This window comes from Xenia sp. Carnegie-2017, unplaced genomic scaffold, assembly GCF_021976095.1.
Source record: "Xenia sp. Carnegie-2017 unplaced genomic scaffold, XeniaSp_v1 HiC_scaffold_6, whole genome shotgun sequence".
In the NCBI taxonomy this organism is placed as follows: Eukaryota; Metazoa; Cnidaria; class Anthozoa; order Malacalcyonacea; family Xeniidae; genus Xenia; species Xenia sp. Carnegie-2017.
In genome coordinates this window covers 7334971-7407059 of record NW_025813526.1, presented here as the reverse complement: position 1 = coordinate 7407059, position 72089 = coordinate 7334971, and the positions used below count along the sequence as shown (strand labels likewise).

General features: G+C 33.5%; 2 protein-coding genes and 3 long non-coding RNA genes across 5 annotated transcripts; 3 read left to right on the top strand and 2 right to left on the bottom strand.

Annotated features, from left to right (window-relative positions):
- Positions 1-7192: 7192 nt before the first annotated feature.
- On the bottom strand, positions 7193-11016 carry LOC124457043. The gene is made up of 6 exons (XM_047007337.1): positions 10836-11016; positions 10384-10737; positions 9572-10154; positions 8139-9525; positions 7395-8051; positions 7193-7315 (listed from the first exon to the last, which is right to left on the bottom strand). Exons 1-6 carry the CDS (start codon positions 11014-11016, stop codon positions 7193-7195), a joined length of 3285 nt encoding a protein of 1094 aa, XP_046863293.1.
- Positions 11017-40260: 29244 nt separating this feature from the next.
- On the top strand, positions 40261-48634 carry LOC124457966. The gene is made up of 3 exons (XR_006952918.1): positions 40261-40272; positions 45937-45944; positions 48558-48634. It is a non-coding gene; the product is annotated as an uncharacterized LOC124457966 (long non-coding RNA).
- Positions 48635-54971: 6337 nt separating this feature from the next.
- Positions 54972-66080, top strand: LOC124458258. Its single transcript, XM_047008309.1, has 2 exons — positions 54972-56141; positions 65665-66080. Exons 1-2 carry the CDS (start codon positions 55401-55403, stop codon positions 65914-65916), a joined length of 993 nt encoding a protein of 330 aa, XP_046864265.1. The 5' UTR covers positions 54972-55400; the 3' UTR covers positions 65917-66080.
- Positions 61670-62117, top strand: LOC124458259. The gene is made up of 2 exons (XR_006953102.1): positions 61670-61904; positions 61972-62117. It is a non-coding gene; the product is annotated as an uncharacterized LOC124458259 (long non-coding RNA).
- Positions 61671-62610, bottom strand: LOC124458260. Its single transcript, XR_006953103.1, has 2 exons — positions 62572-62610; positions 61671-62109 (listed from the first exon to the last, which is right to left on the bottom strand). It is a non-coding gene; the product is annotated as an uncharacterized LOC124458260 (long non-coding RNA).
- Positions 66081-72089: the final 6009 nt, after the last annotated feature.

The window sequence follows — 72089 nt, the reverse complement described above, 5'->3', positions numbered from 1 at the left end:
ACATTATATAAACAATATAAGAAATCAGAGTTTTCTTGAAAAATTGGTAATAACAATAATTATAAACTATTTATTATAAAATAGGTATAATAGTTTAAAATGTGAAATTACTGTTGAATGTCTCTGTGGTGTATTTGATCTGCGCATATGGCTGTTAACCGAAAGGGTGGTGGTTCAATTCCACCCAGTGATAGTATTGCACTGTAAAACATTATTAATTTTCTATTCTTCATATTTAATATGAATAATTTAAAGTGTACTTTTACCTTTGCATGTTTAAACAATATTTTATTATCTTCTTAATTTTTTTTAAAATTAACACTAAATATAAACATAATTTTTAATAAAAGAAATTTCATTTATAAATAAGGCAAAACGTGATTTTGACAAACAACAATAATTATGTTATTAAAAGAAACGAATTTTTCTAACTTAAATGTTTGACCTGACTTCAATTTTAATAACAAATTTTTTTAAACTTTGGCAAATCAAACCCTTAAAAATTTTATTATAGAAAAAATTCCTTACTTAACCAATCACAATGAATGTCTTTGTGGTGCAATGTGACAATATATTAGATTATGGACAAAAAATGTCAGAATTCACAGGCTGGATCATTGTTATACTAATCATTTCTGGATCACTTTTGAAATAATTTCAAAATAATGTTTTTTATATTTCGCAATAGTTTAATTAATTAATTTATGCAGCAAACTATCAAGTAAATTTTTCGTTTTTAAACAATGTATAAACAAGATAGGAATCATAGCTTTCTTGAAATTTTGGTAATAACAAAAACTTCTAAACTTTTTATTTTGAAATAAAAATGATAGTTTAAAATTTGCAGCAACTGCTGAGTTAGTCGTTGGTATAATTGGATAGCTTATTTCGTTGTTAACCGAAAGATTTATGGTTTGATTCCACAGAGTGATGCTATGCTACTGTGTAAATTTTAATTTGCATTTCTTCTTATCTAATATAAATAGTTTAAAGTCTACGTTTAGCTTTGCATTTTCTAAAGAAGACTTTATTATCTTAAAAATTTTTTTAATATTAACCATAAATATAAACTTAACTTTTATACAAAAAATTATCAATTTATAAGTAGGGAAAATATGAAATTAAGAAATGACTATTATTATTTTAAACAACCGACGAATTTTTCTTTTCAAATGATTAACCTGACTTAAAATATAATAACCAAAATTTTTAAACTATGTCAAACTGTACCCAGGAAAAAATTTTTATAAGAAAAAATTCCTCAATTAGCTCATCACAATAAATGTATTTGTAATGCAATTGTTCGATTTTTGATAAACAAAAAATTATCAGATAGCAAGTGCTGTATTATTTTTGCTAATCATGCGTGGAATCCGTTATAAAACATGTGTAAAATTAGTTATTTTAGATTTTACAATGGTTTTAATTAAGCTAATTCTACGATAAAATATAAAGTAAATTTTTTGTTCTTTAACATTATTTAAAAAAGATAGCAACTCACAGCTTTTTAAAATTTGTTACCAGCAAAGTTATGAATTTTTTGCTATGACCTAAATATAATATTTTAAAATGTGCCGATACTGCTAAATGTCTCTTTGGCGTACGTGGATAGCCCATATGGTTGTTAACGGAATGGTTGGTTGTTTGAATCCACCTAGTGACGATATTGCACTGTGCAACATTTTTAATTTGCATTTCTTATTATTTAACATAAATTATTTAGGAGTGTATGTTTATTGTTGGGTTTTTTTAAACAATATTTTAGTATCTTAAAATTTTTTTTAATATTTACACTAAATATAAACATAATTTTTAATAAAATGAACTCAATTTATAAATAAGGAAAAAACGTGAATTTAACAAACGAAAATAATTATGCTATAACAAAAACGAATATTTATCACTTAAATGATTAACCTGACTTCATTTATAATAACTAAAATTTTTTAAACTATGTCAAATCAAACGAAGAAAAATTTTTCTTTCAAAAATTTTTCCGTATTTAGCTCAATCCCAATAAATGTCTTTGTGGTGCAATTTGACAATGCATTAGAATGTATACAAAAATATTGTAAGATATAACCACCTCGATTATTACTTTACTAATCATTTCTGGAGCCCTTATGAAATGTTTGTTTTTTGCAATGGCTTAAATTAAGCTATTTACACTGTAAACTATCAAGTAAATTTTTCGTTCTTAAATAATATATGAATGAGATAGGAAATTAAAGCTTTCGTGGAACTTTTGTTATAACAAAAATTTATAATTTTTTTATTATGAAACAATAACAATAGTTCAAATTGTGCTTTAACAGGTAAATTTTCTGTGGCATAATTTTTTAGCATGTTTAGTTTTTAACCAAAGATTGGTAGTTTGATTCCACTCTGTGACGATATGTCACTGAGTAAAATTTTTAATTTGCATTTCATATCATCTAATATATATAGTTTAAACTCTAAATTTAGCATTGCGTTTTCTAAACAATATTTTATTATCTTAAAAATTTTTCACCCCTGGCATTTTTGCATGAAAAAACGCTAGTTTGTACGTCATTGTGTCCAGCGGTTTTTGCACAAAATACTTGATTAAAATAATTAATTAATGAAGATGGCGGCTGTTTCTAATGTGCGATTTTCAACAGAAGAAAAATTACATCAAGAAGACATATACAACAGCGCCGTTGAACAGCCACCTTCCACCATAACAAAAGTTGAAGAGGCAATTTTCGCATTAGCAAGTGACATGCAATGCGAAAATAAGGAAATTGTCTCAAAGCGGTGTGTTGGGCAAGTGCAAGCTACGCTTCAACTTGCAGAGGTCAACTTCGACACACAACAATAGTTCACTTAGATTGATGGGACTTTCTATCAATCCAGCTAAGCTCTTAAAGGAGGAGTCACGAATTTGGCTAATGGGGATTCGTCGATGACTTGGTGGCAAAAAAAGCAACAGAAACCCATATTATGGGGAAATTACGAGTGTTACTCCGCATGCTTTTCTTTGCTATCATGATGCGTACTGTTCGCATTTTGGATAGTTTTGTGGCTCCTTTCTGTTACCAGGTTGAAAACAAGAAGGCTGAAGTGATATCCTTCACCTCCATGCGCCTTTTGAATGAGTTGCTTGTTTTGTTATCTGGCTTGTCCAAGGAAGATGTTGCTGCTTACCTAAGGCGAAGTTTTAGCGGACTTCGCAAGGGTCAAACAGCAGCAGTTATTGTAACCGAGGTGAAAGACTTTGTTTATTCAATGATGAGCCTTCCAGTTTCTTATTTTGTATATAAAGACAAACAAACATAAAATTTGCCAAACAGCAAAAGAAGCAACTCATTCAAAAATTAATAACAAATATGAAAAAATTCAACCTAATTTATGTCTTCCCTCTAAAAACAAAGAGATCTATAAGTACCTTTTAAATTTATTTCAAATAAAAAAGTTGAAACCTGACTAACAACTGAGCCATTTATTAGCTCTTGGTAATTGTTGCATTGTCTGCTTTATCAACAAAAATAGGGCAAACTAGCACATTGCCTGCAAATACTAGACAGTAAAGTTTTCAATGAGGACACCACCCTCTGGCTTCTTCGAGATTTTATTAAAGTTGACAGAGGTTTAAAAAATTAGTTTAACTACACAAATATCAGTCAATGTAAAATTCAGATAAATATAATATATGCAAATTTGATTGTATGCACATGTAAAGCTTGCATGCTCTAACATGTACATATTCTGGTAAGATTAAGTTGCACAGATTATACTTGTCCTAATGTGATAAAAGACTAAATAGTTTTGTTACATTGTATATGTACAATTACAATATTACAACTTATCCAAACAAAAAACTAATTTTATAAATCTTTGTTTTCATTCAGCTTGTACATAAAATTACTTTGCTTTTTAACAAATCACAAAAAAAGCAAATGCCAAATCAAAAAGCAATTGTTAAATAATTGTTTTTTTGTAGAATGATTTCTATAAGCAATTACAGGGAGACAGTTCTCTGAACAATTAGCCCTAAAGAGCAGGAAAGTTTCATTGCGGCTCAACACGCCATGTCCAATGTTTAAAAAACTTACCAGCCAAGAGCATGCTGAATCATCTCTTCCAAAAGGTTCCCCATCTCCACCAATAGCAACATGAAATGAGTTTGGCTGATTAAAGCTGAAAAGTTTATACTTGCCAATGTTCAAATAAAATTCTACAAGCTTAACAAGAATATCTTCTATATCTCTGTAAAAACCATTGACCTTCTCACAATCATCCAACCCATTGCACAGATGTTCACGAACACTAAATAACTTACCAATATCAATAGATTTAATGTTATTCATTAATCTATCATAGGGAGCCAGCCAGAGGGTGGGACATTTAGCAACACTAACACGTTTAGCCCTCTCACTACCACATATCTGCTCATATGAGCTAGACTTATAAACTCTTCTATACTTTTCTTTGCCCATAACTCCTTTGCTATAATACACAGCAATCGATCTTAACATATTCTCATCTGATCTTTCGAACTTTTTCAAATCTTCTTTGTAAATTTTTGGAAAAGCCTTGCTCTTAAACTTACTGCACTTTTCTAATCCTTTTACTATATCACCCACTTTGCACCTTTTTTCTAATGTCTCCAACATTCCAATGGTACCAGGCTATGTATTATCCTTACTACCTCCATGAATGGCATTAGCCGCCAACATTGTCTCCATCCTGCGTGTTCGACCAGTGGACTCCACACAACCTTGCCCAGTTTGTTTGTTTCTTCGCCTAACAACTGCCTTCCTTCTTATGCTAAAACCTTTCTCCTCTTGTTCCTCCTGCCTACTTCCACCTTCAATGAACTTTGTCCTGATGCTATCTAACTCTTCTACTTCATGCACCAATTTCTTTACCTGTAAAATTTATGAATACAGTTCCAGCACAAAAATGGCATACATATTCTGATATAAAATACAAGCACAAACAGTTCACACTAAAAATACAATTAAACTGAAATAGTACGCCTTGGCGCTAAATATGTCGATTCTGTATAAAACAATCTTTCATTAAAAAATAAGCCTATCATTACAAAATTCGACACATCATGTCAAAATATTGCATATGGTATTGACTTATTGACATATAACAAGATCGAGTAAGCAAAGATCATTTCAAATAAAACTACTAAACGTTTTTTACCTTATCATCAAGACGTTTAAGATTTTAGACACACATTTTGCTTTCTTTTGCTTGCTCATATTTCCTTCCCATGGCATTCTTTTGTTGCGCATGTATTTCCCAAAATTGAATCGTTTGTAATTCTTTGCCTTTAGGAACGGCATGATTGACGCTAAATTATCCCATTTTCTTCAAAACAAAAAACATACGATTGTAAGAAGATTATTTAACTTACCAAATATCCAAAATTTAAACAAAAGAATGATCGGATAAAGAAACCTATACAAGCCGAAGTTAGAGTAAATTATCAAATTTCGCCAACCGACGCCATGTCGCCAAAAACCCTCGAGGAACAAGCTCGTCTGTTGAAAAACTATATGTGTAACCATAGGAATTGAGATATCAAAATGATCCTCTAGTTATCCTCTATAACACTCTTGTGTTCCCAAGTAGCTCAAGGAAAACTTGTGCTGGAAAATCATCGACAAAACAAGGAATTTGCTGTTCGATAAATTCGTTACCAAGCTTCAACAAATGTCGCGCGCCGGCAATAAAATTTGGCACATTCTAATTCTCTAATTTTGCGCACGAAAATGCCAAGCGTGTTTTTAATATCAACATTAAATATAAAAATAATATTTTACTAAAAAATGTTTTTTATAATTAAGGAAAAAAAGAGAATTGAAGAAATAACAATAATTATTTAAAAAAAGACAAATATTTTTTCTCTTAAGTGATTGAACTGACTTAAAATGAATTAACAAAAATTTTTTAAACCATGTCAAATAATACACAGAAAAAAATTTTTCTATAGAAAAGTTCTTATTTATCTTGTCACAGGGAATGTCTTTGTGGTTCAATTTGTCAATTTATTAGAACTTAAAAAAATGTCTGATATCAGATGCTGGATTATTATTTTACTAATCATTCCTGGAGCGCCTATGAAATGCTTGTGAATTAATTATTTTATATTTTGGAATAGTTTAAATTTAGCTATTTATATTGTAAATTATCAAAGAATTTTTTGTTCTTAAACATTATTTATACAGGATATAAAATCAAAGTGTTTTTTGAAAATTTGTTAATAGCAAAATAATAATCTTTTTCCTATGAAATAAAAATAAAATTTTAAGCTTTACAGTTACTGTTAAAGTCTCTGTAGCGTCATTGGTTAGCACGTTATGCTCTTAACTGAAAGGCTGGTAACGAATTTTACTCTCTTCAAAAAATAGAACATTTTTTTTCTCTTAAATGATTAACCTGACTTAAATTATAAAGACAACAATTTTTAAAACTATGTCAAATAACAGCGAGAAACAATTTTTCTATAGAAAACATTTCCTTATAAGTATTAGAATATTGACGAAAAATTATCAGATATCGCACGCTGGATTATTAATTTAATAATCTTGTATAGAGCTGTTTTGAAATATCTGAGAAAATGAGTATTTTATATTGTGCTATTGTTTAAATTAAGCTATTTTCACGGTAAATGTGTAGTAAGTTTTTCATTCTTAAACATTATTTAAGCAAGATATAAAATCAAAACTTTTTTTGAAATATTTTAATAGCAACATACTGAACTTTTTGCTACAAGCAAAACGTACATTATTTAAAATATGCCCTCGTGGCTGAATGGCTCTTTGGCGTAATTGGTTACCGCGTTCGGCGGTTAATTGTAAGGCTGGTGGTTCCATTCTTTTGTGAATCTTGCCCGTCGCCCAAGCAATATTCCCTTTGAATATGTCGAATTGATGCAACAACTCAAGCTTTTAATAACGATATTTTATTCTCATGCACTGTTTATCAATTACATATATTGCTCACTCACTCAGACTCTCTCTTCAACTCATTTACAACAAAACATCAATCAAAATTCTTTTAAGCCTATTGGTTAACGAAATTAAAACAACTAAGGAGAATTTGTCTCTCTGTCAGTAGGACATTCAATTACATAACTTATTCCCAACACACTCCCCCTATACATCTGAAGATAAGATGTATATCTAAATGGATTACTGTTCTAGAAAGTGTTTCAAATCTCTTCGTTTTCTTCGTCAGCAATCGATTTGATGATCCCCGCTGCATTTTCAGCTGCCTTACGCTTTGGCTTGAATGGTTGAGCGTCTGGATTAAGATCAGGTCTCTCTTCATGGCTCTGTCGATCACAAGCTAATTCCATTGGGTAAAAATTGAACTGGTCGTTCTAGGTTTCCATTTGGCGTTTTCAACATTACCCCACGTATCACTCCATCTCTTCCTGGATATGTCTCTATAACGATCCCAAGAGGCCATTTCCCTCTATTCTTTTCGTTGGATTTGATCAGCACGACGTCTCCTACGTTTACAATGAACTTTTTAGTCCCATGACTCATGTTATGTCGTTCTCGCAGTGCAGTGAGGTATTCTTTCGACCATCTTTTCCACAAGGCTTGTTTGCAAGATTTCAAGTATCTTGCCCTCTTACGTAAGTCCGGATCACTTTCGACCAATAATTTCTGTTCTGGCAGATGATTGGATCTCTGGAATAAAAAGAGCTTGGGTGTCAACACCGGCAGTTGAACATCGTCTTCAACATAACTGAGCGGTCTTCTATTGATTTGCACTTCAACGTCAAGTATCACTTCACACAGTTCTTCCCACTTCAGATTTGCGCCTCCAATTGCCTTATACATTGCTTGTTTGACAATTCCTATCAGCCGCTCGAACTGTCCTCCCCACCATGGTGCTCGGAACAAGTTAAACTGCCATTTAATGTCGAATTCCTCCAAATAACCTTGAAGACGTTCCTCCTTTCGTAAACTATCTATCCACTTCGCAGTTTTATGAACGTGCCCCCATTGTCTGAATAGATCTTCCTGGGTCTTCCCCTCCGAGCAATGAACCGTTTCAAACTTGGTATGAACGTGGAAGCAGATAGGTCCGGCATCATGTCCAAGTACACTGCTCGAGTTAGACTACATGAAAACAGCGCCAGATACGCTTTGCAATCCTTGCTTGACTTCCCTTTGTAACGTATTGGTCCCGCGAAATCTACGCCAATCACCTCGAACGCTGTTTCGCCACAAGTCCGGTCCTCGGGTAACTTTCCAGGAGGGTGTGGGAACTGATGTCGCTCGATATCTTTTACAACCAAAACACTCCTTTCTAACTTTCTTTACAAGGCTTCTTAACTTCGGTATCCAATACGTCTCTCTTACAGCAGCCATTGTCAATCCAACACCTCCATGTAACGTTTCACGATGCAACTTTTCCACTACTCTTTGAGCTAGCAAGGAATCTGTGGGAAGGTAGATAGGATACTGACCCACAATTCGGCCACGACATTCTAAAATCCCTTCTGTATTGCGCGTAAGATTAAGTTCTTTGCATTGTTGCTCGTACTTTGGTTGTAATTGACCTTGCTTTTGGGCTTGTTTGACAAATTTCATCTTAGCCTCTTCAATCTCGGTAAAGGATAATGGTCCTGTTCTCTTTTCCCCTTGTGTACAATTGTTTACGAACCTGAAGAGCCATGACGACACTCTTAGAGCTCGTTTAAGTGAGCATTTTCTTAATAACTGTTCCAGAACATCACCACTGTACTGTTTTGTTGTCATTGCGATACTTTTTTGGGAGACTGTCGCTTCTGCTTCTGTTGCAGTAGTTGGAGTTGTGGTTATATTAGTTGGCCATCTGCTCATATCAGATAACCATTCTGGACCGTAGAGCCACGTCTGATTTAATTTCCCACCCCTGCTGGCCAAATCTGCAGGATTTTCGGATGTGGGTACATATCGCCATTTTATTTCAGGATGTTGGTGTATCTTACGGACACGGTTTGAGACAAACTGCTTATACTGGCCCCGTCCAAGTATCCAATGCAAGGCGACAGTGCTGTCTAGCCATGCAAAACTTTGCGGCCGTGACAAATGATCCAAAGCGTTTCGCACATTCACAAGAAGGTTCGCTGCCATGTGGGCTGACACAAGTTCTAGCCGTGGAACAGTTAGGTCCTCTTTTGCCAGACGACTTTTACCAGCAACTAGAATTTGAGTAGTTCCCGATTCTTGATGAATAACTGAGTACACTGCAGCTCCTACACCTTGTGTGCTAGCATCCCCGAATGCGTGCAGCTCTAAAGACTTGATTGGTTCTCGGAACCCAGCTAATGATCGCGGAACACTTACTTCACACGGAAGATTGCTCTCCCAGCAGTCCCATCGATACTTCAAAGAATGGCTTAGCCGTACATCCCACAAGAGCTTCTCCTTACAGATATCACGATAAATTATCTTTCCCTCTAGAATTAAGGGTGATGTAATTCCCAAAGGGTCATAAACCTGAGCCAATCTACTCAGTACTTCACGTTTCGTTTTGCCGATTTCTCTGATGGGATCACTATGGAAATCTCGTCACTTTTCTTTTCCATAACAGTCCCAGCACTTTAGATTCTCCAGATTTAGTTCCAAGTTGTTGTTTTGCTAAAGTTTCTTCTTCATCATCCTTTTCTTCTTCATCTGCTTCAAGCTCATGGGCATTTGAGTTCCACTTATGTAAATTGAAATTGGCGTCGTTGAATACATCGATTGATTTCCTTTTCCTTTCCTTGGCTTTGTCTACTGTTTGTCCCCCACTAAGCAGATCGTCGACATACATAGATTTCTTCAGTTCCTCAACGATATCTGGCATCTTTGTTTTCCAAGTTTCTAGGTGATGCTCTAGCACTCCCCCAAGCAGAAATGGGGAGCAAGTTAGGCCGAAGACGACTCTTGTGAATCTATATGTCAAGGGTTCAGGTTGACTGTCACTCTTCCAGTGAAACCGTAAGGCATCTCTTTCTTGTTCTTTTATTCGGATCTGGAGGAATGCCTTTTCTATATCGCCACAAAGTGCAACTGGAAATGAACGATGATGAACCAATACGCTCCAAAGCTTATTCTGTAACGGCGGGCCTGGGTAAAGGCAATCATTCAAGGATGGAGCACTTGGAGTCGCTCGAGCGGATGCATCGTAAACTACACGGATTTTCGTTGTTTGTGCAGCTTCACGTATCACGGGTTTATGAGGTAAGTAGAACTCCCTACCCACTGGGGGCTCGGTTACAAGTTCAACTACCCTTTGCTGACTTGTTCCTCAATAATCCTGTTATACTCACTGGCCATTCCTTCCCTGTCTAATCTCTTTACAAGACTGTTGAGGCGTCGCAAACTTCCTTCTTTGTAAGATGGTAAGGAGGATGGTTACCTCGCCACAGTAGACCAGACTCGTACCAACCTTCTGAACTCCTGACCAATTGCTCCTTAAACTCTCCATACACTGAGGTTTGATCGTGTTCTGAGGTGTCGGCAAGTCCTAAAACATCCAACCGGCACAACTTCTCATAATCCTTTTGAGTGGTTTGTGTTAGTAACATATGATTGTGATCAAATTCTTTTCCAGGGGACATCACGAACCATCCCAGCTTGGTCAACTCCGCGATAGGTTCGCCATCTTTACCTATTCGGGGACGATTCTTTGTTTTTATTCTGGCATACTCCTCCCCAAGAACTACATGTACTGGAAGCTGAGCCTTCGTGTCACCATCTTGGATATCAACCCCTTTAAGTGTGAGTATTTGGAAATCATATGGCTGTATTGGGGGTTTTTTACTGATAAAAGTTCACTTTTTTCCACTTTAATTAAATCTACTTCCATACCAAACTCTCCATCGAGGGACTCCACTTTAGTTGCATAGGTCTCCAGACGTTCTACACTACTACTCAGGAGCATGTCCACTTGTTTTGTTGTTATGTCAGCAGGTTTCATGCCAAGGACACTTACCAACTTTGCAGATGCATACGAGCTGCCAGCCCCAGAATCAACTAACGCTCTGCACATGATCCCATTAACCTTTACAGTCAAGATTGGGAAGACTCCTTCGTTGGTTTTTTGTTGCAGTCATCAGGGTTTTCTTCCCCATTGCTTGTTCACACAAAGAAGTATGATGCCTTCTCTCGCAATGTTGACAGGTTATTTTACTTGTACAATCGGCTGCTCTATGCCCTTCTCCGGTACAGTTGAAGCAGCGGCGCTTTTTTGCCAATATTTGTTTCCTTTCGTTGATATCCGTCACCTTTGAGCAGTCAACTGATTTATGATCGTTTGCATCGCAATATACACATTTTCGCTGACCGAATTTGGTGTTGAATACTCTTTCACGGGGACTGTTTCTATTTTCCTTCCTTTCTCCTTCACATATAGGGTTTCTAGGGTTTCGCCTAGTCCATAATGTTAAGGCTTCTATTAGCTTAATGTAATCCCATTCATCCCAGTTGGGATCGGTACGAACCAAGTCGCTTCTTATACCAGACAATTTGTCCAATGTCATTGCAACACTTCCATTGATCTGCTCCAGTTTTCCCATAGTTTCTAAAGACTGTACGCAATAGGTGAGTCTTTCGCAGAATTTATGCACCTTCTGTACATTGGCATCTGGTATGTTGGGTAAGTCAAGAATTTCTTTGGTGTAGGCTTTAATCACTTCTGACTCCTTTCCATACTTTGACTGAAGTATACTTTTGCTCGGTTATACCCTTCACTAGTGAAAGGTAGTGCTTCTATGGAATACTTGACATGTTTTTCAAGCAACTCTCTCAAGTATGAAAATTTTGTTACATTGGAAATATTTGATTTGTCAATAGTCTCGCTGAACTGGTTCCAGAATCTTGGCCAATCTTTGTAGCTTCCGTTAAATTTTGAAATCACTAGCTTTGGTAGTTTAGCTTCCAGATTGCCACTAATTGTAGAATTCATTTCTCCTGTCTCTTCTGGTTTGTCCCTCTTGGACTCTTCCAATTGAGTCTTGTAGTGCAGCTTGGTTTCATACAACTCTTTCTCGAAATTCAACTGATCCTTTCTTAAATGTGCTTTCTTACTTTCATTCACTTCCATAAGCCACTTGCGTAATTGTTCTATTGCATTGTCAGCTTGACCGATGGTATTTTCTATCGATTCCTCCCACTCGGAAATGCTTTCGACTTTTCGCCGCTAGCTATTTTCAACCCTTCGACTGTACGTTTGGCGGTATCTGCTTCTTTACTAATTCATTTAACGCATCACGATGTCTTTCGATTCTCCCGTGATTATCTGACGCAAGAATTCTCTCAGTTTTCCCGCAAGTGATCGTAATATGCTTGAGTTTTGCTTCAAGTGCTAGCTCCGCAGCTTCCTGCTTCGACATGTTTCAATACGAATTCTTGTTCTTGATCGAACTATTTTCACTTATCCCGTCGGAGGTGCCACGTTTTGTGAATCTTGCCCGTCGCCCAAGCAATATTCCCTTTGAATATGTCGAATTGATGCAACAACTCAAGCTTTTAATAACGATATTTTATTCTCATGCACTGTTTATCAATTACATATATTGCTCACTCACTCAGACTCTCTCTTCAACTCATTTACAACAAAACATCAATCAAAATTCTTTTAAGCCTATTGGTTAACGAAATTAAAACAACTAAGGAGAATTTGTCTCTCTGTCAGTAGGACATTCAATTACATAACTTATTCCCAACACATTCTACCCAGTAATGGTATGGCACTGAGTAACATTCTTGATTTCCATTTCTTAAAATCTGATATAAATTATTTAGAGTCTTTGCTTATCATTGCGTTTCGTAAACAATGTTTTAAATTTAAAAGCAATTTTTTAACCTTAACACTAAATATAAACATAATTTTTTTTTAAATAATACTCTAATTTTAAGTAAGAAAAGCGTATTCGGCAGTTAACTGAAAGGTTGGCGGTTCGATTACACCAAGAGACGTTATGGCACTGTGTAACAATTTTAATTTTAATTTTTTATTACCTAAGATAGATTATTTACAGTGTGTGGTTATCATTGCTTTTGTAGACAATATTTGAATATTTTCAAAATATTGTTTCAACCTTTAATACTAAAATTAAGCATAATTTTTGATAAACTTAACACTCTATTTATAACTAAGAAAAAACAGTAAATTTAAAAAACAACAAATATTATTTAAAAAAAAGTAACGAATTTTACTCTCTTATAAGATTAACCACATATAAAAAGTAATAGCAAAATTCCTTTAACTTATACCACTTATAACATCAAAATATTTTCGTATACAAAAAAAATCTCTGAGTAGAGCATCCAAGTGAAAGTGTTTAACGTGCAATTTGTCAGTGTAGTATATTATGGACGAAAATTCATCTGATATCCCATGCAGATTTTAACTTTACTAATCTTGCGTGGAAAACGATTTAATTAAGAGATATTGTTTTAAATAATGTAACGAATTATTTTTTTTAATGATTAATATGACTTAAACTGTGAAAACAAAAATCCTTTAAATTATGTCACTTAGAGCAACAATTTTCTTATACGAAAAAATTCTCTGAGTAGAGCATCTTATGTGAAATTATTTGTCGTGCTGTTTTTTATTTTATTAGAATATGTGGTCAGGTCAGACTTAACAAAAATTCGACGATGGTACAACGTCATGTCATGTTTGTGCTTTGGTTAGGTGAAAGACGATCAAAATTTGACGTTTAAATAAATTTGCGTTCTGTTTGTTTCTTTGGTTTCGTTGAAGACGACCAAATACGACGTTCAAAAGTTAGAAATCTCACTCAGGAATGCACACCCCTGTAGAAGTTAGAGCACATATTGTAATAATGAAATTAGTTAAATCTAACACCTGATGACCGAGTGCTCTTTTTTGGAACTTTTGGGCCTGCTGTTTTAGGAATTTGGTTAAGTGATACATACTATTTGATTTGTAAAGTTCATAATATATCCGTGCCAATTCGTTTTGAATTTCATGTTCTTCAAATGTTTAGAGAGAGCGTTCGAATTTTTTATCATTGGGTTCAAATAAAAATCCAATGTTTCGATGCACAAAATGATTTTCGTAACATTGACTGTTTTGGACGCCCATAGAATGGAATAAATATCCAATAAGGGTATTTATGTACTTAAGTATGCTTTGTCAATTCAAATTTCGATTTAGTTTGAGGTATTTACTTATGTAATGTTTTTTCTTATATACATTTCTATCTTTTTTAATATCACAGATAGTTATTAAAACACATTGGCAAGAGCAAAGCGTGCAGAAGAAATGTCTAAAATGGAGACAGAAGAAGAGGGATCTCGAAAGCGAAAAAGAACAAGTCTAGCACAGTGTTTCAATAACGACGATGGTAATAGTAGCTTGAATTAATTTTTGTGCATTTTAGTAGTCATCGTTAATTTATTGTAAAGTCTATTAACGGAGCATTATTAGAAATAGTTTAGTGTTATTAGTTTCTCATGAATGCTATGGTAATAATCAATTACGAAATTAGACGACTAATTGCTGGCCGAGTATTGAAATAACCAGATCATAACTATGTTCTTACTTTTTAATAATTCCGTACCATGTATTAGGTAACTAAATGTTTTGTTTCTTTGTTTGGGCTTGAGTTCTTGTTTTTGTTTTTATCAGGATCTGAAATCCTATTAAATAACTTTAATAGAACTTACCTTGTTACCAACTGAATGTGCTCGCAAAAAAAAGACTCTTGCCCTTTGACAGGTAGTAAATGAAATTCTTGACGTAATTATTTGAGGTGTAGCACTATGTTTTTGTTAGACTTCTTTTAGCAAACATCGTCATCAATCGGAGAGAAGATGTATTGATTGCCCTTTCCTATAATTTTCAAATAAATCGATTAATTGGCGTATCTCTAAACTTCTATAGCAAGTAATGAAAGTGAATCAGACAATGAATTTGAGCAACCTATATTTGAACTCACGTGTTTCACTTCTCAAACCACCTCAGTTTGGAAATAGGGAAAGAAGTAAAAAGAAACAGACAGAAAATTCTGCGTGCACAGCCCAGAGACAAAGAAAATCAGTTAGGGTGGACAATTTATCCTTAGGGGTGACCAGTGTTTCAACTGGAATGTTAATTCAAGTTCATACATGTTATATATTACTCTCCGAAGTATCGCTATTTTATTAAATCTTACTGTTCTTTAAAACGTCAGCAAATTGCGTGGAGTACACGTGTCACGCGCATTAATCATTTGTTATCTATAACTGAAGATAAGCAGATCTACAACAGCTACATAATACAGAAATTTTAGCTGTGTGACACTAAATGAATGATGTCAGGAAAAAAGACTTTACCGTCTAACAAGGAGCAAAATCTCATTCCGAGGAATAACAGGCGAAACAGCTGAAAACAAGAAAAAAGTTGCTATTAAGTCGTTGTGTTGTCAGTCGAGTAATATTTTAACCTCCCCTTTTTTGTGTGTGTGCAAGGAATAAACGCAATAAGTTTATCTGTTGTGTCGTCGTAGTTATTGTTAAATTATTTTACATCTCATCATTACCGAATTTTTCATACTGAGCTGTATCACACTCTAATTCCCACGGACGATTTTCTGACCATAGTCTATCTTTCATGAGTGACATATTGAGGGATATGTTGCTTAAATCTTTTCCTCCTTCTAGATCAGACTAACTAAATAAAGTAGATGATGTTCAACTGACTTCTTTCGCCGTACATATGAGATCTCCCCATCAAAATATTCTTCCCTGTGAAACATATGTGTCCGAACTATGTTTTCAGCCTTTTGTAATATCGCCGGTGCTCCATATTACTGGTACCCTGCTAGCCAAAACACGTTATACTAACGTTGTCTCGACATAAGTCGAACGTTGAGATAACGTTGGTTTGAGAGTCGAGGGGAAGTATTTTTGTGGACTCGTACGGACGTTACATGAACGTTAAGAATAACGTTGGAATACCACCTTAAAATAACATTTCTTTAACGTTCGTTCATTACGTTTAAAGAAAGTTGTCTCAACTTCATAACTAGTAAGATGTATACTGGTCCACCTTTATGTGTAAAAAGGAACAATTAAACATACTACAAGTAAGAAATCTTAAAGATATATTAAATAAAACTGCATTGTCTTTACACGAATGGTTTAAAATGTAAAAGGTATATAAATATACTAAATTTAATGGTATACATACAATATGATTTTACTTATATTAAAACGTAGAAAACAACGCAAATAACTGTTCGTCATGGTAGAAGTTTATTCGACATTGACTTGATTCTGCGAAGCAAGAGAGTAAACCTTTTGATACAGTTACTGCTAATTATTACGGGGCATTCATCAGTATACAATACAAGATACTAAAGCACTTCAAGTGAAAGAATTACAACAACAATACAGGGTGCAAAAGATTCAACACTTAAGAAAATGTCTCTAAATTAATTTGCGCACAAGATCAGAAAAACCTTTGGTGGAATAAGGAGAAAAACTTCAAGTGGTTTATCTGACAGTGAAAACTTTGCATTTCATAATGTAATGTCACGTGTTTGGCTTTAAGATTTGGCTTCAATTTTCCGGCTTCAATACGTAGCGTTCCACGTATTTTAGCTCAATGTTTGGGACAGATATATGATTAGAATATGGTGCATACAGTTAAAGCTTAAAAAGTTCTTCAGAAATGTGGAAAAACTGTGAGCTTACTGTCAGATCAACCATTACAAGTCCAACAAATATTTTTCATCAAAACGTCTTGCAAATTTTGCCTAGTGATAGGTATTACGATTTTTTTTCAGCTGTTCGTTTTTTTATAAACTTTGTATATTGATGGCTCAAAAACAGGCGATCAAAAAACTATTTAAGGAGTTCTCAGGAACATATGTATTATACAAAAAATGGCAAAACGTAACTACAGTGGAGAAAACAACAAGTCAATTTGGGCTGGGCTTTTAACATAACATTAAAGATTGATAAAAAAATTTTCGAATAGATTGCCCTCATAACTTTAGACAACGTATTAAGGTGCTTAAATCATGAAACACCAGTTTTACTGGTGGCATATTTTAGCACTTCTGAAATTTATTCCTCACATTGAGCTCATTGGCCTCTTTGTGATCCCTCAGACAAGACTCTGTCAAAAAAATGGATTAGAATAAAAACAGATGTCAGATCAATAGATATCGTTATGGGTATACTTATTAGGTATTTTATCTATTTCGCCCTAAATCATATTTAATAATCCCCACTTTCCAAACCCTATCTTCTATTCATCAATTACGAATGGACATTAATTTTTATTCCGCGATATTGATTAAGCACATATTTGTATAAAAGTTACGAGTCCAAAAATAAAGAGACATCCCAATTTTCTGTGGAAATTTCATAAAAAACTATAGTGTTGCGTTTAATCTTTTTTTTTATTTCAAAAAGCAATCCAGCTGGTACACTTAGACGAGCTGAGAGAAATTATCAATAAGGGAATTTCCTTTGACATATAATTCCGTTTTTCATAAATATTTTTAATAAATATGTGCTACAAAATCCCTCACAAAATTCACAAGGAGCTATCTAGGCAAAATACGATGATAATTTAAGCAAGAAATTTTTACTTTATGATTTAAAATTTGAAGAGTCCCATTTTATTTTCTACTTACTCACAAAATTCTTGCAAGTATCCAGGTTGTTAACAGATAGCTTGAATTTTTTGCCTTTAAAACTGTACTTTGACCATAATGCAATGGTGCCAGGTTTTCCCATAGTTCGTTTGAGACTTACAGAGCAAGAGTGACCACAAAGTGCATTTAGAAACTGCAACTATAAAAAACCCCAATTGACATGCTGGTATGGGTGACATAATCTTAAAAAATACACTAATTAAAGTGAGAAAATGCAGTTGCACATATCAGGTGGTATATTTTAAAAAAAAACAATGTCTTGCAAAAAACGTAACATGCATTTGCGACTGTTCAAATGCTTCATAACGTACAAATTTATTTAGGAGCTCATGGTCTTCCAAACGTGACGACAAGATCTCTAACTCTTCATCTGTATTGAGTAGATTTTACAAAACATCCTTCAGTATGTCTTTGTCGTTCACACCACTTGTTGTAGTAAGAAGTAGACATAATATCGGGAGTGCTTCCTCTTGTTTTGAATCAACATGTAAATTTTGTTAAAGCAGCTCTTTGGAACCTGTTTTAAGAGAATAGTTTGTCTTTAGTTTAAGTGTCTATCGAACGTTACTTGAGGATGCGAATTGAATTATTATGTATCTGCAATGCCTTGCTACTTTCTTTAAACGCCATACCTTGGGGTACAATAATAAATGAAAATATTTATTTTGTAAATAATTTGTGTAATACATCTTTCATAAGACGTGTTATATTAATAGAGTCTTTTGTATACTTTGATTTACTATCAAAAATATCAAATTCTTTACAAAAATAAATTAATCTATCACAACAAATATTTTTCAATATTGGTAAGTGATTGATTGTTTTAAAATGTTTTCTTTTTTTATTACTCTTAGTATTCAGCAGGTGGCTAGCGTAGCCTAGTGATCTAAAGCACTGGTTTCAGGTACCAGTCAGGTAAATGGCGTGGGTTTGAATCCCATCGCTGCCAAAAGCATTTAACGCTATATTTAACGTCAATTATGTTAATTTTTCAACCTTCTAAAAATACATCCTATATACTTTGTGTATTTTGTAGTATTTGATAAACTATTACAAATATCACTTACTATTAAAAAATTGATTAACCATATAAAAATATTTAATAAATTTAAGTAAAAATTGATAGTATTAAAAACATTATTTCTATTCCTGTAAAATAAGCAAGTAGCGACCGTAATATGTGTAAGGCTGTCCGCTAACGTTTTGTTTAATATAATAGTTTTAAGGATCAACCTCTTAATGTTACAAGTCAAAAAATTTTCACATTTGTATTTTCTTTCAAAATGTTATCAGGATATGAGATACATAGCCTCATGGAAAGCACATGTAAACTAGTATTATGCACAGTTGAGCAAACGTTAACTACATGTAACCTGTATTTTATTATATGTGATCTGCATGTAAAAACACTAATGCACATGCAAATTAGCAATTTGAGAATTTCTTTTTTACCTCATGTGAAACATGTGTTACATGCAATTCCACATCCAAAAAAAATATAATCAAATATAAAGCTCATGTGTTCAAATTAAACCCCCATAGTCAACACATATGGTTTTCATGTTTTTTATAAAGGATAACATTGCAAATTAATTTCAATGATGCTGGAATCTAAGCTATTTTGCCACTATGTACATAAAAACAGTAATATGCTTGCCAAATTTATTGCAGTCCCCCGTGTCTTACCCATCTAAAAGAATAGTCTGCTTGCAATTCCTTATGCACTTCTTAGAGTCTTGCCTAACAAAAGCATATTCTGCTTGCAAGTTTTTAGCCCAACTGCCTTAAGATCAAAAACCATAATATGGAGAAATTGTATACTGACTTTAGTGCAGAATTATATAATTAAGCAATTTTTTTAAAAAACAAACCAACATCGTGACAGTATATTAGTGTAGAAAAGTAAACTAAGGCGATGGTGCAATGTACAATTCGTGTAAATGGCACGAGCTTAAATAGCATCATTGCAAATAATGCCTTAGCTATATTGAAAGTTTTTTAATGAGTTTTATAAAAATATTGAAAAATGTCTTTTTAAAAAAGGATACTAACCTTAATTGAATAAACAATGAGCAAAAAAACTCTCAACTTGTGAAATCATACTTAATCTGGTACAGTTCAAAAACAAGGTATTTTGAGAGAAAAAATAATCACATGATATGCAGTTGCTTGCTAATTCATTGATTTCAATTTATCAAAACTTTCAGATAGTAATTCAAAAGAGTACCATTTTTAAATAATGTCTTTCGGAAAAAGGGTCTCCTATTTCTTTTATTGCGCAAAATACACGTAAGCTTTCCATTTTTTCTTTTCATTCGAAAAAACTTAGTTTGTTAATTTATTTGTTTTATGAAGTACACATATTTTTTGACTTCTTTATTATTAATTTCACCATTAATATTTCAATATTCTTTTGTAATTTTTTACATTAAAGCTAATTAAAAATACAAATTTTACGTTGACTGGACATAATATCTTAAAATGGCACAACAATTATTATTTGTTCGATTCTTTAATAAGACGTGATATATTCTTAATGTGTTTTGTATATTTTCATGTACTATCAACAATATCAAATTCTTTATAAAAATAAGTTAATATACCATGAAAAAAATATTTCAATGTTGGTAAGTGATTGACTGTCTTAAAAATGTTTTCTTCTTTTATTTTATACCATTAACAACTGACGGTGGATAGCGTGGCCTAGTGGTCTAAGGTGCTGGTTTCATGTACTAGTCAAGTAAATGGCAAAGGTTCGAATCCCATCGTTGCCAAATGCCTGTAATGTTACAAAATTCATTAAAAAAGTTTACTACACCTTGGAAATGAGTCATTTCAACGTTTATTATTCTGGCAAATTGGTTTTAATGTTGTACCCTGTTTGGAATACATCCTATATATTTTTCATATTTTATACGAATTGATAAACTATAACAAATATCAATTATAATTACAAAGATTAATTAACTACATAAATATATTTAATAAAATTACCTAATAATTGATAGAATTTTTTCATGAAAAAGCACTAATGTACATGCATGTTAGCTATTTAAGAATTTCTTTTTTACACATGTGAAACACGTGTTAGATGAAATTCCTTATACAAAACACAATTAATCAAACATAAAGAATATGTGTTCGCATGAAACCCGCATATTCAACACATATGGTTTTTATGTTTTCTTTTATAAAGCATAACTTTGCAAAATATTGTCAATAATGCTGGAATGAAAGCTTTTTTGCCATTATGTAAATAAATCAGTAACGTGCTTGCCAAATTCATTGCAGTCCCCGTGTCTTACCTATCTAAAAGAATATTCTGCTTGGAATTCTTTACGCACTTCTTAGAGTCTTGTCGAACATAAGCATATTCTGCTTGCAAATTTTAAGCCCAAGCGCTTAATAGTTAAAAAACCACAATCTGGAGAAATTGTATGCGGACTTTGGTGCGAAATTATATAATTAGGCAATTTCTTTAACAAAAAAACCAACATCATGAATGTAAGTTAGTATGGGCAAGTAAACTAAGGCGATGGTGCAATTTAAAATTCGTGAAAAAAGCATAGGCTAAAATTTCATCATTGCAAACAATGTTTACCTATCTTTAAAAGTTTTTCAATGATTTTTATAAAAGTATTTAAAAATGGCTTTTTTAAAATGGGAATAAGCTTAATTAACTAAACAATGAGCAAAAAATTACTCAATTTGAGCAAGCATGTTTACAGTGGTATAGTTAAAAAGCAAGGTATTTTGATAGAAAAATTTATCATTGGATAGGTAGTTCTTGCAAAATGCATTGATATAATTTTATAAAGAAAAGTACCACTTTTTTGAATATTGCCTTTCGGAAAAACGGACTCTTCATTAATTTTTTTTCCTAATACAACTTAAACAATTTCAGTGCAATTTTTTTGTCCAAAATGTTTTGTTACATCTTTTTTCTTATAGAATACACAAAAATTTTCAACTTTTTCTCATTTTTCACTATTAAGATTCCAATATTGCTTGTATTTTTTTAATAAAACAAATTAAAAATGCAAACTTTACATTTTTAGTACATAACATATTTAAAGTACCACTGCAACGAATTTCTTGACGGCTTTTTAATTTACTTTCTATAAAGTACACGCTTAAATAACAAGTTACCTGAAAACATAATTAACATTAGTCTCTAGTAACAGATGCCTTATAGTGTTGTAAAGTTGCGATTTTTGTTACATATTGTGAGAGTTTTTTTCGTCTTGTGGCGTCACAACGATGATTACTTCTAAAAATGGAGTGTAGAACTAATATAGATAAACGACTTTAAAGACTAAGAAGTTGAGTTGCTGGCAGTTTAAAGTTAGAAAGTTGTACTAATACTCAAGTTATATAAGGAATATCATTGTATCTTTTTCCCTAAATTAAAAAGATGCAAAACGGCAAAGAAAGTGGGAAAAATTTTTCTGCAAGTTGAGACCACACACATATTCCAGCTTTTAATGCATTCCATCTTTGTTATGCACATTTTTGTGATTTACTCTATAACGTAAATCCCGCGTTGACTTTGTCTATGAATATTTAATTTTTTTAAGATCTTGCTTCGTAAGAGCAGACTGTCCTATCAAATGAATTCATTCATTTTTTTAAATTCTTTAAATCTTGAGACTAAAAGATGATTTTGTTCTTGAAGTTGTCCACATTTCTCTGCATCATGTTCATAATCTTGAATACAATGCAATTTTTGTGTTAAAATTTTTGTTTTATTTTGAATATATTTACATAATTTTTTTAATGCCTCAAGTGTAAAGCTTTTGTTAACATTAGCCATCTAAAATAAAATATAAAACAATTTTCTACTTATATATACTTTATATACAATTCTCTACTCATATTTTTACTACCCGTGATTTGTTATTTTAAAATGACTAATGAAATTAATAGAATTTTCTACTAATATATATTTATATTTTTCTCCCCATGTTTTTTATCAAATATTTTTTGGGGAAACGGCTTCCTATATCGGGGAAACTGGTAGGAAATTAAACATAAGACTTACTGAACATAAACGATCTACTAAGAAACAAGACAAAACTAGTCCCATTGCCGAACATCACCGAATCACAAAGCACAACATTGACTGGGACTCGGAAAAACGCATTACTTACAGTACTGACTATAGACAACGGCTTACATTAAACATTTGGCATACCAACTTGAAACAAACCCCCTTGAATACATCACAGCAATTACCGGCAATCACAATGACAATACACAATTGACACCCACACATTACAGCTAAAAACATCACACCTAAATCACACTTCACAACAAAAAACTTTTCACTTCACACTAAATCACAATGACAATACATATTTGCTGCACACACAATACAATAACGTAAGAACCAGATAACAACAAAAATAGTTCTTCTCTGGACTATACCAACCTGGATCTACATATACAAACACGTAAAATTATTTATAACAATCAATTAATTTTATTCTTCACGTAAAGATTCATTTAATTTCTTTATTGTTTTCATTTGTTTAACTTTTTACTTGTTGTCTTCGATAGTACGTACTAATGTTTTTTTTTCTTTCCATAAATTTTAGTCGTTTTCTTCAGCAATTTGAAATCTTCCTTCCAATTCCTTTCTCATTTTTTCTATGAACACTTTTTCCAATCAACAATTTGTGATTCTTACGTTTTTCCTAATATTCTCCATTCTTATTTTACCTAATAAACTTTAGTTTTTCTCTTTTAATATTGCAATAAAAAGCCTTTAAATTATGTCAAAAGAATAGAAAATAATTGCGTGAAATAAATCTCTATTTAGCTCATCACCAGTCAACGATCGTCTTGTGCAGTTTGACAGTTTATTGGAAATTTCAGGAAATTTTGTCATGTATTACGCATATGATTATTATGTTAATAATCATGCGTGGAAGTAAGTAAAAGGGGTACATACTAAAAAAGAATTCGTAAAATATCTTAAGATTAGAAAAGATTTTATTTACTTAATCATTAATCTGACTCTAAATATAGTAACAAAACCCCTTTAAACTATGTCAACAAAAATTAAAAAATATTTTTCGCAAAAAAAATTTCTATTTCGAACATATAAAGTCAACGATTTTGTTGTGCAGTTTTTCAGTCATGTATTACTGTATTACATCGATAATTGTTTTTTCACCAATTATGCGTAGAAAAAAGAAAAAGGAGTAGATTTAAAAAAGAACTGTTATACTAATTAAGAATTCAACACATTTTTCTTTACTAATTTATTAACACGACTTTAAATATTGTTACATAAACCCTTTACGATATGTCAAGAAAAGTTGGCAAAAAAAAAATTCTATTTATTTTTTAAATCAAATATTTTGTCGTGCAATTTGTCACTGTACTCGAATTTTGAGGAAAATTTCTCATATATTACACTCATTATTGTTATGATACTAATTACAAGTGAAATAAGAAAAATGAGAACATATTTTTCTTTACTAAAACTTTATATGACTTTAACTGATATAACAAAAAACTTTTAAACTATGTTAAAAAAATGAAAAAAAGTTTTGAGTGAAATAATTCTCTTTTTGGCTCATGACAAATAAACGATCTTGTCTCGCACTTTGTCAGTGTAATGAAATTTAGAGGAAAATTTTTTATATATCAAAGTCATGATTATATGTTAATAATCGTGCGTTAAAATAAGAAAAAAAGTACATTTTAAAAAAGAACTGAAATAATATTTAAGGATTCAACCAGTTTCTATTTACTAAATCAATAACCTGAATTTAGTTATAGTTATAAAAACACGTTAAACTATGTCAACAAAAATAAAAAAAGGTGTTTTTTGCTCAAAAAATCTCTGTATTTAGCGCATCACAAGTCAACGTCTTTCTCGTGCAGGAAACACGATTCAATATTATATACATGCCTTATTCGATTTTAAGTTAAGCTACTAGACGCTACCTGTGCTAAAACGGTCATTATTCTAAAAAGATTTCATATTGCTCGGGCACATTAGCAATACAATTTTTATTATCTAATCCATGTTGACTGTAAAGTTGGAGCACTCACTACAACTTTCAAATCAACATAACTAAGCAGGAGGCATTCAACGAAGAACACATTACAAAATATACGGCGTCCCATTTCGACAATTGTACTTCTTGCATTAAACTTACGTCGTGTTTTTAAGCCTTTGTTTGGACTGGCGTTTGCTGGGTCGGCAACAACCATTTTTGAAGCTTCGTCCTTGTAAAACAATGCAGCTGTCAGCTGGGATTGTTTAGCTGATGGACCATAATTCAAAAGTGTATCGATATATGCACGATAAGGATAAGTTCCTGTCGCTTGGGTTACTAGCTTCCCTTTCAGAAACACATCAATTTGCTTAAGCAAACTATGCAAGAAATTGTTCACCAGCCCCACTTTAGCGCCATCGTCGAGATTTCCACCGTTAGCTTTCGTTACTTTTGCTCTGACCATAAACATTGTGTCAGACAAGTCAACATAATCTTCGGTACCTGGCGAAAAAAAGGTAATCGGACCGCTCTCAGATACACTAGAGATAGGTGGATGGTCTATCCATCGCCCCTTTTCCAAACTGATTTGCGTTGGGGGTACGAAAAATATATCAAGCTCACTTTTTGTACATTCTGCTGATTCTGGATGAACGAACTCCATCTTTAACCGAAAATATCTTCTGCTTCTTTAGCTTCTTTATGTCTCTTGGCTGAATGGTAAATGACATGAGAAGACGATGCTTTTCTCTTTTTAGCTGTTTTTTTTGCCTGTTTCTTCTGGGGTTTTCCTCTTCCTGTTTGAGCAAGCTGTTGTATACGATTTACAGCTTTTTTCCCTGTTTCCTTTGCTGCTTGATTAACACGAGATTTCACAGACTTTTTAAGACTTTTCTATGAGATAACATCACCCAAAACGTTTGCACCTGTATCGAGGGCAATTTTACCTAGAAATTTTTTCGCCGGTTTTGTGAAACGTATTGCAGCTCTAGCTAATTCCACCCAGCACATAACCCATCTGCTCATAACATTTTTGCCAGGATGCTCCTATGAAGACAGGTTGTGATCCGTATCTTTTTTGCTGGTTGAGATAATATTGAACATAACGGTTTGTTCTACTCATATTTTGTTTTCTTATGTAAAATAAGATGAGGCTTGTTTTATAAAGTGAAGTGTCAATATATACTTCCCTCGTTCAAATGCGATGGGATTTCCTAACTCGTCTCTTAAGAGAATTTCGATGTCCTCAAAAGATTTTGTTTGCACGAGTAAGTATTGGATATTAGTGAATGTTCTTGAAACAATGTCTCCATATTTTTCTTGAATTAGCAACTGCCTTTAGTAATTTTACATTGTCGTCTCCAACAAATTGCGGTTGTACAATGTTGCAATATACATTTATCATGACGGATCCGTGCAAATCAGAAGCATAAAGACTTTCCGTTGTTTTTGAAATGTCTACGTCTTTTCCGCCAAAACCGAGTAAAACCGACATTCGTTGATTAAATGATATTCTGTAACCCTGTCTTACATGCACTTTAACTTTTTCTGTTTGGTGGTCAAAGCTCAATTTGATATTGTCTTTTACGTCTTTGTCAAGAATCGCATTAACTGATTTTACTAGGTCGAAGGCTCTTTCATAAAAACCATAGTTTACAAATACCGGAGTAGGTAGACCTCATTTGTAAGTTACATATATTTGTGTATCAAAACCTTTTTTCAACGTGTACAATGTATGAGGGTATGGAATTGAATACAATCCTACTTCCCAATTACCATTTAAATTCACAATGTGAGGTAATTTTACACGATAACCTAAAACTTTATTATCTGGAAATGTAGAGAGAGAGGCATTACTAGGTATTGTCAAATAAAAGTGTGCTCCACTCATCTTTGATACAAATTGTAAAATGAAAGTGATCAAGCACACAGTTACGTTTTAAACATTTATTTCTAAAGCAAGTACCCAAAAATTAAATTTATTTGGGTAACCTGACCACTTTAGAAGATATTGTACATCAACCCCTCTGCCGCTGATTCTTAAGTATTTTTCCAATGTCGTAAACGGGTGACGTTTCCTCTACAGTGTTACCTGTTGGGAATGACCCTAAAGATTGAGATCGTTGCGTCCGAAACTTATACCCAAGGGAAACATTTTCTGACGATTATGGTTTTTATCCCTTTTTGCATTTCTATTTTTACGTTTGCTGCTACCGATTCCCATTTTCACAATGACATGGTCATGAAACAACTGAAGTCAAAATGCAATAACATTGAAATTTATATTTTTTTTTTTTTGTTAAAGTAATTACATAGTTGCTTTGTATTTCAGTTTACAACTACAATCAACATAGTCAAAGAGATGTTGGAAAAAGGACGACATTTTGTCTCCGTGTGCATTAACATTAATTCTAACCAAGTAGCACTAAACAGTTTGTCAAAACATGTCTTGTGAGTGTTCGAAGATCCGCACTTCTTTCGAAACTTAAAGGTTTTGCATAATCCATTCCCGACATGTTCGCGATTAATTCTTTCGACTGCTCGAGCTGCAAAACTGAACCAACGATCTTCCTCAGTCATCATTTCTAAAACGTTTTGATACTCTACCCAAGGGTCTGCTTTACTTTCATCCTTTTCATCCTTCGTAGCTTTTGAATCTTTTTATTTATAAGATCGACGAAAATCAAATTGATAAGATCGCTGTGACTAACTTCTTCAAACTCAACAGTGTCTGCATATATATGATTAAACATGTGTGCCATATTTTTTATTTTTTTTTTCAAAACGTCGAAAAGCAATGCAATAATGATCAACGCAAATAACATTTTTTAAGACAATAGTTCGGCTATATAGTGAATCGTGTAATGAAATACACGATAAGTGCTTTGAGACATTTTATTGAATGCTTTTAATAAATTAGATAATATTTCTTGTCACCATGTTTCATGTCACGTTAAGTTTCAAAAAAATGTTTTTATTTGACAGAAAACAATACATTATCGGCACTACCGCCGAAAAACGCCATTTTATTATGTCAATTGTTTCATTTCCCTTTATTATAATAACTTATAACATTCAACACTCCCCCGCTAAGTTCGTTTACGGTTTACAATCGCGCGCCCTGTTTACTTCAAAGGACTGGACACTAATTGACACGGGTAAGAGCTCCTTTTACTTCCGGGACCATACCTGCACCATAACAACTGACGCAAAACTGAAACATAAGTTTTTTTTTACATACTTCCGTCGTTTTAATAACTGGTCAAGTGCTAGTATTGATAAAATTGAGGTTTTTCCAACACTTACACTCAAAACTTAATGAGCTACATATGTTTTGTTTGTTATAAAGAATTCTTTATCTGTAACCGTGGGCTAGTTCAGCGAGGGAGGGGGGGGGGGTTGGGCAGCAGCTGCAGCCTCCTTTTGCAATAAAAAATCCAACAAATTTAATAATGTTAATTAACAAATCGGCAAGGTGATCTTTCGACTAACTTGACGACACTCTCAACATATCTTTCACGCAAAGACGATTTTAATTCGCAAAGAACAAATTGTCTTGATTGAAAATTCCACATTTAAAGCTTTCGACTATATCATTACTCACCATATTGATAGTAATTTCAAGAATAGTCCGATTATTCTACAAAAATAAATTCCACTAAATCTAGGACAAAATTTGCTAAAAGAAGACATTACGCTTGACTTTCAAATCGACGCCCCCCCCCCGTCGCGAACAATGCAAGTGAATCAAGGCATCATTGACAAATGTAAAATATAGTGCCAAAATAGTCCGCAGCCCCTCGGTACTTTACAACAAATGAGTTGCAACAGGAGTCGAGAATATTAAAATGCGCTTTTGACAATGAAATAAATGGATATGGTCACCAGATGGTGCAAGATTTGTGCGCTTAACCACTGCATCCGTACACAAAACTGCTTATCAAATAATAACTTCCGATAAAATCTAACTGCGACTCGGACTTTGTAAAAAAAAAACGTAATTGCTCATTATTTTGGTAACCTTTGTACTTAAAATAGAATAATTATTTTCTAGGAAAACATACGTGAGTCGCATCACTCTTTTGACACACCCTAGATCCGCACCTGCTAAAAATCTCCTTTAAATTTCTATAGCATATATAGGCTCTATAGCGTCTAATATATATTTTAATAATTCAATTCTGGAAGCTTAGTCACACAAATTGTGCAAGTCGAAAATTTTATAAGGAATTTCAAAGGAAAAAAATGTCTTAATAATAGTGAAGAGAAATTCAAGAATTAAAAAAGAAGTGATATTAACCTTCTTAGCTTAAGTGTAACAAAAAATTTAAATAAGAGAATAATGTAGCTTGAAATTCATTTTGGTTTTTTAAACAAATATATTTCACAGCTGCATTAACGCCTCATCATTCGCTGGTTGTCGCTTTCAAAAGTAGCTAGTTGTTGAACTATGCATGTTTAGAGTAGATTTTCCTCGTGTTTATTTTTACGAGAGAAAACATGCTAAGTTTTTAAAAAATGTTACGTACAAAAGTCTACGGAAGAATGGTTATCTCATGTTAAGTCGATAGTATGAAACGAGCTTAAGAACGTTTTTGACTGCCACGTCCATGTTTGAAAATAATACAAAGTTTACCAGCACTTAGGTGATTTAATGCGATTTCCCTTGACAAACATGCGAAAGTAAACTTTTGAGTTTCCATAACACATTTAATCGACTTAATATTGTACTAAAAACAAATTTTATTGCAATAAAAATGTATAATAATGAAACTTCTTTATTGTGAGAGAAGAACATACAGTAATGCGAACAAGAGGGTTGAACGTATTGAAAAGTGTTTGTCTCTTTAGTGCAATGAAAGAGAAAAGAATGATAGTTTTTCAAACACAACATGGATTTGTTACAAAATTTATTTACAGACAGTACAGAAAATCATTTTCATGCAAAAAATACATTTACTTTACAAGTGTACTTTTAGAACTTTGAAACTGTATGCGCTAAACTAGTAGCGTGTTTAATAATTGCCATGACAAATCATTTGTGTTTTTAATACCATGGTTTTGAGTGCAATAAGATACTCGAAAAAATTCAGACACATGCTACATGATAAATAAATTCATGCCTAGCGCATGTGTGTGTAGTAACAAAGCATATTAAATACATTTAAAGACGGAAAAAGTGTAATTGTTCAAAAAATGTTTAGTCTGAATCTGAGTCCATCTTGATTATGTAGTATCGTGGTTTTTTCATTGTTTGCTTTTGGATACTGGCGATTTGTTGCTTAAGTTAAATGTGACATTGCAGCCATGGAAAGTTTTCATTATGTTGTGACCTCGAGAATTCATTGTCGATTGCTTAGACATGATACTAGCTATGTATGATTTTGAAGCGTTTTCGCATTGCAAAATTCGTGACATAAAGACAAGGTACAGACCTATTCAGGATTAAACTGCTATTTACTTCTGTTTTTTTTGTACTTTTCTATCACCAAAATACTTACACATTTTTTGAAGACGTTAAAGTCATAAACACTTAGAATTTACATCATAGATTTTGAATGTTAGATATCTCCTGTGTGCAGTCCCTTCACAGAACACCAAACTCTCAATAATTTAATGACATATATAAAAGCAACTTCCTAAATATGTTACTAAATAAAGAAGTCCTGCAACATTTAGAAGCCGTTTAGAGAAGTTCAAAAACAATTGTAGAAGTTATTCCTTGCTGATTCGGATAAAGCACGGACACGGATGGCACAGATAGTGATACGGATGAAAGGATGAAACATGGATAAGAGGAAAAAACACGGATAAGGGGATAAGACACGAATCTTAAACTTTTTATTCAAGTGGTGGTATTTAGCAAAATTAACGTAAAAACGTTTTCGCATCAGCATTGTTTAAATTGTTACATATGACAAACTTTAGTGAAGTAAAACGTAAATCTTTTGAAACATCACTCAAAAAATTCTTCGTAAACATTCATGTTGTAAGCGAATATACTTAGCATTTTAGCATTCTGCCAAAGACATTATCGAGATATTACTTTCTGTCTAAAACTGTCTTAATAATGTCGCAAGTTGCAGGTCGATTGACGCAGGTAAAGCAAAGTAGATTTGAAGTTTTAAAAGTAGATTTTCGTAGAAAAGAAAGTTCATGCTGAATTCTCGAGGATTCTTTACTTCTATATATGCACACATGAATGTGCTCTAGGAAATAAAGTTATCTGCAGTTAAAACTAAAATATATTCTAAGAGCTTCGAAATTCATGATTTGTTTCTGTTATATATGTATCGTTATATTTAGTTTTATATTCATCAACCCTATGGTTTTGTACTTAGCAACCCTTTAGTTCTATGTACTTATCAACCTTCCGTGAACTCAATAAAGGATTCAATAGCTATTGACACTCACAAGATATTATTTGATTAAAACGCGCTGTCAATTTTAGCTAAAGTGCATATAAAAATGTCATACTTATAGTTTGTAAATTACACTTTTGTAATAAATTTAGTCCGTTGTCAAATCGCACAATAATAGGTAGGAAGTTCGGATCAATGCTTCTGTCAAAATTAAGTTATTAGATCAGGTTATGTGTATTTTTATTGAGTAAAGTTTACTGTAAGTATCGTTGAAGTTATATAATCTTCCACTTTTATGCATAAATGAAAGACATACTTCGTTAAATATAACGAATTATTTTTATTTTGAAGGGCTTAAGTATTTCAGGTATTTGAAAATGTAAAGATGCCCTTTATAAAATATATAACATAGTTAGATAATATCTACAACTTACACTTTCCCGCGATCGTAAAGTTGCTTTTCCCAAGTAACTAAGTGATCATACTAGATACTTTTAGTGCAAGATAGGTACTTGTATAAATAAAACAAACACATGGATATTGATTTTACCAAACGCTGAAAACATGTTTCTGGCATTGACAACATACAACGTCCCATCTGTAGTTTGCGTTTGGCTCTAAGTGTGCGTACATATACACTGTCCTAATACTTGTTCAAACAACTCAAGATTTCTTTGGATACAACTGATGTATATTTGAATTGAAGTATATGTTTCATTTCCACAAATATAATATAGAAGCAACTATAACTTAATCGAATATCTTAATTTTGACAGTGAGCTAGCGCTTCTTCAAAAAGAATCAAATTTGCACTTGCATCTTTTACTGTAGGAATTAACCAACTGGGTACATCATATAGTATATGACTTATACTTTCTTAATCTTGGAAATGTAAGTATTTCACTTTTAAATGCCATGGAAAATTTTTACAATAGAGTGCCTTTTTCAATACAAAAATGTCTTGTGAGTGTTAACTTAACAACATATCTAGTTATGTCCAAATATTTATTGTATGGTTGTTAAGTTCACAGACGGTTGGTAACTATGGAACTATAGGGTTGATAAGTATAGATTTATAGGTTTGATGGGAAGTTACGTAGCCATCCTGCTGCAAGTTTGGTCATTCTATGTAAATTTTAGATTATTAGCCTTATTTGTTTAATTAGAAATCTAATGCTTTTACAATGAGTGAGCATAGAACAATTTACCTAGCACGAACAAACTTGCAGGTGGGCTACGTCACTGATGATAAGTATAAATTTCCAAGGTAGAAATACATGTATAACAACGCAAATTTTAAATTTTCAAAGCACAATATACGTTAATGTTAGCAACAGGTAATATCGATATTTAGGGCACATTCAAGTGTGCACATACAGAAAGGAAGAATTCCCATGACTTTCAAAGTAAACTTTTTTTTACAAAAATTTATTTTCAAATTACAAATCTCCTTCACTTTATCCGCTACCTGCGCAACATTTAACCTGCAATTTGCGAAATTATAGAGATACCTTTTCAGGTAGAAAATCAATATCTTTATGTCTTTGGCATAGAGCTTAAATGCTAGCTATATTTACATGCAAAGTAAAGTTTACGAAACATTTTTTATTAATATTTTAAAAGATTTTGGATTACTTTCATATAATTTTGCTAATGGAAATAATTAAGCAAAAATATCCAGTTTTGATGCAAAACGTTTTCATGTTACTTTTGCTAAACGCCGCTACGTGAAAAAACTAAAAATTTTAAAAAGATTGTTGTAATAACCCTTCATCCGTAACCGTACCATTACCCTCCGTATCCATAGCCATAGCCGTACTATCCGTATCAGTGTTTTATCCCAACCCAGCACCTTCCCCTTTGTTTTATAAAGGAAGATTTAGTTTTCATGTTTTGAGATAAGGCGTAAATATCTTGAAATGTTTTTGTACTTCTATTTTAGCTGCCTAGCAGTCCCAACTACTTCGTCCATTTTCTGTTTTCCCAATAAATACCATAAATTTCTAATAATGCCTACGCTTTTAAGGCCTCTTTTGCTTAGTGTGATTGTGAGGAAGCTTTTAAAATACAGGTGTGCTCCTGCTTACTAAATTTTAAATCACGTCTTTGTTATACGTAATAGGAATTTTCAAACCAGCGATGGCTTCAAATGAAGCTTTGTATTTTAGTAAATAGCTTGTCATTGCTAATGAAAATTTTTTGGGAAGTCTTAACTAAAAAAGTAGCAAATTTTATGTTACACTTAATGAGTGCGAGTGAGAGTGTAAGTATACTGTTAAAAGACACACAAAAAACATATAGAATGCCTAATAATTATTGCCTTAATAACATTTTTTCACATAATAAAAGACTGTAGTAACGTAGTAATGTACACACAAAGAAAAATCCTGTGCAGATTTTTGTAAAATAGAAAAAATTCTTCATGACTTTAAAACTTACTTGCACGAGTTAAAGCATTTTTTCTGTGTAATTTTTAGGAAGTCACAAATACTTCTCTAGTTTTCTTTACTCAAACCTTCGACAGAACAAAATAAAATATGCCGAAGAGCACTGCTGCGTTTACCTGGAAAAAGCACACTGGTTTTATTGTGGTACACCATGTAACAGAGTATGGAAAAAGCTGAAAGACATCATCAACTATTTATCAGATTGCAAACTGCTACTTTGGATCGATACAAATGCCGTATTTGTTAATATGAAAATATCTCTTGAGGCAGCTATGCATTCTAATCAGTTAGAGTTTATTGTTGCCAGACCACCTGGGTAAAGAGTGCAAAACACCGGTGTTCTTTTGATAAGAGATACCGCAACAGTTCACAAATTTTTCACCAATGTTACATCTAGTCAAATCTGGAACTATAACTGGTGTGAAAAATCTTCAAATGAAGCTAGGACTACACAATAATTAAAAAGTACAACCATGAAAGTGAAACAGGACGTCATGTAGACCTTGTGCAAATTTCATGATAAGAACTGTAGTCATTTATCTTTTCCAACTGATGATATTTTTGTTTTTAACCTTGCCAATTCAAAATATCCTCAAGTGCAAGAATTTCTGGAAGTCTTGCCTAAGAGAATCCTCACTTTCTGTGATATCGAAAACTTGTTTATTAATCTGGATCCCATCTAAATAAATATTTTAAATATATTTATATTTTTATCAGTTTAACACAAATATATCGCACAATTACAGTTAGTGGTAGTTTAAGCTTTGTACAAACATAACTATAGCTTCTAAATAGGGAATAATGTTTTGCATTTAATAAATACGACCATCATTCATGATGCCATTTTCAGTAAAATAAGGTTTCTTTTTTATTTGGAGTAATGTAGAAATATCTGTAGTGTAACCAATTTCAAAACAAGAGGTTGAATATCTTAAATATATTTAGGTGATTTAAAAAGTTGTCAGTAGTTCAAATCATCTTTATGAGAAACTAACAATTCACCTTTTTGCTTTAAAATCATTAACGTTGCAGATACTGCGTTCTTCAATAAAAAACATAGAGGCACTTCATATTAATTTCGTAATAGTACAATGGTTATAAGACATTTAAAATAAACGACAAATTTTTTTTAAGGAAACATGTTTAGGCATACTTTATGCCATCTTCAGTGCTAAGTGAATAAATACAGGAAGTTTACATGATAAAAAGTTATAGTGACAAAGCGGAATAATCGATTAGTTATGAGTAATTACTTACATGTTTGTAAATGTAGATCTTCCTGTTTGGCATAATCCTGAGAAGGACTGTTTTTGTTTTTTTGACTGACGTTTAGACAATCTTAGCGGTAGTCATTTTCAGAGTCAAATAATTATTTACAGTTGAGTAAATAGGGTGGGGTCATTATCTATTGGTTTAAACTTGGACTTGTTGTTGATTATATTTAAGCATGCGTTATTATATACCTTTATGTCCATAATAATTACTCCGTTTACTTTGTCTGGTTTGAGTAGAATGATGTCCTTGTTGTTTTTAATGTTCTTCAAGATACGGTGTTTTTTGAGATCTGGTGGTGAATGACGGTATTACGAGGTGTATAACTTTGGGTGATGTGTATGAGTTCGATCTTGATATGGTTATTATCGTCATTGTTTTTCAGCTTTTTGGTGATAGTGTAGTGGAATCGTTCGAATGTGAAGAGGATGTCACTGTCGTTAAGTTTCGGAGGTTTAATGGATTAATAGCGTCCATTGTTTAGGAGATGAAGCTCTTCAGGTTTGAATGTGTGCGACGAAAGGTTAGTTACGGTTTCTTTAAGAACTATTGTTTTACAGACGCTATGTAGATGACATATTTTGCATTTTTAACAACGAGGATGACGTTCTCTCTTTTTTTAATTATTCAAATTTACAACAGAAGAACATTGAATTTACCTTGGAAAAAGAACACGACAACAAGTTAACTTTTTTATACATACCCATTACTAAAAACACAGCCACGAACACATACACGACATCTACATTTCATAAAAAAATCTTTCGCTGGTTTATTACCTAACTTTTTTAGCTACACCTCACAAAATATAAGACAGGACTGATTAAAACTCTTATAAACCACATACGGAATATTAACAACACGTCGACTGGCTACTATCATGATTTAAACGCTTTTATCGACATTCACAAATGAAACTCCTTTCCCTCGCCTTTCATAGAAAAATCATTAAATCATATAACCATAACAGAAACACAAACAAAATAAACACCAGAAACGAACGCACAACTACCCAATTCGTGACTTATTTCTTAAAAATTACCCTACATAGTCCACATTTCACAAGTCACGAAACGGTAATTGCACAATTTAATGAAACGCTACTGCACACTTAGACATCAAACTACTTTTTTCATCTTTTTAAATCAAAAATCACTTTGGCTTCAAAGATCCTATTCCCACTCTTTTAAAATCCAACGTGGTTTATGAATTTTTCTTGTGCTGGATGTAATTCCAGATACTTTGGGGCGATCACCCGCCACCTCTCCACATGGATTAAAGAACACACAACCACGGACAAAAACTTACACATATTTAGACACTTACTCTTGTCACCACACTGCAAAGACAATTATAAGCAATTGTGCTTCCGTATCTTAGACACCGCTCACACTCCTTTCGCCCTTAAACTGAAAGAAGCCCTTTATATCAAGAAGCGTTAGCCCAAACTCGACAAACAAATACAACATCTTAACATTATCTTTGATCGTAATAAAGTAAATGGTTTGAACCCGGGAGTATCGTTATATGTTTGTAAATGATGATCGTCCAGGTTAATAAAGTCCTGAGAAGGACTGTTTTTGATTATATTTGAGCTGTAAAAGCTATTCCTACCTCATCACATATTTTTCATTTTCTCCTTTAATTTTTTTTTTAAAACCTAACACAAACATTTCAAAACACCTTATTCAACTGTAAATAATTATTCATAACTATTCGATATTTCCGCTTTATCACTACAACTCATTTTCATGTAAGCTTCCTGTATTTATTGATTTTGCACTCAAGATTGCATAAAGTATGCCGAAATATGTTTGCTTTAAAAAAATTTGCTGTTTATTTTAAATGTCTTACTTTATATCAACATCACTATACCTAATCTAATTGATGAAGTTTTTTGTTTTAACACCATAATCGGTATTTAAACACAATCTTCATTAAATCTAACCAATTTTCCATTGTAGTATTTATATATAGTTTAGTAATAATGCTATAAACTATTATTGTATTAGATTACTATTATATGTATTTATCATTTACTCAATCCTCTATAGCAAATGAAAATGTCATCATGAGATTGTGAAACATTTGAATAATTTTATTTATTCCACTTCGCTCCCTTTAGACAATCAGATTTTCCTTCATCTACTTTTAAGTTCATTGTAACATGTGTTTGTGGATTGTTTTTAGATAAGACAAACTTAAAATAAACCTATCATACGAGAAGTCGGATATAAATCTTGCATAGTATTGTAAAACCATTTCTTCATTTAGGTTATATTTTGACGTAGTAAAGTATATATTATTAATGTGCTTGATTACTTAATATAAATTTCAAGAATCATTAATGAAAATAGTAAACTCTTAATATTAGGCAAATTTTAATGTTTGATTTTTTCATATTTACAAGTATACTGCAGTCAATATATTACGCTAAACTGATAATTACTTAATATTTAAAAAGATTAAAGATGCATTGAAGCTACGTATTAAAGTACAATGTCAAAAAGACTATGGCAATCTGTCTAAGTTATGTGCATAAAACTTATGACAACGCAGTCACGACATTTTTGCATCCAGGTTGCAAAAATAGATGTTTTTAGTTTCTTAAAAGTTGAGAATGGGACTATGACAGGTAACTGGCACTTCCGAATGAATGTGAAAAAGTTGTAAATTTACTTACATTGACAAATATACACGTGTTTATGCTGTCGCAAATCGTTTTAAGTCGTATTTTTCTATATTCTTACAGTTTGTTTAATCTGTGTAACGATTTATTGCATAAATCAGGCAAAAGTTACATCAGTTAAGGATGCATTATATTTTGGCAATATTAACCTACAATGTTAAGACGGGGTAAGCCCACCTCACATCAAAATTTAAAGGGGCTAAAGCCACCTTCCTCTTTCCTAGCCACCTTCTTTCCCTTAACTTTAAATAACTATGTATATGCATTATGTAACATCCTTAAAACTATTTTTGCGTGTGCTGTAAATAAGCTTTCATTTACGTTATAGTTTATATTCATGTAAATTCCAATTTACATGTCCCTAATGAAAATCAGTACAGATTGGCAAGGCTAATGTGTTTGTATAAAAATAATTATAATCCAATAATTAATGCTCAATAGGGAAATAATTTGCCCTATTTCTTTATTTTCAGTTCTATGTGTACATCACAGTGAAAGTTAAGTTAACCCTTTTGTTCCCAAAAGGATTTTTATTATGGGTTTTCTCAAAAACTCGGCCATGAAAATATTATAAAGTTCATGAAATTTATTTGAAAGACGAGCTTATAAGTTTTTAACTGCCGTACAACATACAATAACATAGATATGGCTTTTTAACGCCAATAGTTGCAAACATAATTTACTTTTTAGCATTTTGATACCCAGTTCATGCTGTAATGTATTTTGAACACTTCGCAAATAGAAAAAAAGTAATGTAAAACTAATTTGACCGAGCAATTAGAATTTAAAATGTGCCAATGAAACAATAAAATGTACAAAACGCATATTAGTTAAGTTTTAAAATGTTTAAAGCCTTTTTTATAAAAAAATGCAACAGTCCTATCAATGTATTTGTAGTGCATTTGTTTGTAATGTGGTCAATTTTTGAAAAAAGCTTTTGTGTGAGCTACTTGGAGTAATTTTGTCAAATGTGTTGGTATCATTTTGAGAAAAAGTTGTTGGTTTCTTTTCTGTTTTCTTAATAATAGCTGACTATTTATTTCCACATCCAAAACACTTTCCTGACCTTTTATATTTCCTTGGGATATGTCTGCCAGACTATAATTATTCGGTGAAAGATAACAACGCCCTGCTGTTGTTCATGGATGCTCCTGTAGTGAATTCTCTAGTTGATTTACAACTTGCTTCTTACAAGCCTTAAGAAGGAACCTTTTTCGATTAAGTTTAGGATGTTGATTCTTGAACAAGACTAGAGCATTCAACAACGCATAGTTCCAGCAAACTAAAATCACTTTCCTTCACCACTTCACAAATTTCCTCTGCAGCGAATAATATGAGAGAAATTAATCGCATAAATCAACCACTCCAATGTTGTTGTTATAGAAAACAAAAAGACTTCATTTCAGTTTACTCGTTATCATCTACATCGTAGCAATGTCAAAGGAAAACAATCGTAAAAAGTATTTTAAATAAACACCCTTCTAATTTTTAATATATTTTATTACAAAAGAAATTGTAACATCATTTGGTTATCAGGTTTTCGTGCTAAAAATAATATAATTGATTTTTTATACGACTAATTTTACACTACTTAATACGAAAAAAGTGAGTGGTAGGACTGGCCAAATGCGCTTGCCCTGATCAGTTTAATTTCCACTACATCTTTCCAGGCGTTAAGTCTAATTTACAATCAGTGTAAATTTTAGCGGGATGGACTTCAGAAGCTTCCCACTGTTAAACACAATTCATCTGTAGAATCTGTAGAAGTTACTATCAATGAGAGAGCATTCCTGGCATTTTCAGTGTAATGAGAGCAAGCTTGGTCTTTATGTATTATTTATTTCAAAAAAAGCAAATTTTAAATAAATGTGAAAAATGTTCCATAACGATTAAAGTTTTTCTTACTTGTTTTGTTTTTCGCGCGTATGAGATGACGTTTTAGCGCGAGATATTAGAAAGCTTTAGCAAGAGTACGAGTACGACAACCAGTGCGAAGTTTGACCGTGTAAACAAATGACACAACTTTGTTGTCGCTGTCGCTTCGTCAAAATTTCGTTTTAGCTATAAAAAACAGAACGAGCCTTTTTATGGTGAAAAACACGGACGTTTGCGAAGCAAAGACTTTAAATTCATAACAGCGAGTCAAATGTGGTTGTCATTTGTCTGCTCCCACAAGGATGCAGTTATAATTATTGACGAAAGAGCTATGTGTCTGCTACATATGTATGAATGCAGATTTGCGACATTTTCTTTCCAGCGTCAAACTTGTTTCATCAATTTAACTCTTACGTCAGTACAAAAAAGTATATCATAGTTCATCTTCAGGATTCATATGAGAGAAGTTAGCTTATTTGTTATCATTGCTATTTTGCTTCTTTTCATGCAATGGGCAATTGCTTTTTTGCCGCAATTGTAGGATTTTTACTTGTCTCTTTAGAAAAGTAAATATTAAATCTCTGGATACTTACGGATTTTCTGTAATTAGTCTTATATTAAATTTCAAAAAGACTCAAGTCTGCATAGGTTTGATAAATGAAAACAAATACTATTGTATAGAAATTACTTTAAGTAACCTTTTTGTGATGTTCTGAAGTGCAACTGCATCAAATGCTTGTAAAGTTGTAGCATATTTTGATTTTGTTGTATTGATATATGAATTGGGCAAAATGCAAATAATTACCAAAACACTTACGCTTCCAATGGTGTTTATAATTCAATTGTAGCTTTAATAAATCTACCCTCCTTTTTCTCTTTGTTTTGTTTTTCCTATATTTGCAATATAAGTACACAATTTGAGTGATTAACACAGTTTTCATCTCAACAATAAATTCATAAGCAGTTGGTAGTGCAATTTGTTCTCTGAGTATCCACATCTGGTGTTTTTTTTTTCATACAAGAATGATGAAGTGCAAGTAGATATGTTATAGCAAGGCAAGAAAACCAAATGAATTAAATAACTTTAGTGTATTTTTATGCTAGATAATTAAAAGCTTTTTGGAAATTATAAAGTTATTGGATTATATTACCTTTATATCATCAATCTCACGAAAAGAAATAAGAAGCAAAAATTTCTAGAAAACCTTAGAAAGGTGAAAAAACTTTATATTAAAAAAAGCAGCAGAATGCATATGGTAAATCTCCATTCTCTACTCTAATAGGTATATTAGCTCAAACTGTTTCTTAAGGCAAAAATTGCAATAATGAAGAAATATACAATACAGTAACTTTAAAGGATTTACCACTGAATCTATATTGCTTTAGTATATTTCATTAGATATTAGTAACATTCAAAAAATACTCAACTAAAATATTTTGATAGAGACATGACATGATTGAAAAATTAAGTTGTATAAAACCTAATGGCTTTTACAGTTTGAAGTTTTACAATCTGCATCGAGTCATCATAAGTCTCAGTACAAATGTTTACATAGGCACAGACTTTATAGCCTTCCCATTTTACATGTTTATGAATTGGCATTTCATTAAACATCAAAACACACATGACCTTCTTTCCATCTATTTTGGTTCATGAAATTTAACTTCAAAGCATTCAGGGCATCATTAGTAAATCCATTGTCTGTATCCATAGAATTGGACCATGATAAAATTAAATAACTCTGGATAGGGAAGACAATAAATCAATTACTTTAGAGCATTATCGATTTTTTAAGACTCTGCCTGGTCAATAACATATTCCAGTCATCTTTACTCCTTGATCTTCCCTACATGTTGTCAGCAAATAGAACATAACAAGCTCTACTGCAATCATGGGTACTGCTTGGGTTGATCGTTTCTTTTTTATACTTACTCACAGATCAAAATGTGTGCAGCGTCTCTCTTATTTAGGGAAACCATTTTGCAAATGGATGGGTAAATTAAGATTTCATGCATTAACAAATGACAGAAAAGTATGCAGAATTTTATAAAAAAAACAAACAAACAGGAAAGAGCAGTACATTTGGCATTCAAGACATTATTGGTATGTTGTGTTTAAGATTTAAAATATGTTAGTGTTGTATTTTAAGTTTTTCGAGTTGAAGCAAGTTAGGCAAGTTTAAGCCTAACCAGAAGTCTTGAAAATTTATATTTGTGGCTAAAATCGTATAAAGTGTGTGAAATAAAATTTAATAAGTACTATTGAAGTAAGTTTTAATGAAATTTCATTAATGTTAGTGCAAGGTTAATTTCTTTTTTCCAGTCTTTATTTGATTAAGTGATGGAAAAAGACGTGAAAATAAAGATAAAGAATTGTTTACTATTCATGCATTCAGCTCTTCTAAATCAATTTTAATTTGAAAAGAAATCAGGTGGGAAGAGCTAAATATATGAATATTTATATCTCAATGAGCAATCTAGGTTTACTTCTGATGTATATTCAGAAGCACATTTTATTACATATACAAGATACGGAGTTTTTATTTATGGAAAAGATATTTTAAAAACTAAAATTTGTAGATTCGTTAGTTAATTAGCTTAAATCATAATTTCCAACGGATTTCTTTCTTGCTGATCTTTAGCTTTGTCAAGAATATGTTTTATGTCTCCCGACCTTACCAAAACAGTACATAAGGATGCTGAAAAGGAGCCTAACAGGAGCGGATGCAGCTTCTGCTCTGACCGTGGCCCTGTGCCGTAGCGATCACCTTCGGCGCGAGCCAACGGTAGGGGTGTCTGGGGGCATTATCCCCAGAAAATTTTGAAATCTAGACCCTCGGAAAAACAAACATTTTAATGTAGAATATAACAATATTTTAGTTACAATCTCATCTAAAAAAAATTCCAATATCGCCATTTTTTTAATTCTGTTCGGATAGAAGAATGAAAATTTTACTTACATCGTGGTGTCTGATGTAAAATCAACGCAGTTTCCTTTCTGTAATCACAGGATTGTTGCCGCAGGAGTGAGAGAAAGATGAAGCATGCTATTTTTGCAGTGAATAACCAGAAATTGTTCACTACAAAAAACTTATTCCCCATCTTTGTTGCCCCATCAAATGGTCTTTTTCGAAAAGCAGCAAGGATGCCTTTTGTAACAACCATAAAGATGGCAAAACTAATAAAAGCAATGCTCAAAGTTGGTCTTCTCCCAACAACAGCAAAGATATTTATCCAACAATCGTAAAGATTGCAAGATTAATAAAAGCAATGTTCAAAGGTGGTCCTCTTCCAACAGCGGCAAAGATGTGTATCCAGGAATCGTAAAGCTGGCAAGATTAATAAAAGCTATGTTCTAAGCTGGTAGCAAACCACACGAGTTGTACGTATATCTTTATTGAAAAAGCATCGCGGAGTCGTCATTAAAATAAAACAAACATCGATTGTTCGCTGTAGACCATCATAACCATTTACGATGAAATATTGAAGTATAAAAATTTGGAAAATGTTAACTGTTGTAGACTACGTTGGAACAGTAATGAAAATGTTGAGGTACATTAGGAAGAAAGTGTTTAATGTGGACTATCTTGGAACAGCAAAAGTATTTAGTAGAAAATGTTTACAGTAGACATCCTGTCAAAAGCAAAGCAAAGTTACAATAGGTCAAGAAAAGTTCACTGAAAACGCCCAAATTTGTTTTAATGACGGTGCTTTAAAGTTTTTCTCTTGCTTTTTATCTTTCTCATCACGGATCGCTATTTAAAGGATCTGGCAATACCATTCATCTTGGATGTTTAAGTGCAATACGCTCGATTACTTTCTCGATGTTATGGTGAATTTCTCGATGAACATTTAATAATGCTAGTGACGATAATCTTTTTTCTCCCAATGTACTTCGCAAGAAGGTTTTCAATCGACGAAAAGTTGAAATCGATCACTCACAGGTACATGTAGTCACTGGAATTGTTCTAAATATTTTAAAGGCAGTTTGTACATTTGGAAATGAATGAACATCAACAAAAGGAAGCAACTCTTGTATGGAATTTGTAAGCGGACACTTGTAGTTGTAACAAAAAAGTTTTCATATTCTTAACTCCATTACAAGAAAATCAGGTGACAGTAGGTCATCTTGATACTAATTAAAAAAACAAGAAAAATATTCGGCTCACTTAGGTTCACTGGTGACGTAACTTGTCAAAGCATACATGGCGTCACTGCGTCGAGATTTCCATCTGAAAATCTTGATTGTATCTGCCCTACAAGATGATGAAGGAAAGGAATCGTCAAAGCTCTTTTGTAGTTTCTAACGTGCTGTCCGCAGGTACGTTGACTTGGTGCATTTGACGGTCATTTGTCCTCTTTTTGTAAGGTTTCACCCCTCCTCCTTCAGCTAATTCAACCGCCATTTCGTAATACGACGAATAGTCCGCGTCAATGTCCATGCGAAGTTCGTTAATGGTCAAAAAAAGGAGAGTAACTTTTTCACGAGCTTTTCCAGCGTTAAAGGAAGTAGACTAAAGTTGCAAAGTTAATGGTTGGGTGCATTTAAGGCAACGCTCGACGACTACTAGACAAACGATAAACTGAAAAGACTTAATGGCTGTGATCATCCCCCCGCTTTGTAGCACGTATCATGATCGTTTCACTTGTCTGTTCTTACCACTTCTAGTGCTGCCAAGAAAGACAAATAAACTTTAGGAAAGATAAAAAGGCCATTAGTTGTGGCCATCCATCTTGTGCGACAAACATTGATAAGCTTCTCCTGACTAGCTTGTGGACAAATTTCTTTAATCTTCTTTTTATAGTTAATGGTTCTTTTTGGAGAATTATTTAAGAAGCCTGACACTTGACAGACATTGTTCATCATTTCACGCACCATGTCTATTGAACAAGCAGATACAACACATAGATTTAGTATATGTGAACCACAATGCACGTAAACGGCTTTATCGTACGTCTGTATGATTCGGGCAGCAACTCCAGAAAATTTTTCTGCCATATTTCCAGCGCCGTCATAGCCCTGACCAAGTGGTTTCCTTGGGCCCAAAGTTAAGCGACAAGTAGAATCGTTACCGTTTACCACCGAAGAATACAATAGAGCGAAATCAAATTGAAAAGATCAGTGTGGGAAGAATTCGGAAATTATAAAAGCTTACATAAAAGAGATAATGGACTTGCCTCATATCTTCGGAGCAAATCCGAGATGATTGCCGAATTTAGTAAGAAGTTACTTCGCAGTGTCCAAGCTTTGGAAAAGCTGGGTAAACTGAAAAATGTCCAAGGAAATGTTTCCATGACTCTAGACAAACTCCCAGCCATACGTGGGGACCTTGTTAGCAATGATCCAGAATGGGAAAGTTGGGACATTTCCAAGCTTACTGAAGCCGTCAGACAGTGGACCAGACGAAATCCAGTATGTAAGGAAGAGTCAGTTACACCTGGATGGAAATCTAAAAGGTCAGAGAAAGTCTTTCATACTAAAGAAAAGGGGATGTGCCTCTACTGTGAAGGAAATCATAAATCGGGGGAATATTAAGTAATCAGTACTGTCAAGGAGAGAAGAACAATTTTAGTCAAAAATAAACTTCGTTTCAACTGTGCAGCAGGACAGCATCATGCTGACGCTTGCCCCAGCAAGTCATCATGCCGAAATTGCCACAAACCACACCATACGAACATATGTGATGTCACCAATTGAGAAGAAACACCAAAAACAGGTCAGACTGTGTTGACTAAAGATGGATGTACTTGTGAAGGAATTTTAACCATTCTTGTTGTCAAGATAAATGGAATTATATGTCGTGCATTGATCGACTCAGGGGCTGGAAGCTCATACATATCTGGTAAACTTGCATCTATGCTGAGGATGAAACCAATTTAAACACAAACCACTAAAGTTGACAGGCTTCTAGCATCAAAAACAACAAGACTGGAAATCTATGAAGGGAAATTTGAAGCAATAGACATTGATTATTTAATGAAGGTGAAGTTGATCAAGGTGGAGAAAGAAGAGTTATTCAGAGTGGACAATCCACACTATGAAAACTTACAAAGAAAGTTTCAACAACTGAACAATGCAAAATGTATTGATAATGATCAGAATGCTCAATTACCTGTCCATATCGTTTTGGGAAGCGGGGAATATGCACGGATAAAAATTCACACAAATCCTTTGGTTGGAACTAAGGGGCAACCAATTGCAGAAAAAACAAAACTCGGATGGTTTGCCATGAGCCATGGTGTGGAACCAAACAGTAAAATGATGTTGCTTACTCAAGTTTCGCGGAAGGATTATGAAGATCTCTGACGGTTGGATGTGCTGGGCCTAGCAGACACTGCTGAACAAGACCAATCAATAGTGTATAACGAATTCAAAGAGCAATTAACGCCATCACCGGAGGGCTGGTACTAGACCTGTCTTCCATGGCCCGAAAATCATCCTCCTCTCCCATCGAACAATACAAGATGCATCAGAAGGTTGGAATCTTTAGAGCGATGATTACACCGAAAGAAATTAACTGAAGATTACAACGCAGTAATCCAAGACCAAAAGCACAAAGGCATAGTTGAACCAGTAACTGACGTAGCAAAATGTAATGAATTCTACATACCTAACAAAGAAGTCGTACGCGAGTCAGCGCAGTCCACTAAACTGAGAGTGGTGTACGATGCATCAGCAAAAGCTTCACCAGAAAGTCCTTCTTCAAACGAATGCCTGTACGCGGGACCTTCGCTAAATAACAAGCTGTGGGAAGTGCTGGTAAGAGCGCGAAGTTTTTCTGTTGCAATCACTGGGGATATTCAAAAGGCATTTCTCCAAATTCGTGTACGCGAAAGTGAACGTGATTCTTTTAAGATTTCACTAGTGAACTAATCCACAGGCTGATGTAGAAGTACTACGGTTCACGAGAGATTTGTTTGGATTGGTTTCCTCTCCTTTCCTACTTGGGGGAGTTCTCTAAACGCATTTGGATAACTGGAAAAGCAAAGCTCCAGACGCAGTTCAGGCTCTGAAAAGGTGTCTGTACGTTAATATCATAATTTCAGGGGGATGCAATGTGGATGAACCACGAAAAAGAAAATTGGAAGCTATTGACATTCAGGGTGACGCACCTTTATCCTTCATAAGTGGGCATTAAATGCAAAGGAGTTGGATGAAGGTAGTGTTAACAAAAATCATAAAGAGAAAATCAGCTGCAAAACAACAATTTGGGGTGCAGCCAAGTCAGACGAAGATCCTGGGTACAACGTGGAATAAAGAGAAAGATACGTTAAGTGTACAAATAAAACATTATGGGAAATTGCCAACGAAGCGCAACATTTTATGTCGACTGGCGAAGATTTATGATCCAATGGGAATTACATCCCCTCTGCTTTTGCAAGGCAAGCAAATCTATTGAGAGGTGTGTGACCTAAAATTACCTTGTGATGCTGAAGGTTTGTGCCCAGTCGTCTACACGGTCGATAAAGAACCCTCTGGAGTTACTCAAGAATTACTGGCAGCGAAATCAAGACTTGCCAAAAGAGTATTGAGTATCTCGAGTTTAGAGCTTGTTGCAAGTCATATGGCCGCAAATTTAGTCTCGAATGTTAGCAATGCGCTGAGACACATTCCACACAGAAAACACTGCTGGTCTGATAGTACTGTAGCTTTATAGTGGATTAAATGAGAGGGTGATTATAAACAATTCGTGTCCCATCGAGTGGCAAAAATGCGAGCTTCTAATGAGATCGTGTGGCATTATGTGCCAACAAACGACAATCTGAAGCAGACGACCTCGGAAGCAGAGGTGGCAAACTGATCGAGATGTGGATGAAAGGTCCTGCCTGGCTATCAGCGCGTAGTCTTTGGCCGCCAGATCTTACAGGCAAACCGTCAATTGACTCCCTAAGAGAAGCAAAGGCGACGAGAGTAGTTTTCAGCACGGCTATCCAGTGGTCAGACTTTGGATATTCAGTGATATTCTTGAAAAACATTCGTTGCGGAAGGCGATTGGTATTGGGGCGTGGGTGAAACGATTTACTGATAATGCTCGACAAAACAAAGATAATAGAAAGCACGGGTCACTGACATCTGAAGAAGTGGAGGAGCAACACATGTCATAGATAAAAATGGTATAAGCCGGAGTCGCAGGAAACCCAAAGTCTCAAACGAATCTTATTCAGTTAAATGTACAGCCCAACGATGACAAGATTTTGAGATGTCACGATTAAACCGTGTCAAGCTCCACTATCTGCTCCTTTACCAAAGACTCGAACAGAAGGAACCACATCATATAAAGTCATTGGTGTCTATTTCGCCGGTCCGATTAAGTATAAAGTTAAGAAAAATCAAGAAGGAAAAGCCTATCTAGTGCTCTTTTCCTGTAGTTTGTCGCGAGTAGTCTATCTTGAATTGTTGAAGAGTCTTGAGACAACTTCCTTATTGCAATGTCTAAAACGGCTCGTAGCAAGGCGAGGTCGTCTTTGCTGATCTATTCGGACAATGCGAAAACGTTCCCAGCTGCAGCAGCATGGTAAAAGAGAGCAATGCAAGACGAGAGTTTTCACAGTGAGCTCAGTAAACCTAGCATTTAATGGAGATTCAATCTGTCCCACGCACCCTGGTGGGGAGGCCATTTTGAGTGATTGATCGGTGTAGTCAAGTCATTATTTTATGAAGTCATTGGTAAAGGACGTCTGAAATTTAATGAACTGGCAGAAGTTGTTCTGGAAGTAGGAATTTACATGAAGAATCGACCAGTGAGCTTTGTAGAGGAAGATGTTGAACTCCCCGTACTCACGCCATCTTCGTTCGTAGATCAACAGACGAATGTCATCCCTGAAGTGGAGTGTCATCACATTAAGGACGGTGAATTACGGAAGCGAGCAAAGTGTTTGTATAAAATCAAAACCCAATTGTGGAACAGATGGCAGTGAGAATATTTAACAAGTCTATACCAGCGCAATCAAGTTAACAAATCAGCAACTGAATCTCATACGAAAGAGGGATATATCGTTTTAATAAAGGGTGATGAGAAAAACAGAAATATGTGGAAGATCGGAAAGGTAACGATGTTGATCCGTGGAAGGGATGGAGTTGCGAGAGGAGTCAAACTTCAGTGTGGAAAAATATCGCTTGAGATACCAATCCAACTGATCTATCCTTTAGAATTACAATGTGATGTTAGCAACCATCAAAATAAGTTGCGAGTGAGTGCCAAAGAATTCAGACAAAGACGACAAGGTGCTGTGGTTTCGGAGGTGATAAATCAGGAGCTAATGGAACAGGAATGAAATAAACTTCGAGACAAAGTGATATAACATGTGACTCATTCGTAGTCACATGTGGGACGGGTGTTGCAATATATGTTAAAGTTGTGTTGGGTTTCAATTGTACATTCGGGTACGTCTACAATTCACTTCAGTGTCTTGTGCTGGTGAAGTGTTGACACAATATTTTTTTTACTTACAACTTGAGAATAGTTCTGCTTCTGCAAACTTTTCTCTTGCATAATGCTTTTTCTTTCATCCGTTTTAATCTTTCTACCAGAAAACTGTTGGCACAATGTTTGGGGGACTTGTTTGTAATATTTATCAGATGGACTTGTTAAAAGAGGGTTTTTCACAGCTTTGACAAAGTCTACATATTAAAAATACACAAAATCCAAATGATTGTTTGTATGATTTTTTGCCTAAAGTTGACAATGTCATTGTGCTCTAAGGCCTGTGCACTTGCAACAAATTATTTTCACTGTTTTGATAAATAAACTTCTTTATTATGCTTGTTATGTATACATAGAGAAAGAGTTTACCGTGGGTAGGTGGAACTGGTATTTCACGAACAACTTCCTCACTCATTTTAAGTTTAGGGAACGTAACAGTCAGATATGTACAATCATCTTTGTTTTTCCTGGCCTTTCGAGTAATTTTCTCGTTGAAGTGAAGAATAGAAATAATATGTATACAAAATAAGTTGAAAAATATTGTCAATCTAAAGATGTTACTAGAGAATACAGCACTTGGCTATGTCCCATGCTTTAAATAATGTATAAATCAGATTAATACAAAAATTTACCTGCATAAAGTTCCGAACCAAGATAAATTGGTCATTTATGGATGCCAATGGTTAAGTGTAGAATGAAATCTTCAACGCAGCTGTTTTTTAAGCATCAGGTGACAATATATCAATATCCTTTAGAATATTTGCCTTTAATAAAATGCCACTGCGTTAGTCATAGGCAGCAGTGCCTTGAAACAAATTGTTTGATTGTCATTACAAAACAAACTACTTATTTCAAGGGTTTTTTCAACTATTTTAATACTATTTCTCATGAAGAAACAAAGTATGTAAAAGTGAAACATACCAATAGTAATCCGCTTTTGTGGCTCTAGATCAGCATGAGCACAATATGGAAATAATGGATCTGCATGATTTTTATGTTTTCCAGCTATGAGTCAAATGGTTGACTTTCACTTTGCAACAAAAAGAGTCTTAAAACCAGGAACATTTGATTTTAAACTCCAATACAAATGGTTCCAAATACGTTTTACCAGATTATTGAAAACTTCGCAACTTTTCTCTCTGGCCACCATCCGTAGTTGTTTGTTTATAATCTTGTTCGCATGCCACATGTCATTATGATGTTTGGTTTGCTTTTGGTTGTCCAAACCATTATCCACTTTGCTATTCCTAAATGTCCGTCAATGATGAAAATGTTCACCTCAAGACCTGATTTCTGCCAGAAAGCAAATGATTTTTTTGCACCTTCCAGTTTTATAGTATTACTGCTTCCAACTTCATTGGTGTCAACCAAGTAAAGAAATTGTCAAATAGAAGACATAAAAACAACACAGTCGCAAAAAGCACAAAGTATCTCACAGTAATGGGACAGGTGGACAAGCTTTAATGTGGTATCATCAAACACTGTGTAGTCAGCGTACTTTGCATTGTGACCCACTGAATCAAAACGCCCATCTTCTGACCATGTCTGAGATTCATCTTCTTTGTTCTTTATTTCCTAAAACACATCAGACTGATTAAGTTCCTAATGTTTCAAAGTAAGAATTCTCTTTGATGGTATATGTCCTAACTGCATTATTTTGTACATTCATGTGTCTAAAAATCAACATAAAATGACTGATACTGAGTCCAGAAATCAGAATGCCAAAGCTTGTCATAATATTGCCAAGTGGAAATCTATCTAGCATTGCTTGACTTGTCCATACGTAGTTCTTCAAAAGGCATTTACTTCATGCTTGCTCCACAACTGTACAAGTCTCAACACCCTTAACCGTAGGATGTTGAGCACTGCAATTAAAACAGAAGATGCCAAATAAGTTCTTTGGACAGCTATCATAAACAATAAACATTAGTTCATCTTATAGACTTGTTCCTTTATCAACCATACAATGCATAATTTCAAGCATTTGTAACTAATCTGAAAGACATTAAGTAATAATTTGATCGTGTATGAAGCTCTACAGTACCACAGCTAATTCCAAAAACAAATTCTTCAGGTAGACTTACATAACACATCTGCAACATTACTGTAAATGCCTAAAAGTAATATTGATAATGCACATTTATTAAAACGACAATTTTTTTTTAAAATAAGCATGTTTCAACATCTCACGATGCCATCTTCATTATAATAAAGTGTATTATGTATGTGATAATTATATATAAGAATAAAATGATACATTGAAACAATTTATAGTATTCTACAATTTAGAATTAATGATGAGTGTATTTACACGCTGAATATAGTGTAAAAAGGAAAAACTTGGACGTTGAGATTAGGGTGAGTTTTGTTAATTTGAAGTGCTTCATTGATTTTGAGGGCATATGTAGTATCTGCGCTGTCGATGATTTTAACGCAAGAGGGTGAATAAATAGTTTTGCATAAAGGTGATTTTAAAAGGTGTTGATTGATACGTGAATTTTTGACATACCTGTCTTCGTTTTCTCCCTGTTGTTGATTCTTCAGTCGCTGGAATAGTTCCTGCTACATCAATAATAGGAACAGCATCGTCTTTCAATGTTGCTCTGATTCTTGAGCGACTTAGCCATAGCAGGAATCGCGTTAAAACATGATTCATCAAAGTGGGCCAAACAAAAGTGCGACATAGCCAAGGCTTTAAAATTTGGTCGATGTTTACGGACAAAATTTACCGACTTTCTCCTCCGTTTTGGGTCTTTTTCTTTTTTAGGAAAATATGCAATGATATGAAATATTCCTTCTGTAAATTGTGTATTGGTAAAACTTACTAAGTTTGGATCGCCAGCAACACAACTTCTACATCCACGAGGACTTTTATCACTATCAGTTCTATACGTCATTTTTATGAGTGATCATCGTTGTTACGTTACGCGACAAGCAAAATGTTCGCACAAGATATCTCGAAAATCACAATTTTGCAAGTCTATACAATCTGTTTGAACAGACCAATCTTAATTCTGTTTTCGACGAACGTGTTAGTACAGTGAGTACTTTAAATGAAACAAACAAAAAAGCAGTCGTAAATTTCGATGATGTAGCACTAATTAAATGATTAAGATCTAATTAAATAAAACATTCTTTTTTTTATAAAACACTTAAATTCTACATCGAAGAGAATAATAGCCTCAAAGTATTGTCATCAAATGAGTGCGCATGAAGCACAATTAAATACGTCCTATTGTCCTCCACTAACAAGGGACGCTTCTGATAGCGTCGTAGCAAATAGCAGTTTGCTTCGTCGTCATTTTTTGAAACAATATCATAGCATAGTTTACCGTATAAATATAAGCCATTAGCGGACTCATGGGAAAGAAAATATGCAATGACTTCAGATGCAGACGGAATACTGCAAGAGACTTTAAAGGAAAGAAACGACAGAACAATACAGTTAAATCAGCGGCAAGTATTTAGTGTTGGCTATATGGCCTTGTGTTGTCACAAATGTCACCGTCAACTGTCAAAATAAAATACTTTTATGCAGTTATTAGTCATATTATATATAACTAATTTACTTAACTTTGCTTATTGCTTAAAATAAACAGTATCAAGTAATATTTCTTGTTTTAGTAAAGCTCTTAGGGCCACTTGTCAAACTTGCCATAATATTGAGTTACATGAGGGTGCATAGAACAATTATTGCTGTAAAGAAAAATGGGAGCTGTAATTTGAATGACGAGTTAGATAGCAGCATTGAACATATCAACTACATCACTGAACATGATTTTAGATCAAATACCTTCCCAAAATTCTTGTATAATGTTGGAGTAGTGGACTAGTTTTCATGATGGATTATTAAACAATGTGAAAGCACCATACTTTGCATTGTTACCATCGAATCAAAGTACCCATCTCCTTACCATGTCTAAGATTCATCTTCCTTGTTCTTTATTTCCTCAATCAAACCAAATTTGTAAACTTAAAATGTTTCAAAATGGATGAAAAGTAGAAATTTTCTTTGAAGACTTTAATATACTGCAACAGTGTGTAAATTAATATTTCTAAATATTAATAAAGCAAGACTGATAATGGATAAAGACATGAAAATGCCATTATATGATTGTCATGATATTGCTAACTGGCAATCTTTCTTGCATAGGTTGACTTCTCTATTAGTAGTTCTTCCACACGGCATTTACTACATATTTGCTCTACAACTACACAAAACCCAACACACTTGATAAGGACAGGATGATTTTGAGATTTACTATTAAAACAGAACATTCCACACAGGACCTTGCGACAGCTGTAGTTAATCATGACCATTGCTTGGTTTTATGGACTAGTTCTTCATCAACCCTATACTACAAATGTACGTGCATTTGTATCTAATCTGGACACTATATAAAACAAATTTCACTGTGTCTATATGTGTCTATATTTAGCTGGATACTACAACATGTTATTTCAAGAACAAATCCTTTGAGTAAATTCACGTCTTACTTCTAGAACAATTTACTACGTAACACAACATATTTTATGTGTGATCTTCATTCTTTCGGTAGACTGACTTCTTTTTTCAAGACATGCATATTCCACCATCAGAATACTCACTGAATTCATTGATGTACGCATTCCTACCAGCTTCAGTCAGTCTTGACGTGATTTACTTAGTTGATTTAATACAAATGTGTACAATCAACCTTTCGTTCTCATTCCAGCCTTTCTACTTTCTTCTGCAACATTGCACATGCTCTACACTTTTTTGTGTCATATGTGCTCAAGGTCTAAAGGTATTTAATCCTCTTGCATCACTTCAAGCAGTAGCATGATTTGCACGAAATACGATCAACTGCAGTCTCCCTTCTTTTTCCATGTTCAATCTTTTAATAAGAAAGCACGAACTTTTGAGAAGACAGTCTTTTGCAGTGACGCCAAAAAATAAAATATCGGTAAACAAAGTCAACAATAATATCATACTGAAATCATTATATTCGGCCGTTCTCGTGCATAACACGAGCCGAATAATAAATATGTACTTGTCTTCGTTTTCTATCTGTGGTTAATTCTTCAGTCGCTGGAACGATACCTATCACGTCAATTGTAGAAATAGCATTGTTTTTTAATCTTTCTTTAATATTGTGCGACTGGCCCAAAGCAGTATTCATGTTATAGCATGAATCGTCAAGGTACCCTCCTCGAAGAAAAATACGATGTAGCCGAGCCTGGAAAATTTGGCCGATGTTTGCGACAAAATTTCTTCAGTTCCTCATTTTGGATCTTTTTCTTTTTATAGGAAAAAATTATAATGATGTTGCTTTCATAAATTGTGTCTTGGTACAACTTTGTAACTTTGGACAGCCAGCAACATAACTTCTAGGTCTTAGGAGTGATTATCGCTATGAGGTCACACGACAAAGACAAAGTTGGCATAACATGTGTCGAAAATCGCAACTTAAGCTATAAAATCTGTTAGAAGTGACCAATATTTATTCTGTTTTCAGCCAACGTGTTTGTAAAGCCTATACTTTGAAGCATGCAAGTAAATAAAAAAAGCGCTCGGAAATCATTCTGGTTCGAAATGCTTTGATGTCACCGCAGAAAAATACCATCATTTGGTTTTGGTATGTTACTGCAAACACGGACAACACTGCTATTTAATATTTACCTTAAAATACGATACTTTTAACAATTATGTACTCTCATAATACATATTAATTTAGTTTAAATGACATCATCCTTTGTAGACGTCACAGTAGGCTAGACCCAGTCTCCAAAAAAGAACCGCGGCTATTGTAATTAGTCAGACATTTCAAGCTAATGTTTAATTTTGAAATGATAATTATTGATCGGAGTATCAACCAACCGAGCAAGCTATTTTGCCATTATGCTTCGAAAACAAATAAATTTGAAAGAGCTCTATAAGTAGGGTTCATTTGCTCTTTAAAAATTTTCTGCACTTGTCCACGGCCTATTGCATATGCTAATTGCTATATGTCTATATGAATAGTAATCATCTTTAATGCATGTGCTCAATAGTAATAAAAAGTTCCAAATGAGTCTCAAACATGCGGAAGAGCTGATATGATATCAATAAATTCCTGCAGTATTAAAACATAAAATAACATAATTTCTTTTGCGTTTTACTTTTTATCGTTGGTAACAGTCAACCATGCACGAAAAGAATACAAAGTTTTGCATAATATATTTACATGTATACGTGTCGATTGTTAGTACAATGATTAAATTCTTGATGCATGTTTACATCTGTTTTACCATTAAGATTTTCTTGAAAAGTGTAATATGTGTCGTCAACGCTTGAAGATATTGCTCTTTGCACTGCTTTCTTTGACTCTGCTAATTTCTTGCTACTTGTCAATTTATACTTCAAGGGGAGAATTTATTTCAATACGCTCTGGTGAATCTACGGTTAAAATGCGCTTTTACTCTATTCATCAACGCAAATATATTGAAGGAATTGATTTTAATATGTTGCAGAAAATGATATCACAGACAAAGAAACAAAGTCTACGAGTTTATATCGCTAAAGACAGAAACTCTGGCAAAGAAATAATCAAAATAGAAAATACACCAATAAATTTTCCAAAGGTCATTGATGTCTTAAATACAGAAAAACCGCCTGCTTCCAAAGATAAAAAAATATGCATACGTTCATTACATGTTCAACGACCAGCTATCAAAAAATACTCGAGCATTCTTAAGTCTTTGTGCACAAGCAGGACGGAACAAAAGATATGTTGTTAAACCTTACGTTAGAGCAACTAAACTAAGTTCTGATGACTCCTGGTATAAATTAGACGATTATTATGATGTTCATCACATGGAAGACTTACTTGTTGCCAGTAATTATGCTGGGTTGGTTAACAAAGAAGAATATATACGTGAATGTCCAACTGAAGATCCTAATCATGTCAGTATACATTTTATTGACAATTCTGAAACATCAAAAAATTCCTTTAGGTCAATGTTCAGATTGAAAGCAGATTATGTGAGCAAAACGACAGCAAATGCCCAACAACATGGATGGACAGAATGTGACTTTCTTAATAAATTTATCAGCCGCACCCCAGGTAGACAATATTGCGTCCACTCTGAGGTGGTAAGAGAATGGGAAAAAATAGAAGAAATAATAAAAGAAAATAAATGTCTTAACATATATCAATGGAGAGGAATTGATGGCGTTTCTCATAGATTAAAGTTCTCAGAAGATGATTTAAAATACTCATCCATTGATCTTACCTACGCTTTACGTTCTGGAAGTAGTGTCGAAAATGAAGTGAATGCTTTTGCTGGCAAGTTCCTTGGTGACAAATACATAGCTGTTTATGTGAGAAGTGAATTTATGCTTCGAAGAGGAGACATGGATTATTTACAAAAATGCGTGAACTTGGTCCTTCAGGTGAGTTTTTTTATCTCTTTTGTACTTCAAAACACAAAAAAATCATTGTTTGACATTTTAAATAAAGATAATAGTTACATAGGTAACTCTCAACGCAGATCTTGCGTTTATATGATCTGTCAGGCGAGTAAAATAAACACGATTCACACAACATAAACCTAGCAAAAGTAGGCGCATTCGGAAACTTCTTACGAAGATGATTTCCGACACGCGAGGTTTCTTTTTTGCATTGCGTGGATTGTGCGTGATAATTTGCGTGCAAAGCCTTAATTCGCGTCAATTTAAAACTTATCGTGGGAAAATGGAAATAATTTAAAATAGTTAACAGTCCCTGCATATTGTACATCACCACACAATACAAACGAAGTTAAATTTCTGTTTATGTTTCCACTGGTAAACTGTTCTTAGAAAGCCCGGTGCACACGAGAGCTTGCTTCTCATCAAAATGTTATTTGTGCCAAGTGGGGTAAGCAAGTTGCTCTTGTATTCGCGTGCTGTTTCCGACCTTTTTTGCCATTCCAGGCAGAACTGGCAAATATCTAAGTTGTTTGATATTTTTGCATCGCGTGGCAAAATGCTTTGTTATTTGTCCGTGTGCGAAGTCTTGTAGCAAATTGCTTTTGCATTTCCAATACAGCGCATGCTCAGTAAATTTTATATCAAAACAAATTAGCGGCCCCGACAGGAGATGGTGTCTTGTCATGTGTGACTTTGTTGGTTATATGTGAATTGAATTTATATGAATAACCGCCTTTCTGTAAAGCGCGAGTTATGCGTGTCAACATTTTCGTCTTACGTTTATTGTGAACTTTAAGGAATCTGTGTATTAGTGTTCTCGCAGTGCTGACTTATGCTGTTGTTTTTTTTATCATGGTGTCAATAAGGTAACTAGAACTTAAGCATGATGTGGCCATAGCTTGGAAACTTAGTCTGTTTCTGGACAAAATTTACTTGTTATATTCGCTTTTGAGGATATGTCTTCTCGTAAAGAGACAGGTGGATAGCTCTTCTTTTACTTTGTTGACGTTTATTGCAATTCATTAAGTTTACGATGTTGGCAACAGAAAGATTTCCACCATGAGGCTTTTTCGTCACTATTAGTTCTACATACGCCATTTCGAGAGAAAGTACTTTTTTCAATGTCATTCCAAAAAATTGATTTTTCGCGCAAAATTTTTGCAGAAATTGGGCAGAAATTGCACTAGTAGACCCCTGTAGAATGATTTTAAAAAGACCAATTTGATTCTGCTATATGAATATTTATCAGAAAGGAAACATATATAAAAGAAACAGAAAAGACACATTAAGCTAATAAAAATATAAGTATAAATTCGTTTCATAAACACTTAATCAAGAAATGCTCATATTAAAAAAAGCTTATTAGACGAAAATACAGCTAAAATAATACAAAAAGCATAATGCTTTATAAAACAAGTATAAACAATAATGACCATGTTTAACAACATTTGTTTGTCAACCTTCCATTCCGCCACCATGTAAACAAGACGAGTGTACTCAAAAGTAGAGAGTCTTGCGTTACAAGTGGCCGGTATAACAGAGTTAAAAGTTGAAAGGCTTATTATAGATTAACCAACTAAATATTTCAAACCAGTACCAGCTGGTGTACGTCATAATATTAATTATAGTAAATGTTTACATGGGACCGTTACGAAAGTAACTCACAACGGTCTGAGGTCACACCGCCTGCTGCTTCTATCGAGTGAGCTCAGAACGGTATGACTTGAAACCGGCATCAATGTAAACTCAAATTAAAGTTCAGAACGGTCTGAAATGGCATCAACGCATGCGCACAAAGCAAATTACAAAAGCGTAAAGGCTAGCAAGCGTAAAATTAGCCTGAAAAAGAGACATTACGCGAATGAAAATTTTTCGCGTTTTCCTTCCGGTCTCATGTAAACATGGCCTTAGTGTGAGTGATTGCACGTAATCGTTTAACAATACGTCCTATGGGTTGATCAAATCTAAAATATGTTAGGTTTTGTGATGTAGCCATCTACCTTCTTTAGTTTATATTGATTTACACCAACAAATAGAGATATTACAGTTAACTGTTATGATCACATTTAATGTTCAACGTCAATATCTATTGTCTACGATCTATCGTGCAATGGTTAAACTACTTCTATTTATACAAGATGTAACGTATGGATGTATTTGTTTCTTTCCTAAATATGGTTAATTTACAATCAACGGAAAGCTATTAGGAACTATAAAAAATATTGGGATTATTGCTCATATGTATCTCTTAAAATAATCATTTAGTTAGTTACACTTGACTTAATTATTTGCTAATTACAGGAAGAATATGAGAGCATATCTTAACACCCCAGTTGCTCTTATGTTCTGAGCATCCTACATTTTTTATTATTATTATTATTATTAAACTGATACTTACCTTTGGCCTTACTTATGCGCACTTCAGAATTTCTACCGTATGTTTCCTAGTATTGTCTGCCTAAATTTTTCCAATTTGTTTTTGCTTGTTGGTTTTGTGTTTTGTAAATAATATCGGCTACCTTGTCTTCATTAGGTACATATTTTAAGCTAACTCTTTCTTGCTGAATTTCTGATCTGGTAATGTGGTATCTAATGTCGATATGTTTTGATCTTTGATGATGAGCTGGGCTTTTATCTAGATTCATTGCTGCTTGATTATCTTTGAAAAGAAAAGACTTACATTCCATTATACTTAACTTCATATCCCAACAAAGTTGCAATAAAAACTTAGATTCTTGAATTGCGTTTGCTAGGGCAATATATTCTGCTTCACACGTTGATAGTGCAACAGTTGGTTGTTTTCGGCTCTTCCATGATATGAAAGGACCTTCTTGTGAAAGCTGAAAATTATAACCTGTAATACTTCGTCTATCTTTTATAGACGCTCCCCAATCTGAGTCACAGAAACCTGTAAGTTCAAGTTGTGAATCTGATTTTTGAAAGACTAATCCAACTTCTTGTGTCCCTTTTAAATATCCTAAAACATGTTTGGCAATGGATAAATCTGCTTGTGTGGTTTCAGACATTTTCTGAGAAAGTTTAGTAACAATATAACATAAATCTGGTCTGGTTCCAGTCATAACATATATTAAGCTTCATACAATTGCTCTATATAGTTTTGGATTTGATAGTACTGGTGATTCTTCGCTCATTACGTTTTCAATTCCTAAAACACAGGGTGTCGGTTTTGGTTTGCATTTGGACATTTTCAATTTTGAAAGAACTTTCTGAATATGCCGTGTTTGATTTATCTTATAACAACTTTCACTTCTTTCAAATTTTGTTCTTAAGAACAATTTTAGTTCGCCTAGATCTTTCATTTTGAATCGATTGCTCAAAGAATCTTTTATACTATTTAAAGAATGAATGTCGCTTGCAGCTACAATGATATCATCCACCCATATTATGGCAGTAACACATTGTTCACTATCAATAGTACGAACATATAAACATGAAATAACATTGCATCATGCAAGTTACCCTTGACATCAAATAACTTAGCATTAGCATTTCCTTTTCTCAACACAACATTAGCTCTACTCCCATCAGCTAATTAAATAAAATGACTATTGTTATCAACATTTTTATCAAAACTTTCAAATTTGGAACTGTTATTAATTATGTGACTCGTTGCTCCCGTGTTCACTAGCAACTTTGCATCTCCTTGGCTTTGTCGTCTTCTCTCTTTGTACTGTTGTGTTGTGGATGCAAATGAATGTTCGTTTTTTGTTGTTTTCTCTTTAACTTTCTTTACTGTGTCCTTCTTCGTTGCCTTGCATTCATTTGTATAGTAAGGCTTGCTTTTGCACTTGGCACACCATTTCCGTTTTTCATCCAACATCCTCAACTTTTATGACCTTTCTTGCCGCACGTGAAACATTTCCACTCAAATCGTTGATTCTGTTTTGAAAACATAACTCGATCGGTTTCATCTTTTTCACAAGATTTTTCGTTCTCGTCGTTTTGAATTCGCTGAAAGTCATTTGTTTTTCCCTTTAGATGACCACAGTTGCGAACGTTTTATATTTTATTGGAAGCCCTTTCAGAACCATTACATCCAGCAGCCCATCGCTTATAACTTCCTTAGCACATTTTAAAGCAGTCACTGATGTCTCAGCACGTACCACAAAATCAGTCGTGGTTTCGTTTTCCACTCTATTTAACGAGGTCAATTTTGTATACAGAGCGATGATTCTTGGCTTTCATTTGCCTTGGTAATGCTAACCCAGAACACCAAGCGCTTTTCTACCATCGTCCTTGCCTCCCTTATAATAAGAGACAAACTCCGATCATCCAGAGATTGTACTAAATCAGCAAAGGCATTTGCATTCCTCGCCTCATCCAGTCCTTCCTCGTCTCGACTAGGAACGACAACATCGTACAGTTTCTGTATTATCATAAACGAAAGAAACTTCAACTCCCAGAGTTCATACTTGGCTTCATCTCTATTAAAGTTAATTCCTCTCCTGGGCTCATAACCTGTTAGGTTTTGTGGTGTAGCCATCTACCTTCTTTAGAATATATCGACTTACACCAACAAATAGAGATATTACAGATAACTGTTATAATCACATTTAATGTTCAACGTCAATGTCTGTTGTCCACGATCTATCGTACAATGGTTAAACTACTTCTATTTAAACAAGATATTACGTATGGGTATATTTGTTTGTGTACTAAATATGGTGAATTTACAATCAACCCAAAGCTATTAGGAACTCTAAAAAATATTGTGATTATTGCACATAAGTGTCTCTTAAAGGGGTTATATCACGAATTTTAGCCCCCCTTTTTTATTAGCTAAATTGAAAGACCTTATTTCAGTGATTTTAAATCTGCAATTATAATTGAAATTGGATTGGTGAAAGTGATTTTATGGACGTTCAAAGTCACGATTTTCAGCATTTTTTTTTGCGAACTTTTTGAACGGTATGCTAATGAGTTGTGACGTAGATAATTGAACACATATATCAACATGGCGTATTCTACTAGTAATCTTAATAAGAAACGCGGAGGAAAACGCTGTGTTGCTGGCGGACCTAATCAAATTAATTGCGCCAATGATTCAAAAACAGAAGGAATGCCGATGCATCTGTTTCCTAATAAAGAAACAGAGCCGCAAAGACATAGAAAATGGGTAAATTTTGTGCGTAAACATAGACCGGGTTTTGAGGCTTCCTCTACCTCGTGTCTGTGTTCTGCGCATTTTGAAGATTCTTGTTTTGACCTTAATTTGAGCGTGCAAGTCACGCTCAAAAGAAGGTTGAAGAAGGATGCTATCCCAACCATTGACGTGGCTGGGATTCCTGAACCATTACAGGACGAAATAACCGATCGAAAGCGCAGACAAGTAAGTTTACGCTTGTTTATGTTAATTTTTCTTTTGTGATATGTAAATTCGATATATGTTTTGTAGATTATTCGACATACTCTCCATAAGCCATCGCTGAAGGAAACATGTTCTCTCGATGAGGAAGTACCATCTACTAGTGATGGAGCTGAGCATGAGAATTGAAGCATCAGTAACAAATTATTTTTCATATCAATTTCTAGAATATGTTGAACAAGTAAAGAATGTTCTTTTCATGTCTAATAAACAAGAACTTTCAACTATAATGGAAAGATATAGAGGAAAAGCACCCGAACCTTTGTGCAGCCAGTTTCCCAACAAACGATCCAAGGCTGAGGCAGTAAAAAAATATGTTGCGAGGAACAAGCATGTCAGTCATGCACTTTATCCATGCTGTAAGTATGGGATAATGGTATTGTTTACAATTATTTTAGGATGTAATGATCTGCATTTTTTCCTTAGTGGAACAGCAAAGACATCAGTTACAAGACCTAACAGATGATGCAGATCAAATATTAAATAGCTCTGGGAATAAAAGTACTCGCAAATGTACTAAATGCAAAGCTCCAATGAAAGGACATCCTCGAGGTCAATGCTTCACTGAAAAAGAATGAATTGAAATTGGTAGATGATAGGGCAGTGGTCAGACATTGCTTGGAGCCTGTCTGGAATGGAGAAGTAAGGCACCTCCTTCCCACCACCAGCCTGAGGGTTCACCTTAGGCAAGTGATAGTACCCTCTAGCCTCCCTATCTGGGCACTGATATACACATGTTTCCTGATGATTACAGTATTAATATAACATTGAATGGTATGTATACTTGTCAGATTGAAGATGACTATCTCACTCGATTGTGCAACTAATTAATTTTCATGAATAATTTTTTTTATTGTAGTTTAATGCTCACATGCCCTTTGTGGATGCAGTGCACTCAAGTGTGAAGACCTTATAAGATAAGTTCATGTGGCTTGCTATTTTCCATTTTACATTTATGCTATGATTTAATTCCATATAATTTTTCTTTTTTTCCCAGACTGACATTGAAGAAAAGATTTTCTTTACCGTATAGTGCATCCATGTATCTCCTATTTGGTTTTCATCTAGGCATATTTCCTGACCATTCTAAACTCAGCAAAGAAGGCCAACAGTCTCTACAGTGCACAAGTTAAAGACCTTTCCATCATCGCCCTCTGATGGTATGTAACCTTTGTGTTACCACTTGGATATGCTTTCCGAATAAAGTGGTAAACACAAGCAGGTAAAGGCCGAGTATTCTCCCATCCCATAGACCCACAAAACCATCGCATCAACCATCTGTATGCCACAGCTCTCAAGTACCTGAAGTAAATAAAAAGGTTGGACTAATTATTGTTGATGAAACAATGTTGATGATAACATTCTTTCTCATACAATTTACAATCTTACATATTTAATGATTGTGATGCTTGGCGGCGATAAGCACGTCCATTCCTATCTCTCAATAGTGGCCCGACGTTTTCAAGGACAGCCTCATGAACTAAAGGCCCAAATTTGGCATGCTGTGTTATGCATGATATTTTCTCAATGCTGCCATCGAATGTCATTTTCTGCAAAGCTGGTCCTATTTCCTTACAGCATCTGTACTCTAATGCGCCTTCTAACAAATCGGTATGACAGCATTGACAATTACACCTGAAACGTGGGAGCATTGTGGTTTATAAAGTAACTTTATGTATATTACAAACAGGAGAAAACAACAACTTACCATTCACCGAGTGGAATTACGCCATCACTTCGTTGTTCTAAGGTCGCAGGAGAATTCCATCGGGATCATCTGGAGTATGCACTTCATCACCATCTCCTGCGAGCGGTTCATCGTCATATGCGAAGTCGTTTAAATGCTCGACATAACCCACGGATTCCGAGCTCGAATCAGATACGCATTCAGACATCGAATTCGAATTATCTGAGCACTGATTTGAAGCCATACTTTCCGGACAACTTGTTTTTTAATATTTTATTGAAAATACTGTCATTATTGTTTTTAACACAAGAAAAACGACAACAAAATCACCTCCTATAATATAATATTATATTGACGGAAACAGACGTGTTCAACTATCTACGTCACAAGTATCAATATGGCGTCGTAAAAATTCGCAAAAAGTACCCGACTTTGGAGGCAAAATTAAGGAACTTATATTTATCTGTTTAAGTCCAGCGACATGTCATAGTTCTTCAAATAATCCAAATTTTCAATTAAGCTAATAAAAAAGGGGGGCTAAAATTCGTGATATAACCCCTTTAAAATAATCATTTAGTTAGTTACACTTGACTTAATTATTTGCTAATTACATGAAGAATATGAGAGCATATCTTAACAAAATATCCATTTCTAAATTTTTTAGATTACCGACTCTTTAAGAATTGATGTAGGAAATGATCAATTTATTAAATTATAATGAGCTTCAATTTTTGCGTTTTGATTTTTGTCATTCATTTTACGATTAATTCCAAGGAAATTATTCCATCTTCTAAATCATTGTATACTTATGTAAAATTCAAATAAAAAAAATCAATTTCATCGTGAATTTGTGTGTATTTCACAGTCCAACGCCTGTATGATTTAAATACTTATTATAAGTCGTGTGTATGAATAAAGTCGTATATGAAATTGTAAATTGTTGGAAGAACGTTTCTAACTTTAGCTTCTAGTGTAATACGTCAAAGGTTATGTGGATAATGTGGTAGCGAATAAAGTCTTCAAATGTGGAATTACAGGTGAAGAAATATTATGTTCCCCAAATAAATTTATATAAATTTATATGCTCTATATCAAAAAAAAACGGGTTTTAATAAACGTTGTACATATGTCGTAGGAAGGTTATTCTCGAACGTTGTTCACAACGTCTTCATGACGTTTGCTGGAGTCTACAAATTTCAGTTTTCAAGAAATTATTTCCAAACCTTTTCAAGATGTATACGCAACGTCGCTACATTGTTTTCACAACATCTTTGTACTTGCTGGGAAGGTCATTTTTTATATAGTTGTTTAATAAAGCATAATAAATTTTGTATTTCTTGATAACACTCGTATTATTTAACAGCCAGAATATTTCGACGTGTAGGCATGCTTTCATTCATTAACTCAACGTTTGAAAAAAAAGGGCAAAATTTCTCAAATCAGTACCACAAAATAACACAAAAATATATTTTAAAAAGTAAAATATGACAGTTTCATTACAGTATGTAATTTATTTTCTCTAGCAAAATTTAAACTGCTCATTTAAAAACAAGCCGTATGTGTACAGCAGATGTTTTACCGGAACTGAAACTTTCATTTTTAAAAATTTCATTGCTAGCTATACAAGAGATCGTCAAAGTAATCAAATTGGCCAAAAGATTTTTTTAAACATCCAGCTGCTTTTATAGAGGAATTTCAAAATGTCTACTTTTTTCCAAACACCCATACTGATTTCTTGATCATTTTTCACATCAAAATTATTGTTTGCAGTAACTAAACATCATTTACAATCAAGATTTGCCTTTATATTTTTGCTTGATTTTCAAATTAAGTAGATTAAAAATAAATCCAGATGCTTTTAGGAAAGCATCAATAAAAATAAGGGCTCTATATTTTACACTTACTGCATGCTCTAAAGTAAAGGGTAAGTTTTGCTCATAATTATTGCATGCAAGGCTCAAGAAAAAAAACTCGATATTTCCAAAAAGAAGCGTACATTGGCTAAGTATATTGGTATACAGGAACCAGGACCATGAATTTAAACTGTGTTTTGATAAGATCAATGTCTTTCTGTAAAGTCTTACGTACGTTAAAAGTTCATAGCAAAATGCTACGTTATGAGCACGAATTTTTGTTGAATCTCCAAGAGTTTTCAGAATTTTTTTCTGTTCCCGTTAACTTTCGCCTTAAGAAAAGATTTTTTATTTTTTAGCTCCATAGCTGTTTATTTGTTGTGATATTAAAACGAGTGAGGAGCAATTTTTCATCTGTTCCCCTAAAGAGAAGCATTGTATTTATTTTCCGCGATGTAATTTACAAGTAACTAATCGCGTTTAACATAGACTACACCTACGTAAAAAAAAAATTTCGTCTAGTATTTCAGGATGCAATCTAGAAATAAGTTTCATGGAAATTTTTAATTGATATTTTAGGTTTTAAGTGCTGTAAAAGAGCATATAAAATTATCTCAAGAATTCGTAGCAACTGATATGGGAAAGTTTGGCTCTGGATGGTTGGTCAGGTATAGAAAGGAGAAAAAGTTGAATGAAAATGTTTTCAACGATCTGATTGATTATATAATTAGGGAATCAAAAGGTATTTCATTCATTCCATCGTCGGACTCATTAGATCGAGGTGTAATAGCCCTCACCAACATGAATCTTGTTAGTCGTGCTCGACATTGAATTATTGCAGGGACTGGTACATTTCAACAGTGGATCTCAGCAAAGTTTTTAGACAATCGAAGATATGATCGTGATGAGCGGTCCAAAATAACTGTGTGTAATTAATGTTTCATAAACATTTAAAAAATATTTCTTTGCTTAGATGCTGATTTAGAATTTTTCAAATATCATAGGATATCCAATATCATTACAAAAATATAGTCGATTAGGAAAGTCTCCTTTGTAAATTGGACCCAAACGGGTAATTACATCGTTAGATATATACATATGAATTAGGTCGACGTCAGTGACTAAAAACGTATAATTCTGTCTCACATTCATGATGTCGCTTCTTACAAATCCACCCGCAGATCATTTATTTTTGTAACTGTCCTTTCCTTCACCTCGAATTAAAATATTTTTCAAGAGGGGGACATCTTCATTCATTAACAGCATCGCTTACCTCTGTATGATACCGCAATACCGCACACACTAGAGTACCTTATCTTTATAACATGATTTTTCTTTTTAATTCCCTTCATTATTGACTCATGATCAAACCGATACTTTATTCACATTGTCAGGCATCTTTCCTGGGGGTCTTTATCATTTACTGCATCATGTCGATTGGTATGTTAAAGGCTCTTTTCATTTCCCTTTAATATTGACTTATGTTCATCCAACTCCTTTATTCGCCTTGTTAGATATCTTCCCATAGCTTTATTATCATTTACTGCATTATTTTCCTCAGTAAGATACATCACAGATCTTACCCTCGTCACATTATTCAAGGTCATACTGTTCAATGGTAAGTTTTAATTTACATTTGCGAGATGTCATTGAAGATCGCATCTCAAGCGCATGTGCAGTGCTTCTCCACCTCTTACCAAACTGAAAGTCTTGTGGAGACGCATACACCATAAAAAATCTGAAAAAAATCCAAATACGCAATGAAAGAAGGATGGCCTCGCCACAATCGTCGTTTTATACCTTAATTAAGTACCCTTTGTCTTTTTTTCTGTTCCTTAGGGTGAATTTATTAACTTTAACAGAGACGCCGGTTTCATTTTTTAAAAAATGTTATCACTGTGATGACTTTTTGGTTAAACTATCATTTGGTCATTTATCGCATTTTTCTGATGTGATAGTCAATATGTTAAGCAAGGCGAACATTGTGTTCAAATGTCTCATTTGCGGGTATGTAAATCTATAAAGTATTTTTAGGTTAAAATTAATAAGTCATTTTACTTTTTATTTTCGTTACTATACTACTTCGGATTCAGAGGCGGATCATCTTCTCAAAGACATTATCGAGTAATTTTTTAATTCGCTTGTAGTAGTAGTAAAATGTTTTTTGCTATGTAATAATTCATCGCTTACGTATATGCATAAAAGGAGTTCGTCCACAACGCGAGTTGCATAAAATATACCTGTATTTGTCTACTTCTGCTGTTAACTCTTTACCCTCTGGAACAATTCCTGCAACATCAATTGCAGGCATAGCATTAAATTTAAAAGTTACCTCAGTTTTGAGCAACTTAGCCTACGCATGATTAACGTTATACAATGAATCTTTGCTGAACGGGGCCGAAAGAAGATGCAATGTATCCCAACTTTCAAAAGGTGTGCGGTCGATGTTTGTCGACAAAATTTTCCCACTTTCTCCGGCGTTTCTGATCTTTTCATTTTTAGGAAAAAAAAACAATGATAATCTTTTTAGAAAATAAGTATTAGTAAAAAAGAATAATGAAAAACGTTTTGTAGAATTGTTTTTAGTACCATAGACAAGAGAGCTTTTGAGTCCGGAGGAGCATTTAAGCTTCACTGGAAACGTTGCATACTGATTCATCCCAGTTCAAATGTTTAGGTCGCTAAGCACTTTCGATAATTTATTTGTCTCTTCATCAGTTGGTGCATACACGATAAAGTTTCTCTTTCGTTTCATTGAGCATTATAAATGGATATCTATTGATACATCCCAGGCGCAGATCCAGCTAAAATCCTGAGAGCGGCGCACTTCAAATTTCCCGATCTTCCGAAGAGGGAGGGTACGGTGAGTATTTCTTTGCAAAAAAAATTTATTTGGAGTCTCAGAAACGTTGTTAATTTTGTAAACATCAATACGTTTGAAACTGTGTTATGAAATAATCTTGCCAAGGCACTTTTACTGATTTGCACAATGTAATAAAACGATTTTTAATGGATGGGAACCATTGATACACAAAACAAGTTCATCGCATCACAGCAAAAGCAACATACGGACAAGCACTGAGATAAGCTCTTGAACAGAATGCAAAGTGCATATAAACATTTTATAGAAGTAATCCAGATTTTCCTACAATATTGTATCATATAACAATATTAAGTAGATAGAAACCTCGTCAATGCGTTTCTTGTGGAGAGCAGCAAACATTCTGTTGTTTAGGCTGTTTTCTGACATGGTGAATCCGAGCCATGATTTGATGTGACGGATCACGCTAAAACTTCTCTCTGCTGTAGCTGAACTAATAGGAACGGAGATGTAAAATGTCAATAGTTTATGCGCTTCAGACAGACATTTCTTGGTGCTATTTCTTTCGTTCAATATTCTGCAAAGTGTGGAAAGGCTCGTGACTTCCTTAATGGGTAAAGACTGTTCTGCATTGAAAAGCTTTAGTACAACTAGTAGTTCACCTAGTTGAACCACCAATGAGTCCTTATCGATAACTGAAGGTAAATGTCCTAGTTTTGGAGGAATTTCATCTATGGGAATTGTTTTATACACTGCTGCAAGAAGACATGACTCTATAACTTCAATAAATTACAATTCCTCTTGGTTAAGACGTCTCTGCTCTGCATCTACGACAGAATCAACAGCTTAATAATAAAGACGCAAAAGTTCTGTTCTAGTGTCCATTGCTCTTGCTGATGAAGGCGCATCGAAATGAGTGACATAATCAGACAGGTGTCGAGGAGTTGACCTTCTTCTCTTCGATTCTTGCGTTACTAGCGTTTCATCTTCATCTTGTAACTCGCCGACAATCTTTTTTGCTTGATCGTACAGACGTTGAAACTCTTTTTTTGACCGCATCTCTATAAGACGCACTTCAAGCTTCTTAATGCTGTAAATTGCCCGTTCTGCGGTGAGTGATGCACATTGTAATTGCTTGGAATGCAATTTTCCAGAAATTTGCAAGATCATGCATTGCTACCAGTTGAAAGATCTGTCGTATTGATTTGGTTTTCTCACGCAATCCATTTGATCTTGAACGACACTCGGGCTTTACAATTGGGTCTTTTAAAAGATGCTTCAAAGTTGCCTGTAGGTCCGGGGGGGGGGGTTCGAAGTGTAGAGACGAGCTACCTATGTCCTGTTCTTGAAACGGCAGAAGAAGTCGAATGTGTTTAGTTATGTCGAATAATGACTCATGACTCCCCTCTCGATGATCTTCGCTCGATGCCGAGTGGCATCTACTTTTAAAATCTCTAGACTGTGTTTTAATTCCAGCCTACAAAATTAAAATTAACGATGACGCTCCCTTTTTCTTTCTTCTTTTCCTTTTCTTTTTCTCTTTCTCTTCTCTTTCTCTTTCTTCTTCTTTTCTTGCTTTATCGTCAGTAGTTAACTAATATATATATATATATATATATATATATATATATCATCACTCTCAAGTTTTTATAATAAAATGTATTATGTCTAAAAATAGTCATAATACATTTTATAATAAAAAAACGGGGGGATCGTTTTTGAAGCAGTCAGCGGTAGTAAACATAAAAATAGAGATAGGTTAGCCTGTGATAATATACATATATATATTAGAAAAGTGAATAAGAGTAATACAAAATATATAAGCAAGAAGATCACAAAAAAAGATATATTTCAAATACAATACAAAATAATTACATTGATGAAAGTCCAAAGTCCAATTTTTAAAATGATATTATGGAATGTCCAAAGTCCAATTTACTGAAGATACAAATTCTCATATTTCAATGCTTCATCCACAATAAAGAGTCGATAAAAGGAATCAACCTTTTCACCAATTTCTTCATCCAAAAACCAGTTAAGCCAATCTTCTATTTGTAAACAAAGACATGGATAAAAACTTGACCCAGCTCGTATGTTACACATTCTAAATGTTCCAAAAGTCCAATTTACTGATGATATAAAATGTTTCGTTTTAACATATCATCGACAAGAAAGAATCGCAAATATGAGTCAGTATTTTCACCAACTTTACCGTCCCAAAACCAATTAATCCAATCTTCTATTTGTAAACAAACGCATGTAAAAGAATTTATAGAAGATGGTATGTCACACATTGTAAATGAGGATTGCTTTTATTTCTTTGAGTTATTTCTTAAAAAACGACTTCAAACGATTGCAAACACCAACATATTCACATTCTAAATGCATTAACCATAAAAAAAAAGAACATGGTACTTATTCAACTTGACCTCTATTCGATTCATATGCAAATTGATAAAGTTGGTATTCTCTATCATAATAAAGTTGATTCTGTTGAATTCTTTGTTTTCGATTATGCAACCAATGAACAATATTTCCTCTCCAAAGAAATTCATTTACATTGTATTTGTATCTTCGACTTCTATTGGGATATTTCTTAGAGTGTTTTTCAACATAGTTAATACAGTCTTGATGCATTTACCAGTTTCTTTGACATCATGTAAATAATACCATGAAAGCAGCCCTCACAATGATTATTAGTAAGCAATCATTGTCACGCTTCCTTTTATGGTTTTTTTTCTTTATTTTTCTTTTTTTATAAGTACAAATATTTTTACCCAAATAAATTTATTTTAAATTAATAAAAAATCTTTTTTTGTCTTTTTTTTTACTTTATATCTTTTTCTACTTTTTCATACATATCTTTTACATTAAACTCAAATTCTATTCTTAGAAGATTTATATATTCATCAATTTTCTCTGTAAGCTTTTCTTCAATTTTTTTATTTCTCCATTTATTAATGGTATTATTTTGTTAAATCCAGAAAAACTTTTTATTCTACAGAAGATTCAATTTCACAATAGATACATTTTGTACATAATGATTGCTTACATCTTTTTAAAGGAGAAATATGATGTGAAGTAAAATTATTAAATTCACGAAATGACGACTTTCCAAATAATCCCCTTTATTTTCAGAAGGGTAATACACATCATTTTTTTCCATTTTCTTGTGGTTATCTTCCCTAAATTGATATTAAGGATTTATATATTACACTTTTTTAGTAAATAAATAAAAAAAATTTCACTTTTCTTATCTTTTATTGTAAAAAAAACATATTTCTTATTTTTATAAAAAAATTCGAATTTCTCACTTTTTTAATCATATTTCTTTTTTTCCTTTTTTAAAAAAAATCCAATTTCTTACCCTTTTTATTACTCTTTTATTGTAAAATCTTCAATAAAAGATTTACTTTTCATTTGAATGTTTTGCTGTCTAATTGATAATGGTGAAATCTTCAAATCAAAGTATTACTTTTATATTTGAGCGCGATGAAGATTTTGATGAAGAAAAAGATTTAAGTCAAATTATTATGAAATCAGAATATATATCTAAATTCATTGATAGTGGTGGAATGATTATTTTTAATAAAGAAATTGAAGATGGAAGAAAATTTAATTTCAAATTATGCCATGAAGGCATGATAATCAGCGAAAAAGATAGTATTGACATATTTAGAGAAAAATTGGAAGACTACTTTTACTATCATGATGAAAAAGAATTTTGTAAGCATATTACACAATTGGATTTAATTAAAGTCTTTTATCAAAATATTATTGAAAAAATTGTAATAGTAACTATTTGATATATATAAGATGATAAAAGTACTGGATATTGCATAATATAATTTCTTGCTGGTAATATGAGTGTTTTGTACAGAATTATTGTATTAATTGCTGAAATTTCGGAAAAATGGTTGCGGTCTTCAAATGCAAATTTAAGATGGAAAAAAGTATTATATATATATATCCGTAGTCATCAAGTGACAACCAGATCGCTTCAGTTTTCCAGATGATGTAGAAGATATATTTAAGAAGATGAAGTCTGATTGACATTTGAGTGTTAGATGTTTAGTATAATTTCTTGCTAGCGATAATGGCGGATTGGCGTGGTAGAACTATAATATTCAAAACTAATGATGGTGAAACTTCGAACAAAGTGTTTCTGTCTTCAAATGTCATT

What these genes read in the sequence shown, in the direction of transcription:
- LOC124457043 (XM_047007337.1), bottom strand. Translation starts at nt 11,016, where the DNA reads ATGTGCAGAGCGTTAGTTGATTCTGGGGCTGGCAGCTCGTATGCATCT. An exon ending in GTCTGGTCTACTGTGGCGAG is followed by an intron (nt 10,155 to 10,383) that starts GTAACCATCCTC and finishes AAATCCGTGTAG; the next exon opens with TTTACGATGCATCCGCTCGA. An exon ending in GAGATGGAGTGATACGTGGG is followed by an intron (nt 7,316 to 7,394) that starts GTAATGTTGAAA and finishes TGTGATCGACAG; the next exon opens with AGCCATGAAGAGAGACCTGA.
- LOC124458258 (XM_047008309.1), top strand. Translation starts at nt 55,401, where the DNA reads ATGTTCAACGACCAGCTATCAAAAAATACTCGAGCATTCTTAAGTCTT. An exon ending in GCGTGAACTTGGTCCTTCAG is followed by an intron (nt 56,142 to 65,664) that starts GTGAGTTTTTTT and finishes TTGATATTTTAG; the next exon opens with GTTTTAAGTGCTGTAAAAGA.